The sequence below is a fragment of the Hevea brasiliensis genome, chromosome 9, assembly GCF_030052815.1.
Source record: "Hevea brasiliensis isolate MT/VB/25A 57/8 chromosome 9, ASM3005281v1, whole genome shotgun sequence".
NCBI lineage: Eukaryota > Viridiplantae > Streptophyta > Magnoliopsida > Malpighiales > Euphorbiaceae > Hevea > Hevea brasiliensis.
Genome location: NC_079501.1, coordinates 3,511,001 through 3,580,362, shown reverse-complemented (window position 1 = coordinate 3,580,362; position 69,362 = coordinate 3,511,001). Strand labels below are relative to the sequence as shown.

Here is a 69,362-nt window from a genome sequence, read left to right as displayed (position 1 = left end):
ACAGAGCTCTAAATTATCCTCATGGTGGTAATCACAAATAAATAAAAATAATTAAGTATGCAACAACCAAAATGTCCATAATATATTAATTATTTATATGCATAATAAATTATTTATAGAATGTATGAGTATACCAAATATATAATTAATATTGAAATTACGAAAATAATTAATATCCAACTCACAGACTTGTTGACCTGATTGTAGCTGGTCTGGCTGAGAGGAGAATAAAGGTTGGCCAGTGCTGATTACCCAGCCAGACACATTGACCTTTATCAAATTTACTGACAGAATTAATTAATTAATTTAATCAAAGAAGTAAGAATGATTTCTTAAGGTCTTGTCAAAATTTTTGCAAAGTCTCACCTATAATTGGACCTAATCCCCTACAAGAAAACTCAGCAACAACAATACACAGGGCCTCAAGCCCACTACAATATTTATAATACCCATTCGGGGCCTACAAGAAACCTAATATAGATCCAATTCTTCAAACTTCAATTCGAGTCCCTAATTCCTTTGCAGTCCAAATAATTTTTTGCAACACTTTAAAAATTATGAATATATTCCTGGGGTCTTCCAAATCGTCCTTGTATTTGTCACACCCTACTTCTCCGTAAGATGTAACATGATCCCGTAGTGCACTTAATGAATTACTGTACTTCACCTACCGGTAACCCATTAAATATACTATAAGGGATTTTAAATCAATTTTCATGAAATTTAAATCATCGATTAAAATCTGATGTTATAAAAATTTTTCAAAATTTCGGTAGAGTGCTGGTTGTATTTTGAGAAAACAGTTCTTTAAACCTAAAAAAAAAAACACTCCCAGTATGATTTCTCAAATACAACTTCAATAAACTTTATTTCATCTCACAATTCAAATCTCAATAATCAAATCAATTTATTTTCAAACCAAACCTCATCATAAAAGAAACATTTCATTGATTACAAGACTTAAAATTAATATTACAAAACTATATAGGTAAATGAAATCTCAAATTTACATTACAATAATTTATATTTAATTACATACCAAAATATTTGACAAGAGTTTTTATACAACTGCTCAAATAATTTAAATACATATTATTACATGCATACATCAAACCTATGTACATGGGTATACCTATGATATACCTGGAGCTAATCTGAATGTGTCTTCAAGGCGCAACTACAAGAATTCTCACTCATTTGCTCTATCCTTACTTTCACCTGTGACAGCATACAAAGCTATCGTTGAGTGGTGAATTCAGTGGTGCACAACTATAACTTAAAACATAGTATAATATACTTTAGCAAAATTACAGCAAATAATTTGGAAATCTGGATACTCATCAAATTCCAAAAATCAAAATATTCATTGCTAATAATATAAATCATTTATATAAAATGACTTTGATCACGAAATTCAATTTATCAAATAACAACTAAACATTTAAGGTAATTCTAGCAATTTATGGAAATAAAGATTAATTTTCAATAAAATCAATTATGTATAAATTCCATTTGAAATCGAAATTCTTTACTATTGAAAAACCATTCTTTATCTCACTAACTATGTAAGACTAATTCGCAAGGGTGATTCTAACTCCCTATGGTTGGGAAGGTCGAATCAGGATTCTAACTCCCTATGGTCGGGGAGGTCGAATCATCGTGCACAGTACACACCACAATAATAAAACTTCCGAAATGGCCATAACAAAAAAAACTTAGATCTAATATCTAATAAGTGGAGAATCTAAGCCTGTGCACATACCATAGTAATCAAAACAAAGCTAACTCCATGGTCTCCTCAACAAATGAGAGTGACGGGTAATAACCTAGTCAAACATCTATAGTGAGATATAAAACAATATCATAAATCTCTTTGTCCTTTTTGTGAGCATAAATCACAACACAATTCGATTCAAAGTCAATTCCAATATCCAATAATTTTTATGCTCATCACAATTCAAAATATAAATTTATATTTTTTCATGCAAATTTCCCATCACAATTCAAAACATATTCTATCACAATTTTCCAAAACATAATTTATTCAATCCACAACAATGCTTAATACTTGTTGAAATACAATTTCACAAAGCTAAATTCATACATACTATAACAATTTCAATAATCATTGAATTAAATCCAATACTTGATAAACATAATACATAAAGAAAATAACGTCATTTAATAATATGAAATATTCAGAATAAAATCAATTAAAAACTAGTTGTGTGCAAACCTCTGATGGGTCGCCTCTTGGCCTTCACTCAGTGGGTTTTTTTCCTTTCCAGTGTCTTTTCTAACTGAAACACACAATTTAAAGTGTTTTAGTACTTATTTAAATTGTTTCTAATAATAATGTTCAATAATTAAATTTTATTAATACTATTCCTTTCATTAGTCAACCTATAATATTGACCTTTAATGCACACTAGGTGAATTAGTTTTAATGTTACTAATATGTTCTATTTTTCATTCCTCACATGTTGACATATGTTGCCAATTTCATTTCAAAGCTTATTGCATTTTATTGCAATTATTCAGATTTCATGGCCAATGTTTATTGTCTATTGGACCAAGCTACAGTGTAAATTTAACAGATTTTCCTTCATTAAATTGTTTCTCATTGTGCCTTCTTTAATTTTCTTTTTGAATCACTCCATTTAGAGTTATATAACTTAAGTTATGGTCATTTAACCATAACTAGGTCAAAGTTAAATTTTGACTTCCTTATTAGGCATTTTCGGTTCTGATTTTACTAATTTATTTGAACAGTTTGTAATCACATTGAGATATAGCATTCTTCATAAGTATTGTTGTCCTATATCTTAGAGTCAATCGGAAATTTTACTTATAATTTATCAAGTCTTATAGAATTATTTATAGCCAAATTATTGACTTTGACTCAAAGGTCTTATATTAGCATGGTCGTTAATTAGGTCAATGGCTTTGATATTAAATTTTGACCTTATACATTTATAATTTGAGAAAGTTGTCTAAAACAAAGTTTTAGGTATCTTTCTTAGCTTTCCAGATTGGTATGGCTCATTACATTGGGAGATTTCTTGTGGGAGATATGCCTATTTGAATTTTCTGGACTTCATGGTCAATTGTATTAATTCCTGATTTTATACATCAACTTGATCAAACTAATTGACCTATTTCTCTTGGTTTCTGGGTTTTGGTCTAATTGCCAATTTTGTAGGTCTATGTCTTATTGAATTTTTAGCACTAATTTCAGGTTATTTGGAGTTTTCTGGACCAAGTTATGGTTATTTTACTAATGTTGGTCAAGTATTTATTTGACAATTATGAGTCACTTTTAGGTCAAAGTTAATTCGGCCAGTTTTTGTAACCCAACTTTAGCGATCATTTTGACTTGTTAATTGGCATTTCTGGGCTTGATGTTCTTCACCAAAGTTGTAGCCCTATGTCTAAGCTTTCCAACGGTATAAATTTTAGGTCATTTGGACCAATTTTGAGTGAGTTATGGCAAAAAGACAGGCTACTGTTCATATGGTCAAAAATCTGGGTTTACACGTTATGCTAATCCGGATTTGGTTATTCTTTTAGGTCATTTCTAGGTAGAATTTAGGCATGACTTATGCATGAAAATTGGTCTATTATAAGTCCTATTTTACCTCCAATTGGCCTCATACCAATTGAGGTCACACATTTCTGTTTATAACCTAAAATGCATACTGCCCTAATTAACCATATTTTGCATTGCAATTGTGCATTTCTAATGAACACCATACACATTAAATCTTGGTCAATTATCCAACAATAGTTCAATACAATTAATATCCAACCACAATATATTTGATCAAGTATCCAGCAATTCAATTAATGTAAAAATACAATTCAACCCAAGTAATTATCCATCAACTCAATGCAATTTAATCAAATGTCCAATAACAATTCAATTGCTCAAACCTAATCCAAATAATCAAGATCAATAATATACATCCGTTGCTCTTAAATTAACATTAAATATATATGAATTTAAGGCCTTCCTAAGCACATCAAGCCTGCCCAATTTACACATACACTTTAAGCTCCCATTTTCAATTCACAACCTCACTTCACATACACAATTCAAACTATACCTATGGTAATCAAACTCTTATACATTTAAACACTCTAATCAACATCATTCCCTAACAAATACATGTAAAAACAAACCAAACTCCTTTGATCACCATGGTTGCCGAAATTGAAGTCCACCAATTACCCATCAAATTCTTCAAATTTCTCCATAAATCAACTCATTACAACATTAATTCAAAGATTAATTAAGAAAGGAAAGGAAAATTAACACTAACCTTGACTTGAGCTTGACAAAACTTTACCAAATCCTCTCCTTCTTGCTGCCTATCTCTTTCCCATGTTGTGTAGACAAACTTTAGTGAAGAATTAAGTGGAAAAGGGGCTCACTTCATGGTTTCATGGAGGTCCATTCATTCGGCCATGGAGTTTCTTCAATAGAGGCTCTCGATTGGTTTTTTTCCTAAGGTAGAAGATGAATGTTTCTGCTGTCCCAAGTGGCTTTTATAGGTGTCCAAGGATTTAGTGGAGCACTAACTTATTTTTAATGTTTATTTATCTAAGCTTTCATAAATTACATTTTATGCATTAAACTTCCATCATTTATATTATGTAACACATTTTTAATTTTCATGACATTTTCAAAGTGTGCTATCACTCATCTTTAATGGACATTGAGGTCAAAAGGCAACTTTAGGTGTCAAATGACCAAAATGTCCCTTTTCGGGTTGCATTTCTGATTTTTTGATAATACCGATTTTTGTCGGTTTCTTGATTTTTTATTTTTTTTGTACTAATTCATTAATTTTTCTTTGACATTTCTAATGTCAATTACACCTCTATAGGCCTTTAATTATATCTCGAATTTTAATTCTGAGGGTTCTCCGCAGTCCTGGGATCGGCTATTGCCTGCGTAGTAACTTTCTGGTGCGATCACCCATCGATTTGGTGCCGGCTCATTTAACCTAGTTTCATTTCCTCTCTTTTATTTTTTTTTAATTTTTCTTGTATTTTCTTTTTATTTGTTTCATCATTTTATGCCTGTTTATTATCACTGAAGTGTAGTTCCAGATATCCTGACTTGTCCGGACCGATATTAGGTCATTAGAGTAGTCGAATGTACGGACTACATAAAGTGAGGGCGTTACAGTATTAATTAAAGTCATTTCACTTAATTTTTCTAAGCCAAGAATATTTACAGATTTAACCAGTTAGCTTAAACAAGAAACAAACCACACAATTTGAGTTAGGGATTACCTTTACAAATTCTGCTACGTGAAATGCATCCGGAACGTCTGAAAATATTGGAAATGACTGTAAACACGACTCCTTTCTAGGACAGCCCACTGGACGCTCAAATCAGGCCGAAAACTTGGTTCTGAGTGCCAGTGAGCTATCGCCGATCTGATCGCACTTAAACGAAGTCCATAACATGTTAATAATTATCATATGATTATATTTAATTTACAAGCATTGAAAATGGTAAAAAATCTCACCAAGTGATATGAAACATCCGATGATCACTTTAATGGTGTCCGATCAGAGCGAGACTAGTCCCATCTCGAAGGTTTCGTCGCTCTGAGTTCATCGGTGGTCTTAGATCGTCGATCAAATAGTACGATCGCTGGAAATCTAATCGTAAAGCTTGAAAAATACCATTTTCTCTCTCCTCCGACCACCTAATAAAGCTTCGTTGGTCGAAAATGAAAGTTAGGAAGATAAAGAGTTGATCACCACTAGTCTCGTCAGATTTGGTTGCCAGATGACACCAGAATATTACTTCAAAGTCCGACTATTTTCTTCTTTCTCTCTCTCTCGCGCTCTCTGAAAAATCTAGCCACTGCCGCCACCCCTTACCATCGTTCAAGCCCCTAGTGCATCGTCGGAAGGAGCTAGTGCCGACTGGTGTGCCGCCGGTCGGTGGACATCTCGTCGAAAAGGTGAAAGGAGGGAAAGATTTTGTTTAGGGACCAAAAGGAAAAAAAGTAAAGAGGGATGGGGTGGAGGACGATGACAATTTTTTTTTTTTTCTCTCTTATCAACATCTATCACATCAGTCAACATTTCTCTTCTTTTCATATATATATATATATATATATATATACAAGCTTGGGTTTTATTCTTTTAATAATAATAATAATAATAATAAAATCTCATTTAATAATACTATCATTTTAATACTTAAAATAGTATTAAATTTTAAAGTACTTTCATAAAATATTTGAAAGAAATAATAATTAAAATATTATTTTTTTAAAATATAAATAAATTTTAAAAATTTTCAGAGTATTACAATCTTCATCCCTTAAGAAAAATTCGTCCTTGAATTTTTTAAACAAATAGGGGATATTGAAAAAAATATGACTTGTTCCTCAAGCTATGCAAAGAAGGTTGAAAATGCTTTAATTGTGCTTGCCCCCTTCTGTAGCATCCAGCTATTGTCCTTTATCTGATCTAAGCCATTACGTCTAAGTGCTCATTGACCTTTTTCTAACATCTCTAGTACCCACTGTGTTTCCTCTACACTCTAAAGTAGTAACTTGTAGTACTAGTCTTTATTTTTTTTTATTACCACTCTGCAACGCAAAGATGTGACTCATACTGTTTATTTTGTAATCTATTGAGAAGTGCCCTTATGAAGTAATTACTTTTACATGCACCTTATTCAAAATCACTGCTGATTCTGTTTGGTCATTGGGACTTTAGCAAGACTTTCCTATTAGCTCAAGGAGTAATAAGGACGAGTCCGCCTCTCAGGAGAAATAAGGATGCCGTGTTTTTAGGCTTGAGTAAAGGAGTGATAAGGTGAATTCTGTAAATATTGTATATTTGAATGAGTCTTTGTGGTTGAGATTCTTTGGGTAATTCGTTCCCTTCCAAGTGATAGTCTTCATTATTTTTCTCCTCCTTTTCAGCAACCTCTGTTATTATTCTTTTTATTTAAGCTGAATGTATACTGTCAATTGGATTAATTGAGGTTTCACATTAATAAAATTACATCTTCTTCACTTTGTTATCTTGGTATCAGAGCCTCAACGATCTGCTCACCATGGCTTCTTCTCTGAATGTAGCCAATTTTGTTACCTTAAAGCTCAAACAATCAAACTATCCTCTGTGGAGAGAACAACTTTTGAGTTTAGCTGAAAGTCAGGAATTGTCGGATCATTTGGTTAATGGCTTTCCTGAAGATCAGAAATTCGTTACCCCTCCCAATCCAATTCCAGAAAACTATCAACCACAGCAATCAGACATCTTCAAGGCGTGGCAAAAGTCTGATAGATTACTTCGTGGGTGGATCTATGGCACCCTTAGTGAGGAATCACTCGGACTTGTCATCGGACTAGAAACAGTTCATACTGTTTGGAGTGCATTAAAAGATGCATATGCACAAGATTCTCAAGAGAGGGAATTTACACTAATAAAGAAATTTAACTATTTTAGCAAAGATGAAAATCGGTCCATCACTGAAAATCTTCGTTTGTTTAAAGAACTCTGCGACGGTTTAGCCGCTATCGGGAAAAAGTACCCGATGAAGAAAAAGTCTTTTGTCTCCTTACGATGCAAGATGTAAACGCGTTTACTACGACGATGCTTAAACCACCGCGACCCAATTTTAATGAACTGGTCTCTCAACTTAAGAATTTAGACCAGCGACGAGTGTGGTTTTCCACACAGAACGAATCTGGTCTTGATCAAATTTCGCATGTGGCTTTTTATGGAAATCAACAGAATTCATCCAGTAATTCCTCGAATCGGCGTCATAGATATAAATCCCAAGGGCGTGGTTTTCAAGCCCAAGAAGCAAAAACCCTTTTCCAAACAAAGAGTCGTATTCTTCCCAACGGCGACCTCCCGGTGTCGTAGAAGAATGACACCGGTGAACGAGTGTATAAGAATGAAGTGTGTCAATATCGCAGAGAGATGGTCACATCGCGAAGATTTGCTGGTGGATTCCACAAGAAAAACAAAGCAGCCCTGCTCAAGCTCTTTCGGCACTCACATTGGATACTGATGTTGTAGATACTGACTGGGTTGCAGACTCTGGTGCATCGAATCATATGACAGGTAACAAAAATCTATTCCATAAACTTACTGACTATTATGGACCTGATTCCATAACCATCGGCGATGGAACGTTTCTATCCATCGATGGTGTTGGAATGACGTCTATAGAACAGAAGCAAAAATTATCACTTTCAAATGTCTTTTCTGTTCCTGCTCTAAAAAAGAATTTACTTTCTGTAGGCCAATTAACAGATGATTATCCTGTGAATTGTGAATTTTCTAATGTTTCTATTTCTGTTAAGGATCGACAGACGGGACAGGTACTGCTACAAGGGCCACGGAAAAATAACCTTTATATCTTGTCAGGGAATCCGAAAGCATATTTTTCCAATCGATTTAGGTCTGGAACAACAGACATATGGCATCAACGATTAGGACACCCTCAACCTTCTGCGATTTCTATTTTGTTTAATAAGAACCTTATTGATGTTAAAGGTTCCTTGCATTCTAAATTTTTATGTGATAGCTGCCAATTAGGCAAATTGAGCAAATTTCCATTTAGTTTGTCTTCCAATAAAAGTACCACTGTATTTGAAAAAGTTCATTGTGATTTATGGGGACCAGCCCCTGTTTTATCTTTTGCCAAATTTAAATATTATGCTTGCTTGGTAGATGACTATTCTAAATACTCTTGGCTTATACCACTAAAGAAAAAATCGGATTTCTTTGTTGCTTATAAAGCTTTTGAACAGTTTGTGCTAAGACAATTTGGGAAGACCATCAAGGTTTTCAATTAAGATGGAGGAGGTGAGTTTTTGAATAATGCTTTATCTTCACATTTTCTTTCACAAGGTATTAAACATCAAGTGTCGTGTCCTCATACACCCGAGCAAACAGGTGCTGTCGAACGACGACACCGTTTTATTCGTGAATTAGGATTGACGATGATGTATCATAGTCATGTGCCATTGTCTATGTGGGTCGATGCTTTTCAAACTGCTGTTTTTTTAATAAATAGGTTGCCTACTTCTGTGCTAGGGAATGAAACACCATATTTTAAATTGCATGGAACTCATTTTGATTATAGCTCCCTACGTGTCTTTGGTTCTAAGTGTTTTCCATATATATGGGACACAAGAGGTCATAAGTTTGATCCTAAGTCTTGTTTATGTGTTTTTATAGGGTATAGTGAAAAACACAAAGGTTACAAATGTTTCAATCCCAAAACTAAGAAAATAATAATATCTCGACATGTGAGCTTTGATGAAAATGTTTTTCCGTATAAATCTGCATCTCCTAATAAAATGTTTGTTGACAAGCTTATGGATTCTTGGTTACCATCCACGAGATTCGATTTTCCACTAAGTTCGAAGAAAGTGCAGTCCGGATGTATTACCGGTTCCTATACCAAAGAACACATGACAATCGGACTATAGGAGATCATGAAGCAGAATCTGATCCTACAAGTGAGTCTCCACTAGCGACTCATCATTCACACTCGATCTTTGTTCAAGATGACGGATGCATCTAGAACAGTGAGCAGAGCAATTGTCTCCACCTCCATTGTTTTTGTCAAATAGAGTTGAAGACACGATTCAAAATTCCTTAGCGCAGAGGGCGTTGTTGGTAAACAAGTTCTTGCAATTGAATCGAACTTCGGTGTTTTGTCATCTCCAACTAATACTCATGTACGGTACTTCTATGATTGATGGTGCTGTAATCGATCTACCAATGATTCATACGGATCAAGAAGAGTTGCTTCCTGAAGTCTGTTCATCATCTTTGGCTGAAATATCAGCTGAACAACTTCAGGACGAAGCATTGCAGCCTCGACATTCGATGGTCACCAGGTCACAGTCCGGAATAGTTAAGCCAAACCCAAAGTATGCTTTACATGTGTCTATATCTCCTGATATACCTCCTGAGCCTAAAACTGTTAAGAGTGCTCTTGCACATCCAGGTTGGAAACAGGCTATGATAGAGGAGTATCAATCTTCTGATCAAACCACACTTGGGAACTTGTTCCTAGACCAGCGCATGTAAATATAATAGGGTGTAAGTGGGTTTTTAAAGCTAAAATAAATTCTGATGGGCATTTGGATAGATTGAAAGCTAGACTAGTTGCCAAGGGGTTTCATCAACTAGATGGTGTTGATTACACCGAAACCTACTCCCCTGTTATTAAACCAGGAACCATACGCTTAGTTCTTTCTGTGGCTTTAGTGAAAAATTGGCCAATTCGCCAATTAGGCGTGAAAAATGCATTTTTGCATGGATTTATAACGAAGATTTATATATGGATCAACCACCGGAATGAAAGATCCTAATTATCCTAATCATGTTTGCAAATTACAATGAGCATTGTATGGTTTAAAGCAGCTCAGAGCCCGGTTTAATAGGTTGAGTATGTTTTTAATTGATTATGGTTTTTTGCGCTTTAGTGATCCATCCTTGTTTGTCATGCATACATCGATGTGTATTGGTTTTATTAATTTACGTGGATGATATGTTGTTAACAGGATCGTCTATGGCTCTAGTTCGAATTTTTTGCGTGTCTTAAGCAAGGAGTTTTCCATGAAAGACCTTGGGCCATTGAATAATTTTCTAGGCATTCAAATTCAATCGACTGACTCTGGGTTACAATTGAATCAAACCCGTTATGCCTATTCAATTTTGGAAAGAGCTCTGATGGTGGATTGTCAACCGATGCCCACTCCACTTGTTCAATGACACGATCTTTATTCTGGACCCGACACGATGGCGATCCCACCTTCTTTCGAGGGCTTGTGGGTTCGTTCTGATGTTGACACTAACCCGACCGGATTTGTCCTATAGTGTCAACTATATTTCTCAATTCATGCACAGTCCAACTTTGTCTCACTTAAAATATGTTCGTCGTATATTACGATATCTCAAAGGAACAATACATTTTGGCTTATTTTTTAAAAAAGATACCTCACTTGTTCTTAGTGCATTTTCTGATGCAGACTGGGCCGGATGTCCAACCACACGACGGTCTACTACAGGCTACTGTACTTTTCTTGGTTGCAATATCATTTCCTGGTGTGCCAAGAAACAACACACTGTTGCGCGTTCTAGCACTGAGGTCGAGTATCGTTCCATGGCTCACATGCAGCCGAGCTTACTTGGCTTGGATATCTCTTACAGGACTTGCAAATATATCCCAAGCAGCCGCCTATTTTATATGGTGATAATCTTAGTGCACTACATTTAACAGTCAATCCAGTATTACATTCACGCAGTAAGCATGTTGCTCTTGACTATCACTATGTTAGAGAGCGTGTTGCTCAAGGGGTTTTGATCACAAGATACATTCCCTCAGCATATCAAATCGCTGATATATTTACGAAGCCCATGACAAAGGCTCGCCTAGCACAATTTCGACGCAAACTATGTCTCCACCCTGGACATAGTTTGAGGGGGGATATTAGCTCAAGGAGTAATAAGGACGAGTCCGCCTCTCAGGAGAAATAAGGATGCCGTGTTTTTAGGCTTGAGTAAAGGAGTGATAAGGTGAATTCTGTAAATATTGTATATTTGAATGAGTCTTTGTGGTTGAGATTCTTTGGGTAATTCGTTCCCTTCCAAGTGATAGTCTTCATTATTTTTCTCCTCCTTTTCAGCAACCTCTGTTATTATTCTTTTTATTTAAGCTGAATGTATACTGTCAATTGGATTAATTGAGGTTTCACATTAATAAAATTACATCTTCTTCACTTTGTTATCTTTTCCTTCATGCTAAAAACACCTATACTTCTTAATTTCATCATATTGTGAACTTTTCACTTACTTCGAGCTACTAACAAGGTCCTTGTATCAACTCCTACCTATCTCATAATTAGCTGTATAAAGTCCTATCAAAATGCCAAGCGTTCCTTACACCATCTATCAACATCGAAAAAATAAATTGGTCTCTCCTCTGACATGACATATGTTTATGTATTCTCGAGCCACCCAGTCAATACGATTCATCATGTCCTAGTCCTTTTTTAAAAGGGAATTCCTTGCTTCTGTTTAAAACTTCTTACTATCTGACATATTTTCTGACATATTGGTACTTAGATCGAGGCTCCATCGCTCCTTTAACCTGCTATTTTACCATAACTTGCCTTAAATATCCCTTAGTGTCCCTCTCATACTATTCCTTTTTATCTTTTCTCACTTTGTGCCTTTTTCGTTGAAGATATCCACCCCATCAGCGTTAAATTTAACCTTTTTATTATTTCTTAATCCTAACTTAATTACTAACTCCATTACTTCTAAAATTCTAATCCTGCAATTGGTTCCACCAGCACATACACCATTTAGTATCATACTATAGTATTAACATATTACTCATATTATGGAACACAGGCCATTCACCATAGATGATTCTTCATGTTCCTCCTTCCTAATATGACTATCAAATAGGGTTGAAAATCTCACCAAGCAATCTAGACCATTTGATGATCGCCTTTTTCAAAGGGTGTCCGATAGAAGCCAGGCTAGTCCTATCTCAAAAGTTTCATCACTCTGAGTTCATCGACGGTCTCAGATCACCAATTAGACGGTAGGATCGTCGAAAGTCTGATCAGAAAGCTTGAAAAAAGATTATTTTCTCTCTCCTTGGTTCTCTCTCCTCCGACCACCAAATCAAGCTCCGTTGGGCGGAAATGAAAGCTAGGAAGATAAGGAGTTGATCACCACGGGTCTCATTGGATTTGGTTGCCGGAGGACACTGGAATATTACTTGAAAGTCTGGCCTTTTTTTCTCTCTCTCTCTCTTTAAAAAATCTAGCTGCTGCTGTCTCTCTCTCTAAAAAATCTAGTTACTACCGCCACCCCTCACCATCGTTCAAGCCCCTGTTGTGCCACCGAAAGGAGCTGGTGCCGATGGTGTGTCGTCGATCAGTGGACATCTCTTCGAAAAGGTGAAAGGAGGGAAAGATTTTATTGAGGGATAAAAAGGAAAAAAGTAAAGTGGGTTGAGGTGGATGACGATGACCATGTTCTGAAATTTCTTTTTTTTTTAGCTTTTTTTCCTCTTATCAACATCTATCACATCAGTCAATATATATATATATATATATATATATATATAAAACCAAACTTGAGTTTTATTCTTTTAATAATAATAATAATAAAATCTCATTTAATAATGTTATTATTTTAATACTTTAAGTAGTATTTAATTTTAAAATATTTTTATAAAATATTTGAGAGTAATAATAATTAAAATATTATTTTTTAAGACATAAATAAATTTTAAAATTTTTCAGGATATTAAAGCCATCGTCTTTTGGAAGGAAGAAAAAAAATGCAACTGTTCCTTTCTTGCTGTAGTGTTTAAGGTACTTGACACTTCACATCGGTGTTTCAAATTTAGGTGGCTTTATCATCTAAACTAGTTGGTCTGCTTCCGTATTAGTGAAATGATTTTAATTAGCGTTAATCAGGAGCTTCTAGTTTCTAGTTGTCTTCTACGGAGAGAGTGCCAGCAATCACCTCTTCCAAAGATGACAATGGATTGATAGATCGTTCGGTTGTTTCCTATTCCTTCCATTATTTACTCGATCATCCACAACAATGTTTATTTTGCAACTTAGCTTCATGTTGATACATCCACCTACCAAATAATGGGCAATCTCAAGATTGTCACTTCTGGATTTTTGTTCAGGTTACTATTACTGCATTTTGTTTGGATCAATTGTTTGTTTTTCTTGCTTCTGTGTTGGGTCTAATGCATGAGTACACATTCTTCTTTTCCGTTTTAGGCTGCTCCTCAGGAAGAAGCTTTCTAATCTCTAATCTATAGTCATTGTGTGAGGTTTGTGGTGACAGCACAATGGAGTAAGGGTTTAGAGTTTTGAATAATTGTATTGTGAAACTTTTTCTCTCGTATTGCCCAATACATAAACGGTCGAATCATAGTCAATTTCTGCTCTCTTAAATATTGTAGATGCCTACGGTGTTTAGAATTCATGTAGTTCATTTTCTTTATCTTAAGCGTGCGGTTTTCCATGTTCAGACGAAAATATCATTTTCGATAAAACTCTTTCAATAATGATGACTCTAGTATTTAAATCCTTAACTTGTAAAAAATTCATCTAAAGATCAGCTCCATGCTATTCACTTGCTGGTAGTCCATTTTCTTTAGAAGTCTCTTAATTGCTCTTTGTTTCTTTAACTTACTTTAGGTCCATTCAACATCAATGGCAATGCTATTGACCACACCCACCCCCCAATCTATGTGTGTATCTATCCTATCCTAACCTATAGCATATATTATCACAACATCATCCAAATCTCTTTGGGCCTTTTCTGCTCCTTAATTTGTTCGGCAGTTGTTAAATATTGATCACATTTATCCCTCTTTTTTCATGTTGGTGCATCTCTCGTTGGGAATAACAGACTATGATGTATCATTCCAGTGAAAGCTAACAATTCTTTGGGTAGTTTTTAATTAAAATAAATATTGCAAAAGCTAGCATATCTTTCCTGGTGATTTACCAAAAGACCATTGATCGCTCTATAGTGAACCTATTTTGATTATTAATTGATCTGGCGCATACCATACCTGTGGTGTGGATGATGCTAAATTGATGTCTCCTGTTCCTGGAAGAAGGGGAGAATGAAGATATCTAATATAAACAATTGCACTGGTAAATTTTGGAAAAACAATATAAAAGAATATAGTAATGGAAACAACAATATCTGGCTGCTTGATCTTGGGCGGATCTTTGGCCTCAGTTGCCTGGAGTTGCAGCCACCTACCGACAGCAATAGTACAAAAAGTTAAGCCGCCATATATGGTCTATATTCCTTTTTAGTTGATCATTTTAGGAGTAGCTGTGTTAATAATGAAATGGCCACCAAGTGAATAGTGTGCTTTGCATAGTAAATGCTCTTCGATTATTGAGGCATTAATTTGATGCTGTCTCTGATATTCATAGAGGTAAAGTATGGACAAGAACTGGATATGACTAGTTATGGTTGCATCGACTTTATACTCGACAAGGCCTAGTGGAATTAATCAATCGGGTAAAGCTATTACCGAAAGACAAAGGGGATAAAAAAAAAAAACAATGACAAAAGTTTGACTATCCTTATCCTCGCTAACATACTGTAGCATTCATATCTATGCTATTTATCTCGATATATTTTGAAGGGGAGAAAAACAAAGTATAAGTCTATTGTTGGTTGCTTGGACAATAAGCTTTCATTAATAATTGGGGGATCTTTTGGACATCTCACTATTACATTCTGGAATCTTCTTTGCACTATCTTCTTATTACATGTCAATGCAAAGTCAGGTTTCTTATTATTATTCACCTACCCATGACCTCACACATTATTATTCACTCAGGCCCTCTTTAAAAAGGGCCATGACATAGAACGCAAGCTAGTGAGAGATAATAGGTCATTGGGCAAAATTATGGAGTCGGTAGCAAGGCCAACTGCGAACATTGGCGGTGGGCCGAGTGGTGAGCATGCAAAGGATCGTTGTGGCTACTTTCAGATGCCGTTGCACTACCCTAGATACACACAAGCCGAGTACGAGGCCATGCCAGATTGGAAGCTCGACTGCTTGCTCAAAGAGTATGGTTTACCCATCACCGGAAATGTTGAACACAAGAGGAAGTTTGCCATGGGAGCTTTTCTTTGGCCTCATTAGAGAGTTTTATTACTATTCTGGTCATTGATCATTGTGTTCTTCTCAGTGTTATGCAGCTTGACATGAAATGCTTGGATCCATTATGAGGTTTTAGGAAAGTGCTTGTGTAAAGGTCTGCTTTTGGTGAGGTACTGTCGATTAACAAGTGGGAAATGTCTACCTGTATTTTTTTAAAAGCAAGATGTGGGATTTGCTTCTTTTGTTGTGAGATCAATTAATTAATGGGATTTTTTTCTTGTTGCCTCCTAATGTGATGAATGATGATGGGTGCTTCCTTTTACTAATTATTTTCCTTAATTCCCGTATATAATCTAAGCTTGATGGACCACCTAATGAAATTGAAAAGGAAAATAAAAGCATGTAACCAATCAAAATAAATAAATAAACAAATAAAAGCATGTATTTATCTGGGACAGTTTTTAAAAAATTAGTATTGGGAAGTTGAGGTGAAAAGGGCGAGCCCAGTCATCGCCGTTCCACTAACACGCTCTCACTAGGGCCCGGCCCATAAAAGTAAAGCACACATAGTGCGCACGTTAGCATTAGTCGCAGAACAATTTATCGAGCCGGCACAGCACTCCACAGTCCTCACCCTCAGAGCAGACTACAGTGCTTTCTCGCCTGTAAAATTCCCACATTTTTTCTATCCTCTCTTCCCTCTACTTTTTAAAAACCCCTACCCCTACGCGGCAGATACATACACAATATTTTCTCTCTATCCGAAACCCTAATTTTTCCGAAAAGAAGGAAAAGAACAAACACACAGAATGCCTCGGGAAATCATCACCCTGCAAGTAGGACAATGCGGGAACCAGATCGGCATGGAATTCTGGAAGCAGCTCTGCCTTGAGCATGGTATTAGCAAAGAGGGCATTCTCGAGGATTTCGCCACTCAGGTGATCTTTCGCTTTGCACTTTCTATATATATTCTCATCCTCACATTTCTTTATTTTCTGTTTGGTCTCTGAGAAATTTGCTACATGGAAGGTATATTAGTCCCCGTTCAAGTCACTCTTTTGTATATGAGGCAGCTGGTATAGCTTTCGCGACGCGAATTTGCTGTCCCTTAGAAGATTGTGTAATTAACTTTAGTTCTAGGTCAGTTTTATTATATGCGTTTAATAAGTACTTACCCGATTGTGTATTTAGGTAATTGTTGGTCATTTTTAGTATGAAAATGATTACGTTATTATCTATTCCATTTGTTCATGAATCCAATTTTGTTTGAACTTTTCATTGGAGGATATTGCTCTGAGTAACAAATGGTTTAGTATATCCAGCGGCCACTCCATATAGCCGGAAATCTATTTATTGATTGAGTGGAGTTGTAGAGTTGGTCAGTGACTTGAAAAATGGCTCATTTTAAAGCTTTATTGATAACAACTTTCTTAGGGTACATTAGAGATTGACAAAATGAACACATTATTGACTTTAAATTTATAGAGAATTAGTGGATCACAGTTACATGCGCATCAAGATTTCTTGGTGTTATGGGTGGTTAGGAATTTTTGCAACCTTATTCAGATAAGTTTTACAACAAATATGTTGTCAATCATTACTCTCCATGATAGTTTTAATCCAGCGATTATGATAGCCTATTTCATTAAAATCCTTGATGCTGAAGGGAGGTGACAGGAAAGATGTGTTCTTCTATCAAGCTGATGATCAGCATTACATACCACGAGCTTTACTGATAGATTTGGAGCCTAGGGTAATCAATGGTATTCAGAACAGTGAGTACCGAAATCTCTACAATCATGAGAACATCTTTGTTTCAGATCATGGTGGTGGTGCTGGAAATAACTGGGCTAGCGGATATCATCAGGTTTGTTGCTTGGTTGTCCTATAATACAAATATGTGAATGTTATTTGTGCATATCCTAAGTCGTGTTTTAGTTTCTCAAAATTTTCATGCTTAGATGCTATTATGATCAACTAAATTTTGTGTATCATCTGGGATTTTCTTTGTTCATTGGTGATCAGGGAAAAGGTGTCGAAGAGGATATAATGGACATGATTGATAGAGAAGCTGATGGAAGTGATAGTCTTGAGGGTTTTGTTTTGTGCCATTCAATTGCTGGAGGAACAGGCTCAGGTCCACTTGATATTGTCTTTTACTCTCTTTATTAGGGTTCTGAACTCCTGTGTCAGCTGTAATGGCTGCAATTAGTAGCATATGATGTAAGCAATGGAATTCAAACATATGCTTTTACCATCTTGTTTGTGTTGTTGACTGCTTGCTCATTTTGTTATGAAGGTATGGGTTCGTATCTGTTGGAGACTCTGAATGATCGATATAGCAAAAAACTGGTTCAGACATACAGTGTATTTCCAAATCAAATGGAGACAAGTGATGTGGTGGTCCAGCCCTACAACTCTCTTTTAACTCTCAAGAGACTGACACTAAATGCTGATTGTGTTGTTGTTCTTGACAACACTGCACTTAATAGAATTGCTGTGGAACGCCTACATTTGTCAAATCCTACTTTTGCTCAAACTAACTCTTTGGTATCTACTGTAATGTCTGCAAGCACAACCACGTTACGATATCCTGGTTATATGAACAATGACTTGGTTGGTCTTCTTGCCTCTTTAATTCCAACACCAAGATGCCATTTTCTTATGACGGGATATACACCACTAACAGTGGAACGCCAGGTAAGATTCTAACTTGACATTATTTTCCTAATTTTTTTTTTTTTTTTGTGATTATCATGGTTTTGGGACCTTTGGCTCTGTCACAGTTCCATAGGTGCTTCTGTAACTAATAAAAAGTCTCAGCTTACAATATTTAGAATCTGAAAAGTTATATGTATTTTGAGAACACCGCAGCAGGATGTTTCTGATGCAACGATTAGTGAGATTTCATGATGTTGATTATTTTGGCTTCTGAAAGTGTTTTAATATCTGCCTTTGTTTTGTTTTACTCAAAATGTGAAAGTCTAATGCAAATATATCTTTTGGCAGGCTAATGTGATTCGCAAAACTACTGTGCTGGATGTGATGAGAAGACTTCTGCAGGTGAGAAATTTCACTTGTAAATGTTTCAATAGAGAAGCAGTTAAATAGTTCCTTGGTTCTGTTATTTGCTCTAGACAAAGAATATTATGGTGTCCTCTTATGCACGGACAAAAGAAGCTAGTCAAGCAAAGTACATCTCAATATTGAACATCATTCAAGGAGAAGTGGACCCTACTCAGGTAATAATCTTATACTGTTCATGAACTTTTAGTGTGAAGTTTTCTGCATAGTTTTTGCAGACAAGCAAGTTATCCATTAAATGATGATTTTCATAATAGTCTTCATTTTCTAGTAATTAGAAATGCATTTTCTGTGGAGGTTTTATCTGTTTCTCTGGTTCAGTACCTATTATTGCTTGCTTGTCCATCCATTTTAAAGATGGAACAAGGCTTCAATCTTAAAGAGTTCTTTCAGACAATGGAAAAAGTTTTATGCCTTGGTTTGACTTGCTAACTCATTACATATTGAACATGTAGTGCAATTACTGTTTTTTTTTTTTTTTTTCATTAAGTCATTCTCCCTCTAAGGGTATGTTAATCTTGCTTTAGTTTATCTAGGTTTCATTTTTCTTCACTACCCCGCTTTGCTTCTTGTCACTTTGAAGATTAATGAAGGGTGGACAGCATTATAACATTATTGGAATAGAAACATGCAATTTATTCAACAAACTTTTAGCATAAATGATTTCAAGTGTTGCTTGGCTGCTCTTTTATCAGGTTCATGAAAGTTTGCAGAGGATTCGTGAAAGAAAGCTTGTGAACTTTATTGAGTGGGGTCCTGCTAGCATACAGGTCTTCCTCTACAATTGAACATAATAGAAATCTTTCTCAACCTTCTGTCTATTCTTTTCCACTCAATATTGAATTACTTTTACTTTTCATGGTATGCTGTTATTTATTTTCTTGGCAGGTCGCTCTATCAAGAAAGTCTCCATATGTCCAAACTGCCCATAGGGTATGACACAATTTATTGTCTTTTATTTTGTAAATTTTGTTTTGGATGTATTGTTCTTTAGAATTTTTGAGGCAGTATAAGGATTTTGATTAACTTGTATAATTTGATTTTGGCTGGATTCCATGTCACCTTTTGTTATTTGTTTGTTGAAACAATAGTTATTGAGGAAGAATAAACTTATGCATACTGCATTTTTAGGTGAGTGGTCTCATGCTAGCAAGCCATACTAGCATCCGGCACCTCTTCAGCAAATGTTTGAGCCAATATGAGAAGCTGAGAAAGAAACAAGCTTTTCTCGATAATTATCGGAAATTCCCAATGTTTGCTGTAAGTTTCTTTAAAAATGTCATGCATGTCAGTTCCTTGTATCAATTTATGGATTCTGCCATAAATATCTCATCTTTTCCATCATAAATATCATAATTTTGTTTTTTAGAAGTTATCTATTGAGAGTACTTGCACTAGTGCCTTCATACTCTGATGCAATTTAAAATTTGATCAGGACAATGATCTTTCTGAATTTGATGAATCAAGGGACATAATCGAGAGTTTGGTTGATGAATATAAAGCCTGTGAATCCCCAGATTACATCAAATGGGGAATGGAGGTATTTGCGCCTCTTCTCTCACTTTGGCTTATCTTTTATGTATCTAAGTACTGAGAACTGAATGTTTTAATGCAGGATCCTGACCACATTTTAACAGGAGAAGGCAATGCTACTGGAACTGTGGATCCAAAATTAGCAGTTTGAACATAATAAGTTAAAGAGAAGACGATTGTTTCTAGGTACTTGTTCTTAATTTCTATTGGCATTCTCATATGAGCAAGACTAGTTACACAATTCAATCATTGACATTTAGTTCACTTGGATTTTTATTTATTTATTATTGTTATTATTATTATTATTATTAGAATCCTTCTAAATATATATATTTGCAAACTTAGAGCTTGTAGGGCGTTGCAACCATAAAGTATGATTTTTATGAATCTCAGATTATGCAAACAGATTGCAAGGTTTTGTTACCGCCTTCGTTGGTTGGTTCATTCCAGGAATTCTTCTTTGTTTTGTTCATTTCCTCTTAAATTCCTTCCTGCCGAAGGTAACTAGCTTTAAAATTTCTCATTTGCAGGACAGTAATGGTGCTAAATGCCCACTGGAGGAGTGGCTGTAAATAAATGTAGGCAGACTACATCAGAGTTCTTCCTGTTTTATGGGAAGCTTGATGATTTGTGGTGTGTTAATTGTTTGGCTGTTTTATTTTGTTGAGCTTCTTCCTCTACATTTTTCACATTTTGGAGATTCAGAATCTCACTGTATCAGGTTTATCAGAGTTCATTTTTTTCCTTGCTTAGCTTGGATCTCTTAGATGCTTTTCAGGTATTTTGTATTCTTGGGGCTGGGAGGTAAATGAGTAAAATTTTTCGCCATTTCACCTGATATCCTGCAAGTGGCAACATAACATGTGCTCCATGTTATGTGGTCCCTTGGTGACTGTGATATACAATTCTTACTTTTATATGATGTGCCGGCTATTTATGCTACCGATTGGATTTGTGGCAGTCCCTAGAAATTACAGGTTTCAATCTGTAAAAGTGATTGGTGCTTCGCACTTTGTTGTTGATGCATTGTTTGAGGTGTTGCAGATGATCTGGGTTATAAATTTCTACTACACGAATAATGCATTGAAAATTATGAATTTCAATTTTTTTTTTTTTTTTGACTCCTATGATATTTGAGAAAAGTATTAGAAAATGAATTCGACTTGCCATTGGCCATGGAGTAGTGTTCAGAGACTCGAGTTTGGTTGCTCATTTACATCAGTGTTTTGGTTACTCTGTCCAGCAACCGGGCATGTCTGAACTGCATTGATTAGCTATGGATCTCTCTCTATTAGTGGACAAACTGACAAAACAATCTATGAAATGCATTTTGAATTCTCGATCACCTGTTTCTGTAGGCCTTGGAATGCCAGGGCTGGAGGCGTCGAAGATTGAGAATCAATCAAAGACGCCAAAGCAGAAGAGTCAAGGACAGGAGATAAGGTGTAGTCATGGTTGACGAAATCAGCTAGTTTCTTATGCACCATGGCGTCTTTCTGTTACACCTCTAATCGTTTTCTGTGAGTTCCACCGTGTCATTCATATTTGGAACGTTTGTCAAGGTGATTAGTCATCAACTATTACAACCCACGTGTAATGCATTAATATTTTCAATTATTTGCAGAACATGTTAGGTTGTTTACTCTTTTGGGCTATGTCTTGCTGGAAGCAATCCAAATTGTTTCCCCTATATATATTCATATTTCCATTGTTGACTTAAGACATTGTTTAACAATTTCTTTTAATTAAGGGGGAAACTAAAAAATACATTTAAAAAAAAAAAGCGTTAACAAACACAATGATTATGTCTTTTTATCAAGCTCATATTTCACTTTGGGTTCTTTTTTTTTTTTGAATTCTAAATCAAAATTGTTAGGAATTATCTCAATCTCACTATTTAAAAAAAGGTCTTTATAATTGAATTTCAAGTTGAATAAAAAATCCAAATTAGATTTAAAAAAATCTCAAATCACAACTACATGGCATTTAGTTTGAAAACTTACACGGGAATAGATCCCTCTCAATCTGTGACTATAACTTTTGAAAAAAAGAAGAAATTAGCCGTTGAGTCCGGTAAAATACGAGGAAAAAGAAATTAGGTGAGAAAGAGCAACTAATGAGTCAGCGACAACTATTTTGACAGGCTGTAACAAAAAGAATTTAGAAAGACCGCCACATGGCCTTGCATTTAAATTTAAGTCTTATTTATTTATTTCATTTTAAAAAAAAAAATCTAAGTGGACCTCCACACCGCACAGTACAACAGTAGAATTCGTAAATTGCAAACAACGACTAAAAAGTGGAAACCTCTCGTTGGGCATAGTGGCCGGCCGGTTTTCTCTCTCTCTCAGCTTCACTGCTTACCTCACCCATCCGTCTTTTTTTATATAAGTTCTCCATTCTTCGCTATTCTCCTCAACATCTCTCTTTCCCTCTCTCTCTCTCTCCAACTAGCATTGTTTCTTCTTCGTTATTTATCCTCAACTTCATTAACATATACAAAAATGACAGGTTACGGCTCTTCAAGGTCGTTCCTCGGATTTTTTGCCCTCTTCACTCTTATTTTCCTTATTTTCTCCCCCTCTGTTCGTGCACAGGCTCCTGCTCCTGCTCCCACCAGCGATGGTAAGTTCGCTGGTTTTTTCTTTTTCCTAGTGTTTTTGCTTCCTTAGTGGTAGATCTGTTCCTGTTTTCTTTTACTTTCTCTACGGTTGTTTTCCTATATCTGAAATCATGAAATCCGTTTCTCCTTCTCGTTTCTGTTCAACGGCATTTTCTTTTCTTTTCTGGATCTTGTAATGTATACATTTATGTGCTTATAAATAAAAAACAAAAATTGTTTAAAATAAAAAATTATTGAAGGTTGGTTTAAATCTGCTTTGTTACAGGGACTTCTGTAGATCAAGGAATCGCCTACGCGTTGATGCTTGTTGCGTTGGTTCTCACATACCTTATCCACCCACTGGACGCCTCCTCCTACAATTTCTTTTGAATTTGTTATCTTGGAGCTTAGAGAAATGATTTTTTATTTATCTACCAGCATTGTATTTAATCAAGGGGATAAGTTTGCATTTGTTTTACAAGAATTTAATTTAATTTCGTGAATGATTACTTAGTATATTTGTTCTCCTTCCTCTGTCTCCTCACCTTGGATTCTTTTTTGGCTGTGCATTTCTTCTTCCGTAGATTTTATCTCTCTTTGCTTGTTATAATTGATAATATGTGATTTGCGATCCTGTTTTCATGCTTCTTTGATAGTCTACAAAGTCCAAACTACAACCTCTCAAGTACATTATCATCCAGTTCAGCAAATTAAGGTAGCATCTGCATTTTTGGAAAATATCATAATTTGATATGATGATTGATACACCGTGTGCCAGCTTGTGGTGAAGAGGATGTGAAACAAGGAAAATTAATATTTAATTAACGTATGTTAGGGTGAATGTGGCCGTTCGCAGCCTCCAGAATTGTCATTTTTCCGTGGAACATGACATTCCTAATTCCACGTAAAGGCAATCGAGGCTCAAGGGGAAAATTAAAAAAGGGAAGCAATCACCTGAAACCCATGATTCTACAAAATTTTTACGAAATTATTTCTCCTCACCATTATTTAAAACATAGTACTTACACAATTTTTACATGTCCTCATATCATATATGATTTTAGTCGATTGTAGTTTTAATTTAATTCTTTTTTTTTTCATTATTATTTTAGACCATTGAAGATAAGCACATAAATCAATTCAACTTAAGAGCTGCGTTTACATAGAACAACTTAAAAGAGTTCGCATTATTAAGAAACACCTATCCTGTAAATTCCAGGCCCCAAAAAGGGGATTTATTGTTGTCCAAATGGTAATGTGCTCTGCTGCTTCAACAGAATAAACTTGCACCTAAACTTTCTGCTGCGAATCAGCATCGCTAGTCGCAAGCATATTTATCCACACGTTTGGTCAATGGTAACTTCGCCCCCAATTGACGAACTGAGGGAATCAACCTCAATTAGTTTACTTGGTGTCTATGATGTAGGATATATTTGACAACTTCATAAAAGGAAACAACAATCCCAACAGAAGGACCAGCACGAGCAAGACGGGGCCCGATTCCTGTGAACAGTCCCTTCACCCCACCATCCCTGTTTGACAAGGAAATCGGGAGTCAAAAACGCACCAGGTGGCACAGAAAAGACTTAAGAGCCCACCTAATTTGGCTTTTGATATCAGGCAAGCCAGCCACAGGTGTGGCCCATAAATTTTGATACTAACATTTGTAATATCTATTTGAAATCTAAAAGAATGATAACTAGCAAAGATGTAGGTCACAAAGAAATGGCTAATTCAAAGCTCACTCAAAAGCAATAATCATGGATAGCAGATGGTGAAAAAAATAAAAATAAAAAAGCAACAACCACACAACAATTTTACCACATGATGATGGGCCTTCTTAACCAAAGATTGCCCCCTAACGCTAATTTCCATTTCATATGGAAGGATTATGAGTTTAACCCCTAGCAAATGTTACAATATCACCCTTAATAGTGCTGTCCATATAGGTAACCCTTCCATGTACTAATAGCCTCATAGAACGGTTATCAGACCAGGGGTGTTCCTATGAGAGATTCTCGCATCAATTTACTGGTCTTATACAAGTGCAATAACCACTGATGAACAAAAACAAAAACACATATAATTTCTTAGTTTTCATAAAGGAAGAACAAAAATTACCTATTTCATAGAAAGTAAAAAATAAAACTGAAGTACATACCTCCAGATTTCTCGTAATGTTTGTCTTGTAGTCATATTTAATGCCCTGGATGGATCCTTCTATTAATTGCAAACAGTACAAACAGTAAATCATGTTAGTAACAATCTAAAAATTGTGCCAAAGTCACTTAAATATTATTTGCAAGTCAATCCATTACTTGAATTTATTTGGAAGTCAACCTGTTCTGTCTAGATAACCATAATTCTTTTCCCTTTTCCCCCCTTAATTTTTTAAATTTCTTCCAAGGTTCTCAATTTCATTCCCAGTTATGATTTCTACATCCAATTTTATGGCAAAGTATCAATGCAAGGGTGAGAACACAACAATCACCCATATGGCAGCATCTCTGGTTGAAAGACATTGAAATTTTGTTAAAAGACATCATATTTATATCAAAATTTTCTCTATCCAAAAGTATTAAATTGAAGCCAATTTTTCCATACTATCATAATCTCATTCAAAACAAATGCTAAGTCATATATTAGACCAGCCAAATAAAGGATATGCATCAAACATAAAAGTTTTTGCAAGAGAGAATTTATAATGTTTTGCTCATTGATAATCAGGTCCAAATATCAAAGGAACAAGTAAGATTGCAAGAACCAGCACCAGCATTGTGGTTCTGATCAATGATCTATCTCATCTAGAACACTTCATCAACCATACGCCCTTCCTCTCTTATCTTTTATCTTATGTACCACTGTAATATGTTATCTTTTAATTTTTTGCCTTTCGTTTTTGTAAAATTTTTAGCAGAAAGAATAGGGGGTGATAAAAAAATTATCTCTACAAAAATTGTAGACGCATTTTTAACAAAGGCTGGTTTTAGAGTATTACCTCTATCTGCCTTCTGGTCCTTGCAACATCTAATGGGCACGTAGCAGCAGCTGCCAGAGTTCCTGCAACAAAACCAGCAGAAAAGTTTGCCCCAAGGACACTGGCTACCGTGGCTTCATCAGCCACAAGATCATGAATTCCTTTCCTGATCTGAAGAGAATGTACAAAAGAAAGCATCATTAAGTTCAATGTTTGTGTTGATCCAAAAACCATTGAAAATCAAGGTCTATTTTTTGAGACAAATAATGCAAACTCACAGGCTCAAGGGTTGACCAGCATATTGCAGAGAAGGGAACATCACGAGAAAGTTGTGCTCCAAGGCCAGTCCACAATATGCGATAACTTTGCCCTGTTAATAATAATTTCAATAACAATTCAAGCAGGGATGAAAACGCAAACACAGAAAGTACACAAATAAAGTATACTAATGTCAAGTGAGGCACCAACTGTACTAGTAACCAAAACAAAATAAAAGATACATTGATCAAACCAATAAGGAGTCGACTTACTCTTTTGAAGGTTGTTTGAGCTCGTAACTGGGTTGATCACCTCAATTAGTGTCTTCCACACTCCCGGAGGCTTTGCACCATTTTGGGCTTCTTTAAATGCCTATTATATAAAGAGAAGACCAAAATGAAAAGAAGTTCCAATCAAAACTAATTCTCCAAAATAAGGACATAAACCAATACCTGCATACGAGTCCTTGCCAACTCCACAGGGTAACAAGTAACGCAAGCTAATGAGCGTGCTACCGACCCTGCAACTAATGGTACATATGGTGTCAAGTCTGGAGCATTCTGATTTGTAAAATCTTCCATTAGATTCCGGAAAATGTCATAACAAGGCAAGTAGATTCCCACCTGGTTAACAATAAGTAACCAATGCGGATCAGCCAAAAATAACTTGAAAGACGTTAACTAGCTTGCAACATTATAAAGCATCCACTCCATGATTCAACAAACCATATTGATGAAAAAGAACATCCTTTTTAATAGACTTACAGTTGGCACAGCCAAAGCTAAGCTTGCATTTGTGCCTCTCCACAGTCTTCCAAATCCTTCCTGCACAAATTCACCACTGTGAAGCCTTTGAATAAGTATGTGCATGACAAACATAAATTCAACAATATGGAAATCAGATGCACCCTATAGGACAAAAGCAGAATATCTTGGCCGCATATGATGATATGAATACAAAGCTTGTAGTGCTATTGGTATTAGTTCCTATTTCGGACATATAAATCTATCAGTGGAGTATGTTTCTCATATGACATCTATGTATATTTCACAATATATTAATGTGCTATGGCCGGCTTGGTTTACAGGGTTTCTTTTGGTATTGGTTCCTATTTTGGACATATAAATCTATCAGTGGAGTATGCTTCTCATATTACATCTATGTATAGTTCACAATATATTAATGTGCTATGGCCGGCTTGGTTTACAGGGGTTCTTTTGTCCCTCGCATTCTGAATAATCATACACTAAAAACAACGGAACTCTATTCCGAGGAAATTAATGAGAAAAAACCACCAAACTCTCTGCTCCTTGATATGACAATACATATCCAAAATGATGATATATTTTCCAAGATGATTAAATAAAGATAAAGAAGTATGTAGTTCTCCACCTAATTGCAAAAAGCCACTTCATAACAGCGTTCAAGCAATTAGAAGGTTTATCCTTAGAAAAAAGATATATATAAAAACAATAAGCATTAGAAATATTTTGTAACTTTAATTTGTCTATTAATTAGCAAAAATTGCTGTATATTTAACTTCAGCAATTCCACAAACCTGGCGAATGACTTTACTGAAGACATCCAGCGTTCCCTTATACCTGTTACATTCTGAAGTGCACATTGTTTCAGAACCAGGTAGTGTATGTTTTAGACCCGGAAGCTCCTAAAATTCAAAAGCAACAGTATTCAGAACAAATTAAAGCAGACTTGCATTGAACAAAATCCTACATAATAGTCTTCAAGTTCCTTTCTTTCCTCATAAAAATACAGATAATAGTCAATCAGAGTGTTATGAGTGTTAATAGCAACAACTATACCGCATTTGCGTCCAAACATTCAGTTCCACATAATCCCTGATTAGGAACTCCAGCAGCCTGTGCTTGCAGCCTTGTCTGTAAGCAACACAATGAAGACGCATAAACGTCATAAACTTATAGCTATCACAACAAAAAGCCTCAACAAACTTTAATAGAATCAAATAAAAGCTTGCATCTACGAACCAAAACCAAGTTTTGAAAATTTTAATTGAAATAAAAGGGAGAAAATAATTGAAAACGTGGAAACGCAAGCAATTCTCAAAAGGCAAAATAAGAAGTTAAAGAAATGAAAAAAAAAAAAAGAATGAAAATTGAAAAAGAAATTGGAGCAAGCGAACACCTTGGCGACATCAAGAGGGTTAACGATGATGGCGGAGACAACGGCGGCACAAGCTGCAGAGATGGCCCTCTCCATAAAACCTAAATTGGCATCTAACGACACCGCTTTGGAATCATCCTTTTTAACAGCTTTAGAAGAAAACATTGTCTCTGAATCAGAGGAAACATTCCCATTAATATCGACTCTGGACGCCGCTGCTGCGCTAATCCACGAAGGTAGACTCTGCCTCGACCCTCCCACCATTTAGGATTTTCCTTATTTAGAATTGTCTTATTTTATTAAAAAACCCTCCGATCAATCATAAGGGACTTTGGGTTCACAAAATCATCCCATATTTGAATTTTGCGATGGAGGAGGCCAAGTTTGACACTGCTATCTACCCTTTTTTCCCCTCAATTATGGAAATTGAGTTTGGGTGAAGGGGTTGCGATCAGTTTGAATTGAATGAAAATGGAGAATATCAAAATCGGTGTTGGGGTGGTTTTAGGTTTAGTTGATATCTAGAGTTTTCTCAATTTGCATGGGAAGTAGGAGCATAACATACAGGTAGAGAAACATATGATTCGAGGCGTGGAAATAAGGGCGCCAAACAATTGGAACTGCTCCGCCTTTCAGCCTGAAGTGTACGCCTCTCCTATACACACACGTGATAGTGACACAGACAAAGAGGGCCACAATGTGGGACTGCGGAGTCTGGAGCAAAAACTCTCATTCTTACGGTTCATATCTAGATTGGGCCTCTCAGCACGGTGATTCCCTAGCCCAACACGTGGGTTGCCAGCAAACTTTTGCTGGTTTAGAGCAGCTAAAAAGATGTCTGTTTTGGATACTACACTGCAATAGTATCATTTGAATCGCTGATAAATGTAGATTTCTTTACATAAAGTACGTAAAATTCATATCAATTAATCAACGGTATAGATTAAACAGTCTGGTTTTGCTAAAAAATTCGAGTCGGGAGTGGAACACGGGATGGAGAATAAAGTGCCAAAGAGCTATCTTGGAGTAGGAGTAAAGTTACATGGAAAAATCATCCCAACCCTCGTTCTTTCTATACAATTAAAAAAACAATAATCAACCCACGAGAATTAAAACTGTGTACAACAATAAAACGATGAGAATTGATGGAGTTGGAGTAAGAATTCATCATTCATCTTCATCCCCTTCCATAGAAAACATCCAGATGTCTATCCGTGAGGGAAGGTACGGTTTGTTTAATTGGTGCGGCAGCTGATTCCACAAATGAACTGCAATACTGTTGTTTTCTCGCATGACAAAGCCTCACTGTCGATGAAATGCTTGCTGAAACCACAACCAATTTGGCTGCCACCCCAATTGCCTTCTGCCAGTTACAGGGACCAAATAGAATTCCGATGCAAAAACTGACGAACCTACTTCTTGTCCCCTTTTCCTTGTTATTGTGGATATTAGAATCCGCTTTGTTCTTGATTTCCCCATTCCAGTTCAAATCAAAATCAGTGATCTTTCCATTGTTAAACCAAGCATTCAGCTCTTTCACTACATCAAGAGATCTTCCTGGAAATTGTTTCACTTTTTCGATTAGGATTATTCTGCTCTCTTCTAAGCGATTAAGGGCTGCATGCGTATCTATTATCTGCCAAGATCTTAATCTCTGCATAAGGATTAAACCAATCAATATGAAGATAATCAACAGTCCGGGGATAATCAACAGTTCATTTGTCCTTTTCTCTTCATGGATTGAACGACTTTGAAATTGAATTTATTATTTATTTTGTAATGGCATTAATGCGATGGAAGCCAGAAAATAAATCAATAATTTACAACTGCAAGTGGCTTGCAGAATATGTATGCAATAACACAATAAATAATACTACCAAATAACTCCAGCTATTGAAACTTATTCAAGGAATAACAATTCTAACATGGAAAATTATTGAAATTTCATAATCAAATAATTGAAATGGGAAAGTTTATGCAAGTCAGAGACATTTTGCTTTCACTGGCTAGTATCTTATACGTATTAATTCAGAGTTATCTGAATCTGAGAATGAATCAATTCTCTTGGAGTTGAAAGTAAACAATAGCGAAAATTGGTTGTTTGTGGGGTGGTGGTGGATTGTGGTGGGGGTGTGAAAGTCTGAATTTTGTCCAGCAGATGCAAAACCAAACAGCTATTTGTCAGAAAATAGGAAAGAGAAAGAGAGAATATTGATGTACCTGTAAAAGCATAAGCACGTCCCCAACTTCCCTTAATGAATCTCTAATGGCAATCAATCTCTCCCTCTCCTGAACTGATGTCTCTGCAATGTGACAGAGACGACCATTCTCTGAACACAGCCTGCAGAAGCTGTAGCAGTCTCTGATTTCATCAGACAGGCCATCTTGCAGAGCCCCTGCTCTCTCTATGAGAGCCTGAAGGCTCCCCTTCAACTCCATCAAAAATTATAAGCACCCCACCAATCGAAACTCTATCTCTATGATCTTTTCAGGCTTTGTCAGGTCTTCCCATTTGTTGCTGAGACCATTTGTAGGCCTATTTTTTTTTTTTGGTTTGCATTTGGTAGTTCATCAGAACAAATCATTTTGTCTTTCCTTATTATTTCTTTTTATTTTGTGGGTTTGCTTTAAACGAAGCTCCATATGCAAGCGAAAGGTTTGGCTGTTTATGTAACTTTATGCCCCACAATCTCCTTTCATTTCATCACATTCACATGCTGTCTTGTATGCCATGCATGTCTTCATCATAACATAACATAATTTCCTTTTTCTTTTCTAATTTAATGAGTTTAATGAGTTTTCAAGCAAATTTTAAGATTTTTATGAATGAAACATTTGTGTTAAGGTGTGTGAAAGCATTTGAATTGATGATGGAAGCATGCTGAATTATGGCATCCCACAACCTGTGATCATCCAATAAGCATGGTTTCCTTGGGAGGATCCCCTCAGACCCCACTGAGAAGAGAAGGTTAGAGTGAGGAAAGCCTATGAGCCCGGTTCGTTGGGTGATGAGTGTTGGCTCAACTAACCTCTGACTGAACTCTGATGGACCCAACTCTAATCATGCTCATAACCACAATGAGCTGGGCTCCCTGTCCCTCACCCACCACCTGTGTTATTAAATTAGGCTCAGATGTTGACGACTAAGAGATTAAATAAATGGATAATGATTCAATTAATGAATAATTAAAAATTAATTAAATATAATACTTATTAATACAAGTAATATAATTAATTAAATTTTAATTATTTAAAATAAAAATTTAACATTTATTAAGTTATATTTAATAAATTTTAATAATATTTTTAAATTTTATATAAAAGTACTTAAGCAATATAATGCATAGAAATTTTTATAAATGTATAATTCTCTTTTTAATATTTATAAAATATTAAGAATATATTAAAATATAAAACACATAGCTATCAAGTTAACTTAATTAATTTTGATTTTAAAAACTTTTATGATATTTTAAATTCAATTTTTTACACCAAAAATTGAAAAAAAATAGATTTTATTGAATAATTAAATAGGTCGAGTCACACCGAATTACAGTAGGTTACAGATTTAACTATCGGATCCACTGAATTACTTTCTTATTTGGTTCAATTACAAACCCATACCAATTTAAAAGGTGATTCACCAATTCACTGATTCAACCGATCGATTCAATCCAAATTTAATAACTATGCCCACCACAATGCCCTTAACCATATCCCATTGATCAGTGATTCGAGTATTGATTAGCTTTGTCTGATTGATTGGTCGGTCAAATTTTAAAAGCTACAATTTATATGTACATATATTTTTAATAAGATATATATTGTGTGCACATATTTAATTTTTTTTTAATTAATATTTTGGTATTTAAGATTTAATTTTACAATATAAGAAAATGAAATGTCGATATTTTTCTTTCTACGTCCCATCTTTAAAAAAAAAAGTAAAAGAAAATTTATAAAAATTTCAAATACACTAAAAAATAATGCACATTTTCCTCACATATTTATAGTTATTTCATGTTCTAATAGAAAGTGAAAGTTTTATTAATTGCTTCTAAAGCACTTACTCTTTCTTGTTTACTATTAAATAGTATAATATAATTGAGAATATGTGAGTATATAATACACTAAAAATTAATGCATCGAAAATATATTAAAAAAAAATTGAATCTTATTTTCATATAAAGGAGAAATTTTATATTTATTTGAACAAATTTTATTTATTTATTTATTTATTTATAAATTACTCATTAATTTATCATTTAATATAATTATCCTGAAATTACTGTGGTAGTAAATAATTTCTCCTGAGAGGGAAGTATGGGACCGTAGAGAGCGCATAAGTTGCACCCTGACTGGCCAAGGACCCACGGTTCACGGATCATCTCTGAAGAAGCCAATTTGAAAAGCACATGAGCACTATTGCCCCACTATGCGCTTTGCCCCACTAGATTTCTTCACCTGAAACGACGTCGGTTGGCGGTAGCCTTCAATCACTGTTATATCTGATTCACCAAATACGCCATGCATATGAATGGGATAGGACGTTTAAAATTTATTTTTTTATAATTAAAAATAATTAAAATAGACATAATTAGCATATTTATGTTTATTTTTTTATTAATTTGACTTAAATTAAAATCTCTTAATTTGTACTTTTTTATTAAAACTCTACACTATACTTTTTCACAATCTAAATCCTCAATTATGCATATTCTTACAATTTAATAAATTTATTCGTTTCATATAATGAAATAGATAAATTAACTCATGACTTTTGTTAAAAAGTTTAATAATGTTATCAAATTTTAAAAATATCTTATCTCATTCTTAAATTTTTATAATTTACTAAATTTAAAAAGATGAAATACATAAACAAAAATTTCTATTTTTTTTTACGTCAATTTTAGTACTTATTTTCACTTTAGTTGAATTACCACTTAATTTTTCAAATAAAAGTCAAAATTAAAATATACCTTTATTAGTTGAAAATAGATTTAAAAAAAAAAATGAGACACGACAAACAGTTGCGCAAAAGGACTGTCAAATCAATATTTGATTTTGTCGTCCCATCGCAGATTTTTTACTGAAACTTTTTTGGCCTGTAGTTGGTGCTCAGCTCTTAACTTTTATTATTATTTTTAAATTCTGTTATGGCCTGCCCTGCAGTGGCCGCGGTTAAACGACGGCATTTAACATGTGGTCAAATACCGGAAAGGGGAAACAAGAAGAGGTAAATTTCAATGACAACATTTACCAAATGAATTTCTTGATTGGCCATCAAGAAAAGCAGATGTGGGGACCAATCGGACGGGCAAACACGACTGCAATTACAAAAATGAGGCCATGGAGTGGTCGGTTATGTCAATGTAACTTGTTACTGTACCGATATATCAGATTGAGGGGGGAAAAAAAATGCAAGTGGGTCTCTGTTTTTTCTGAACTTCTATGACAAAATTATCACCACTAACCTTTTTGTAATATCTTTGACCATAGCTACTACAAAAAGACGCACCTGTCTCTCATGTCCTGGGTACTGATTCTTGGCCGGGGGGATTCAAGCACGCCGGGATTTCACCTCTAAGGCAAGCTGGCTCTGGCCTGCCATGTATTAATTGGCAATCCTAGAAAAGCCATGCTCTGCTACTCGTAGTCTAGGCAACTATTTTATTCACCCTTGCCGAGATGTCGTTGTAAGACTTTCTTTTCTTTTCTTTTCTTCTTCCCTTGTTTTATCGTGCCCGAGGCACACAGAGAAATGGTTTTCAACTTCAACCGAATATTATCCCCTCTGGCCAGTGTCGGCGGACTAAGCATAACCCTTTGTTACAGTGTAGGCTCTGTTTGCCCCATTACCTTTCTAAGTAGAAACCTCATAAGCATTAAGACTCTTCACTTTTTATATGTAAAAACAAAGGGAAAAAAAACCACATTTTACCATGTTAAATTAGTAAACAGAATCTCCAATTGGACTATAGTATCATAAAAATTAGAAATATTTGTTTGGAAAAGGAATATCTTACACGAGCGCATGATATTTTTGAGACAAGAAACGCCAAACACACATTCACAATTGGAATGGGTTTTGGAATGGCTAGCAAAACGCAGAAAGAGAGTGTGGTCATCGAGTGTCCAAGGTGGCCAACCCTTGAACATGGAAAACCACTTTAGCCACTTGGCCGGCAGCCTTTTGAGTCTCCGCACCGCGCCAATACAAAATGGGGGAAAAAAATATCTAACCAATCAATCCAAATCCTTGAACAATATTTTTAACTCAAAATCCGAATTTATAAACTACGGAGGAGCTATAAAAATAAAAATTTTACAGGTATTTGCATTGCCACTCTTTGCATTCTCATGGAGAATCTAAAAAAAATAAAAATAAAAATGCAGCAAAGTATCCAAAACTCCACTCGGAATTTACCCAACTCCCCATTTACCCAATTTTGCAAGCTTTGCTTTAGCACTCAAAAGTACTCATCCACGTTCCATAAACATGACCCAAAATCTCCATCTATATGGACTCCAACATCCGTAAAATCTTCTCTTAATATTGTATCTGGTATAACACATTCATCGAAAAATATTGGAGGATGATTCTCAAATTCTATCAACTCTTTGAGACAATAATCAACTGGATCTTCTTCCTTTGCACCCTCGTCGGGTCTCCAATCATTTCCCTCTATTTGCTGATCAAATCTCCAATCTTTAATCTCTTCAACCGCTCTGCTACCATTACCCTCCAAAACTTGTGGCTCATTCACAGCTTCTTCAGTGTACTGAAATCTAAGAACAGAAGTCGGAGAACTCAGACCATGAGACTCCTTACTAAAATCATACCCAGCAATATCAAAATCCGGGGGCGGGGTTCTCACCGACGGTTTTATGAAATTGGTGAGAGCATTAGGCCCTTTAATCTTGATGGCAGCTTTGTCGTACATCATTGCAGCTTCCTCTGCGGTGTCAAACGTCCCTAACCATACCCTTGTTCGACGGTAGGGATCCCTAATCTCAGCGGCAAATCTTCCCCATGGCCTTTGTCGAACACCCCGATACTTCTTACCCTCTGGATAATACCGCTGTTTTTTATTGTTTTTCCTCGGTGGTTGTTGACCCGAATTTGAGCATTCACCAGTTACATATCCCACACGATCTTCAATTCTTATCTCGTTGATGTGTTTCTTGATGACTCGTTGATGAGCGAATACTGGGTCTTCATCCTCGTCGCTGGAGGAGTCTGTTGCGTCACCATCTGTAACATGAATCCGAACTATTCTGATGGAGTTTGAGTCATTGCATTTAACGAGCTTACTAGTGACCGTTTTGTGCTCGGAGTACTTGACCGAAGACGATTTCATCATCGCCAATAGCATTAAAGTTAGGAAGGAGAGAGAGAGAGAGAGAGAGAGAGAGAGAGAGAGAGTGAGCACAGAGATTGGTATAAAGAAGGAGATAGAGGGAGTTTGGGAAGTTTTATAGGAGGATCCTAGATGGGCCTACCTTAGTAAAAAAAAAAAAAAAAATTATTCCCTATGTTTTTTCAATCCGAGATTGAAATAGTGGAAATTGAAATCTTAATTAGTAGTTTAGTAATTGGTTAAATTAATTGGTTTTGAATTCCCGCAAAGCCTACAGCCGGAGATTCCGGTACCACCGAAGATCCCAAGCGAGTCGCCGCATTTCCATTGGACACGCTTGATTCTCGACACGTGGTATCTTGGCCCGGTAAAACTGCTCGATCCTCCTATTCAACTTGGTCCTCAAGCATCAATTGTCAACTACCACGCGCTAACGCTTTTCGTGTCAAACAAACAATAAAATCACGTCAGTTAATACTTAACTTTGATAATGACGCGGGGTTGGCTGGTCAGTTTCTTATTACAGTCTGTCAGAAAAAGCAACCTGACGGTCTTGTGAAGTTAACAATTGACACTACTCTCGATGTATCTAATACGTACGTCACATGTGAGGGTGAGACAGACATTACTATTTCTGTTGTAAACGTTGGTGATAAATATCATTCGGTCACAGTCACAGCAGAGAGTTTGTTGACCAATTAGCAGATTAACTTAAAAAACAGGTTTTAATTTATTACTACAGATCTATAATGGAGTATTTTATGGATGTTAGTCCAATACTTATTTTTTTTCTTGTCCATCAAGCATCTCTATCTGATTTGCCTTTTTGGGTTCTTACCAGTGCAATTTTTTATTTAAATACAAATTCCATTAAAAAAAAAAGTTCAATAAGCATGCCTGTAAATTAATGGCCCTTAATTATTTTTAATCTTTAAATTAATGACCCTTAATCATTTTTAAACAAATGGGTTCAGAAGTACAAAATTTATTAAATTTAACATTTATTAGCAAACTTGATCTTATCATCTTCATGAGCCTACTACAAAAAATTGATGCCCTCCGGTCTTCATAACTCCTAATTTTTAATAAAATTACAAGGAAGAAGAGCAGCGATTGATTCAAGAATTAACCATCAATGGAAAATTAAGGAGAGCTTGATTGGTTTCCAAGGACAAGAATCAAATGGTTGTCCACAGGGATAGTAATACTCTTTTTTCCATACGACCACAGGCCAGCGAAGACAGAGAAATCGGATCTTGAGAATTAAAGATCAGAGAAGCAGTTGGGTGGAAGGGGAGGATCAGAGGAATTGGTTTGTCCTTCAAGTGACCTTTGCTTAATTCTTTCTATTTTATTTTAGTTTTTTATATAATTCATTGGGCTTAGAGGAGGCAATGACCAACTGTTCAATTGTTCTACTATACATCTCCTTAGCTGACAAAAGTTCATCGAGAGTCAATTGCAGAGTTGAGTTCATCTGTTCTATATGAAAGACAACTTGAAATAAACTTGCACGATAATTGCTTGCGTTTAAAAGCATAATAATTAGTAAACTACGAAAAGCCCAAATAACGAATAAGCCTACCACTTCACGAGTAATTTTCCCACAGGACATCAAGGTTACTTCATATAATCCAATAGAAATTCTATACTTTTTACAAGCAAATATTTTGTTTAACAATTTTTTTTTTTTTTCAAATTTCATATACACCATCAGTTGCTGTGCTACAATCAGCAACTTCATTACTTGTCTAAACTATCCACCCTAGCAAGCATAGCAATGGGTGCCTAAACCCAAAACACATTGTGTTGTAAAAGAGCAATTTTCTTTTTTGACATCTCTAAAACTGTAAATTGAATCGTCAGCAAATGAAAAAGCCTACAACACCATGCATGGAATTGAAATGAGCAAAAGATCCACATGACCACCACTAAGTATCGAGGAGGTCAAATATTTCCCACAACCACCAGTGAGCGTAGGAAAATTTGCCTACGAAGTACTATGACAGCATGAGACCCTACATGCACTCATTTAAATCTTCATGGACACAAAACAAATGGTATATTGAACAACTACAATCTTTCACATTCAAGATCATTTTCCATACCAATAACCTAACATCTTGTTTTCATGGGGTGAACTGTATAAATCTATTCTTCACTTTTTCAATGTAAGAGTAAAGAAACGGATCACACACATCATTTATACATAACAATGATTTGACTGATATCCTAAATCTCCCAACCACAAAGCACTAGCCCATTGCATGCTTCTGGGTCCAGCTCCTAGCAGTTGCCTCGTACTTGGCCCTATCTGTCTTGTACATATGAGCAATTTCTGGCACCAAGGGATCATCTGGGTTTGGATCCGTCAACAGTGAACATATAGAGAGCAACACCTGAAAAACAAGACAATAACCCTTCCCACCTACTTAAAAAACAGCAATAACAAAACACACAGGTGAAAATTTACCAGATATTTGTGTGTGTGCGTGTGTGATTGCTGTGTCTTGTGTGTATTCAACAAATGGTGGAGAGCTAACCCAACAGAAACTCAATGGAAATCCTAATGATTGGCGTCAGGAAAATTATTGTAAACACATTTTGATATAGGACCTTTCACCTTGTATAATTAATTTATGTTTTATTGGCAAACAAAACACTGGATTTAAGATGCTACATTGGATTAATTGATCAGATGCACACCCATCATCCGGATTTCTGCACCAAAACTAAGTGGGTGGCAATATGCAGGATAAAAGGCCATCGCAATGTGCAACATTTTCCTATTAGGACAACCTCAGACACATGATAGAATCATGCGTTGAGGACAATTAATTCTTCTACACCACTACATCAACCATGATTTATGTGCACAATGAATAAGTGAGACCCCTTATTCAGAAGTCCATCAAATTTAGGAGACATGTCAATAATACTAATTTCCAATGTCCATGCCTATCTTGTTTGACAGAAATTCAAACCTAATGGGAATTAGGTGATAAGAAGTCAGAACCTTGGATATTGTCAGGGCAGGGCTCCACTGCTCCTTTAGAATGTCGAGGCAAATGCTGCCATTACTGTTGATATTTGGATGAAAAACCTTTGTCCTAAATGCAACCTGCGTGAAACAAAAAGATAAGAAACTACAATTAAGGTACAAAAAATTTACACATGTATAAGTTTCATGCTATTAAGACTCTGATTGAAAATATTATTAAGCCTGATTGCCATTTCTGTTTAGGTACGCCAAATTTATACATGTATAAAATACATAGGAATTTCATATACAGTGAGTTTTGGCAATCACAAGCTTAAGAACTCTGCAGCATATTAGATATTGCTCTGATGAAACTTCCATATACCTCACTGCCTTGACTTTTCATCACATCAGGAAACGGAATGTCAAAAGTTTTAAGAGGGAGACATGAAATGACATGAAAATTGCAACAATTTTTCATGTATACGCATTTAGTTAACTTCACTACATTAAAATTTCTCATACAATTGTTTACACTTTAGTGTTTTATTAAGCGCAGGTGTTGGTTTCTTCTCTGTTAAAATTAAATAGTTATTATGTCACTAATCTTTACACAAGTTTTTTCAGAGAAATTTTCTGGTAGAGGGGGATTGGAATATTCAGAGACATTTCAAAGAACAAAGTCATCTATGAAGCAAGCACATGCCTACAGCAAGAAGGAAAAAGAAAGAAAATAAAGACTTGATATCATACCTTTGGTGGCTTAAATGGATAGTCAGGAGGAAAATGAATAGTAACTAAAAATACACCCCCAGAATAAGGGCTGTCAGGGGGACCCATTATTGTTGCTTGCCAGTGAAACATGTCTTCAGCTACAGGGCCTGACAAAAAAATTGACCAGGTATTTCTTAAGGAACTCCATAATAAAAACAAAAAGACAACTCCCTGTATGCTGCATTAAAGCCATTCTTTTGGTTCTAGCAGAAATAATATTAGAAATATGAAGATGACTCACTGAAGCAAATTACTAGCTACCATTGAGATGACTGTAAAAAAGTATGCTAAATTCTATCCAGCTATAAGCCTATAACCAGTGGGAAAACTATGATGCGACTATTTACCATAGTTATCAAAGACGCACCAGGTGAGGCAAGCAGCCTCTGGAACACAAAGGCGGGTGATTTAACAGAGGTACACCCAGACACTGATGAAGGTCAGCTCATATAAAAGATCCAGAACCAAAAAAATAAAAACAAAAAAGGTTTTCTGCCTCCCAAGTCTCACTATCAGCAGAGAAGATGAAGAACCTGATAGGTGCTGGGCCTGCTGGCTGCTGTGGCATAATATCTGCGATTGAGCCAGCTATTCACATTTTTTTTCGGTGCTTTCTTCTTCCTTCCCCCCTCTCTCCTCCATCCACTTGGGCTTTCCTCCTCCTCTTTGATTCCTTCTTTTCCTTCAGCTTTCCTCAATTGTGCCATCAATTTCTCCTGAGCTGGTGCCTGGTTTGGCCCTATTTTAAACAACCATGCTCTGATTGATGTATTTTTGTTTGGACTTTGATTTCTCTGGTAGTCTGGTGTGTGCAGGTGGGTGGGTGTGTGAGTCCTCCTAAATGATTTGTGACGCTTGAGCAATTGTGTTTTAGTTTTAAGACATTAATATCTATAATTTGGAAAATAGTATAATTTTTAAGACATTTATATCGCATTTATTTACTAGTTAGAATTTGAAAAATAGTATGATTTTTAAGACATTATATCTATAATAATTTAGTTTTATTTATTTGAATTGCAAAAACATCATCACTTGTCTATTTGACTGTTAAATATTATATGGTATTGATATAGATAATTATTTTATATTTTATTTTATTTTTTGCATCTTGCCTTACTCAGGCACACACCTGCGCCTTGTGCCTACGCTCCAAGACCCTTAGGCGCCTTTTTGCTCATGGCACCTTTACTAACTATGCTATTTACTCACCACATACAGCATTAAATTAGTATGAAATGATAACAGCCTCTCTGTTGGCAAGAAAACAGCCTGGTAACTAGATATATATCTTAGACGTCAATAAAAGTTCTAACACTAATAACCTGAATGTTTCTATATTCCAAGGGATGCTCAATAATATAGGAAAAGAAAAGCATCCTTAATGTTACAAAATTAAAGTATTTATTAATTTCCTAGAAATATAAACTGTAAGGAGAAGAGTATAACTGATAAGAGAAGCATAGCAAACAAACAAAAATAATACTGAAAATGATGGACAAAATAAAATGAAGAAATGAAAGGACTACAGAACTCCAATAAACAAATTGTAAGATAAAATCCCCATACCTAAATCAATCAGTAATTAACATGGCCAATATGTAATGACAACGGTATTCCAACAAGTATATTATCAAGCATTATGGACAACAGACTGCTATCATTGAGGTTAATTTCATAGAAATGCACTGAAGCATCACTGGACCAACAGCACAATTTTATTAAACCACACTTATGACTTACCAAAGAGAAAATCATTCAAATCATTGGAGAAAAATAATATCAAACAGAATATGAATGCCCATTAATCCGGTAAGGCCAGTCATACAAGACAAGATTTACCTTGCCATTGGAGTAAATTCCACTATGCAGTTACACAATGGATGATATTACAAATGCATACACCTGGAAGGCAAAGCTTTTGTAACCCAAACATGTTATATGTACACATGTACGACAAATTTTGGTAGAACATGAATTTTTTATAAAAAAAAAAAAAAAAAAAAAGTTTGTAAACCTTTTTGAACCATCACACAAGTTCAAACACAAAAAAACAGCAAGCAAAATTATCAAGATGTAGAGATAACACTTAAGATAACATCCAAGGAGGACCGCGCCCCACACACACCCCACCCCATCCCCACCTCTTCCTCTTCTCTGAAGAGTGCCAAGGTCAAAAGATGCCTCATAATGAGGAAACAAAAAAAAAAACTCTACTCATGTACCACAAAATCAATTGCTTTACCTTATCTTTTCATATATTACTACTGTGTTTTCATTTTTTTCAACCCCCACCACTATAATAATTGCCCAACCAACATATGTTTTGTTTATCATTGCATCATTATTGACATGTTAATCGCTTCTCCGTGTATCTAGATTCTTGAATCATAGTTGATATCAGCAAGCAGTATTAAACTAACGAATTAGGCAAAGATCAATCCACCAAATCACAGAAAGGATATTGATTTTATAAGCTTTAATCGTTGCCATCCATAACAAGTTAATGACATTTACAGTGCCAATCAAGGCTTGCGTGTCTATGGTCTATAAGTATAATTGCCCGATTAGATCAAACTGTTCGAAATCTTGATTTCGTTCAACAAATTCTTCCATTTCAAAGGCATGAACGAAATCATCCCCAACAATTTTTTTTTAAAAGAAAAAATACATATCAGTTTTAGCAAACAACCTTGCAAACAAAAATACTAGCATATCTCAAATAATCCGAAGAAAAAAAAATCAAAGATGAAGAATGATGAGATTTATGACCACAGATAGATGTACGAATACAAGTGAATTTACATAAAAGTGAGAGAGAGAGAGAGAGAGTCTATCATACCAGCACTGCAAGAGGTAGGAGGATCCTTCTGGAGATCCTTGAGCTCCTTCAAGATCCGCTTCGAAGCCATGAGCAAACCTCGAGAATAGCCTCTGAACGAGAGAGAGAGAATATAGAACAAACTTGACGAAACGCCCGACAGGGCAAGCTTAGAGATACAAAAAGGAAGATGTGTGCCGTGGGAAGATTAATATGTACTCATATATATTAGTTTTATAAATTATAAAATAAATATTATTTTTATAATAACTTTCATCCTTAAATGCTTTAATTAAAATTTTAAAATTATATCAAGAAAATGGTAATTTTTATATAAAAAAATATATGTAAAATTGTAAATATATTATAAAATAATATATAATTAATAATAAATTTATCTATATTTTAAAAACATATTTCTTAAATTTAATTATTTATTTATTACTTTAAAATTAATTTACTATTTTACATATTAACCTTACATGAAATTACCATTACATATTATTAGAGAAATTGCAAAATGCAAGTGAATGGTTGCGGGTTACTTTGGATGTTTTCTTGGACCATTTACACTTTATAGCCGCTTGACTTTTAAACGACCGAGTCACAATCGTTGGTTCACTTGTAAATCGTAATGGGTACGTGGAAGTTACTATTAAGCCGGTTTTGCATAGCTGTAATTGGGAAAATATTTTTTAAAATATATTAATTAAAAATAATTTAAATTAAATTTAATAAATTTTAATTATAAGAATAATGAAATAATAAAATATAAATTTTCAAACAGTTTTTTTTTTTTAATATCATATAGAATGATTTTTTTTTTCTAAAAAGTTAATTTTGACCTTTAAATCTCATTATCAATATTAAATAGATATATATTTTTTCTGTTTCTAGAATTTCTTTTTTCAATGTGTTGAATGAAAAGTGAAGAAATAATTTAGAGATTATTAAAATTATTTTGATGTAAACAACATATACCATAATAGCTTGAAAATGTATGAGTTATGTTTATTTTAATATATCATAATAGTCGAATGCAGTCTAATTTCATATACAATGTGTATTTACGTGAATATTTAGAATTTTTCTGGACATTAGAAAATACAAGCAGATTGTTTGTACCACTAATTTAATTAAAATGTAAGCTTGTAAAAACACTAATTTTCATTTCCAATATGAGGAGCTGTGATGGTTTTATCCCAATATTCCTTGATAAAAAGCCAATTCCTTAACTACATAATTTTACGAGCTCTTTTATTTCAGTACCGGTTATTTATCTGTTTATAAGAAAGGTCTATTGAACTTGAATTTTCTTCACAAAGAAAGAAATTAAGGAGTTGGGTCTAGATTAATAATGGCAGCCATGACAATTATGCTTCTCCTAACTTGATATAGCAGTCCCCTAATGCCCCCGAAAAATAAAACTAAGATGTTATACCTTGCTTCTCCTTCTTCTTCCCTCTCTCTTTTTTTTTTTCAATTTAATTTTTTTTTTAATTCTGTTTCTTTCAGTGGAAAAGAAAATGCAAGAATGGCAACCTAACAAGGGACGGGAATCCGAGAGCCCCACCCTCATTTGCAATTGCAGCCCCACCGCTCCGATAAGATTCTTCATTCTTCACCAGAAAAAAAAAATATATCAAATAGATAAGAAATGTGGTATAGAATAAACCCCATCAACCACTAAAATTAAACAAATAATTAAGTTTACGTCTGTATCCTCATTACAATTACATCGTAATCGGAACCAAAGTGTAGACATGGACCCACGTTTCACTGTTGTCGATGCTATGACACCCCCAAATCTCCCGTCTCCTTACCCTCCCCAACATTAAAGTAAAGAATATTGTATGTAAATATTACAGTCATTTTTTTTTTTTAATAAAAATGGGTACAATTGTATCACCATTCTTCTTTTTTACCACCAACCTCCATGCACATAAAGGAAACAAAAAACCAGTCAGCTTAAATTGACCATGCAGCCAAAGCAACAATCTAAAATCAGAAGGGTCAATTCACCTATTCTTTTAAGATGGCATATTTCAAAGTTGCTAATGGTCTTAACTAGAGCACACATACAGTAACAGTAACAGAGCAATGAAGTCGTAAAACATGAGAGAATCGCAATTCTTACCATTTGAGAGTGCGAATAGTACATCTGGGCATATGACCACCGTCATCCTCCTTCAACGTTATACCATCACACAACACAGCCACTGCTAACATCCCTATCTTGAATCCTTTCACGACGCCCAAACCCACACTGGTCTTCACCCTCACGTTCACCACCAAATTCCTGCTTTTATACCGAGTCTTGAGCCTTGACCCTGTCGCATCGTCGATCAGCTGGTTCTTCAGTTGAGTCTCAATCTTAAGACTCGTAGTGTTCCTTTTAGCATGAGTGAACCCTGGCAGAGTCGTGGATCCCAACTCAGTCCCCTGATCATTCCCCAGTGTCACGTCCACCTGGTACACACTGTATCGATGCGCTAGTCTAGAGTTTGGGTTCTTAACCTCCACTCTCGCCACCGTCGCCGCATTTAGATAGATGCCGTTGGGTTTAGCACTGACGTTAAAAATAGGGATCTTAAATGACTGGACGTGGAAAACGGGAAGTTTTGGATCGAACCAGAGGTAGACAAACGCAAGCAGCAATCCTAGGAAGAATAAGATTGTTGCGAAGGTAATGCAGAGGATACAACAGCATAGACGACTACTACAGATTTTGCGATTGCCCCTCGGCTGGAATGAAGGTGGCAGGACTCCTTTTCGAAGTGGCGGTCTCGGGACCGGATTGCTCGGGTCTCTGTAACCTGGAGGTCTTTGGAGAACAGGTTTCGTTGATTGCTCTAGTTCAGCCATTTTATGATTATCGACTTGTGATATCAATCGACTTAAAACCAGAAATTCACTAACTTTTAAGAATTTGATGGGTATTTGAGAGCTCTAGGAACAATAATGTAGGGAATAATTGCATTTGAAGGAAGATAAGGAAGAAGTGCAGATTTTGATGGATTGATCTTAATTTTCTGAAATTCCAATTCTGAAACAGAAAAAAGATAATTCTGGAAGACTAAATATAATCGGAATGGGATTAAAAATGCTAAGGAATGGATAAGAAATTACAGGCAGAGAAGTTAAAACCTGGAACCAGCTTACAGGGGACAGACTGTTTGTGGTTTCAAACTCAGCACGCAAAGATCCGCCCTCGGATCCATGAAAAATGAGATTTCTGTGAGATGAATAATAAAAGAAAAATGGAATTCAGGGAATCCCTTTTGTCATTGTAGATATGAATAGAGAGACAGAGAGAGGCAGAGCGAGAGAGATATGATTAGAGAGACAGAGAGAGGCAGAGCGAGAAAGAATGGGAGAGCAAGAGATTGGGGTATTGTCTCTTATGAAGCTTGCCAGTGGCAGAAATTCAGTTAGCGAGCCCACGCGCGGCATCCTGTTGCCGACGGGGCGGGAAGGGTTTTTGGCAGTTTGTATTTAACAGTCTTTAGCTCTGGGGTTTCTTTCTATTGAGCTTTGTTTCTCTATCTTATCATGTCTTTGTTGTTGTGTGATTTGCTTGCAAGTTATATATTGTTGGTGGAGCTGATTTGAGGAGGAACAACGGTGGTAAATTGCGAGGTACAGATTAGGAAGTTGGCCCAGAAGACACAAATGGCATGAAAAGAACACCATCACCATTTTGCCCCTTTATGCTTATCGATTTTTGTAGCCACCGAAGATATTGAGACTCTGGCCCTGATTGATTTGCTAGGTGGTCCTTGGGTGTGTTTGAGAAGAGGAGTTCCTTTTAGTTGCTTCAATGCTTAATTAACCTTGTCTGGTTAATAGTCTTAACTTGATGAGACTCATTGGTGTTGATTGAGTGAGTCAATCTGAGGACATAAGGCAACCTAGTGATAGAAGCGGCGCTGTGGAGATTGGCGTTGTGCAGTGCCAAATCAGGGTCATCTGGGTCGAATAGCCATTGTTCCCTATTGTTTCTTTGTGTTTGGGTTTTTGGGTTATCCTGCCCATTTCAGCTTGGGCTCATATGGTTTTTGTTAAAGCTACAATTTGTTTAGAATAGTGGACTTAGGTTTATAATATGTAATATAGGGTTTTAAGGTGGACCTTTTTTATGGAATGGGCTATAGAAGTAGACTTCACGCCAGAGGCACAGCTGCGCGATATCCCTAAAAAATTACCATCTGCCTTTTACCGTTGTATGTTAGACTTGGCCAAAAAATTGAATTGGTTTCGAAGAATCGTTGATTTTAATCTTTAAAATAGAGTTTGAGATTAGATTATAAGTTTTTAATTCAATTTAATTTGAGATAATTTATTAATTATTATTTATTATTTTTGTTAAATAAAAATTAAATTGTATAAAATATTATTAAAATCAACTTAATTTCGGCATAATTTTAATACAATTAAAAAAGTTTCTAATTTTATTTCAAGCTCATGTAATTTTAATTTAATTCTAATTTTAAATTAGATTACTTAAATTTTAATTTAATCCTAAATTTAAATTATATTGTGATCACTAATTTATCATGTTCCATTGTCACCAAATATTGTTAGAGTGACACAAAAATTACCATTCGCTAAGACTTAATTCGTTATCACATAAAGAATAACAAAGATATATTGAGAAGTTTCAATGCTAACTATGCTTTTTACAAAGTAAATCTTACTATATAGTCAAATAAAATTAAAATTACCATAGAAAACACTGAAAAATTCTTCCATTTTTATATAATTTTAATCATTGAATTTACAATAAATTATTGAGATTTTATTTTTCTCATATAATTAATTATTTTAAAAACTAAATCTTAATTTTTAATCAAATCCATTTTTTTTTTTAAATTCAATCATTGAAATTTTACGAGCATGGTAAATAATGTTTGCTTAAACATGAGAGAGGATCCCTTACTCATCACCTCCCACTGTAGGGGCTTATTTTTACCATCGGGGCCTGGGCCTATTTGGGCTTCGCGCATTGGGAGATTGGGCTCAGCTTATTTCCATCTTCAACCCACTCCGCCAACGATGGTAAATTGGTAATTGAAATTCGGCACGATAGGTGGTTCAGCTTCACTCGGATAGCAGAAGAAGAAAAAACTCGCCTGTCAATCAGTTTGACGCCGGGACACCGTTGCCCTTGTTGGTCCATAATCGGCAAGGATGGAATACGTGAGCCCTGAAGGACTCCGACTAGATGGTCGACGCTCCATGGAAGTATGACTCTTTCTGCTTCGCTTCATACTGTTGTTACTTTTTTGCAAGTGTCTGATTTTTCTGATTTATTGTCCTAATCTCAGATGAGGCAACTTCGAGCACAGATCGGTGCCGTTGCCAAAGCAGATGGGTATGTTTTTATCAACCTATATTTCAATTTTTTTTTTGGTTTTGATTTAAAACATTTGAAGCAAGGTTTTGTTTTGCAGTTCTGCAGTTTTTGAGATGGGTAACACTAAAGTAATTGCTGCAGTTTATGGGCCAAGAGAGGTATTCTTTATTTATCTTTCTTCATCACATTACTCTGATAGTGAGGCCATTTTAAATTGGTTTAAGTTGGCTTTTATTCTGCTCATTGTCCAGGTCCAAAATAGGAATCAACAGATTAGTGACCAGGCATTGGTAAAATTTCTTATATTATATTCAATTATGTATACAGATGCCTACTTTTTTTTATTGCAGGAGTAACTCTCTTATCAACTTATTTTTTATTATGCTTATGTCAGGTGCGCTGTGAGTACAGCATGGCTAATTTTAGTACTGGAGATCGCATGAGGAAACCTAAGGGTGATAGGTAATACAGCTTTGGATTTGTGAGGACTGAAGGCAATGCACTATCTTTTTCTTCTTTTTATGTTCACTGATAGATTTTATTCTCTTAAATTTTAATAAGATCATTCCTCTGATATTCAAGAGAAAAAAAATATCTACAACATTAAATGAGACTTCCATACTGCCTTTGGATTTTTCTAGTTTCCATGTTTGTATTGTGAATTACCAGTGTTGTTAATAATGAGGTTGTTTCAGTTTTTTCAAATGGTTTTTAAATAGACATTTTTTTGTTTCTCATATCATTGCATTTCTTTTTATATGCAGGCGATCAACAGAAATTTCTCTAGTTATTCGCCAGACAATGGAAGCATGCATATTGACACACTTGATGCCTCGTTCTCAGGTTTTATTGCAATTTCTTGGGATCTTTTTCGCATGACTGGATATTACTTCCCTCCCCTCCCATCTCTATCTCTTTTCTAATGCATTGTTTTCTATGTTTGCAGATAGATATTTATGTACAAGTTCTTCAAGCAGATGGAGGTAACATCCAAGTCATTTATGAATCCTTTTGCTAACTCCTAGATGATAATTGTTTGGAAAATGAGTTGAACAGAAGTTAGTTAGTAAATCAAGCCTATTTAATGGTGGTACATGGTGGCAAAGAAACACCCAATTTTCTTTACAAATTAGTAAGGGGGGTGAACCAGCCTATGTCTCTTAGATCTAAGAACTTGTTACAGCGCCTGCAGTAGTAGTGGAAGTTATTCAGATGCTTCGCTATATTCCTATAAAAGATTCTCATCTCTAAGAATGAAAAGTTTTTGCCTTTGATCTGACTTTTAGTTGTCTGCAGGAACTAGATCTGCATGTATCAATGCTGCTACTTTGGCTCTAGCAGATGCCGGAATCCCCATGCGTGATCTTGTTACTTCTTGTAGTGCTGGATACCTCAATAGCACTCCTCTGCTTGGTAACTTCACTTTTGTATCATTTGGACAAGTGCAGTTTTCATTTTCATATAATAATTTTAATATAATAGTAGAGTTGACATTTGTCAAATGAATGCAGATTTGAACTATGTTGAAGACAGTGCAGGAGGTCCAGATATTACAGTTGGAATTTTACCTAAGTTGGACAAAGTGACACTTCTTCAGGTTTTTTTTAATCCAAGATATGGTCTTCATATCTTGTTTAATTGATACAAGATTGTTAAACTTGTGTTTCTTGCTCGGTGCTTATTTTGTCTTGGAAGCTTTTGTTCTTGCATGATATGGGTGAAAATTTAGATTAAGAAAATAATTTCTGATAACAAGAATTTTGGTGCCACATCTGTTTCAAAGTTGCTATATGTCTGTTGTTTTTTTCATTTAAGCTATATTTTCCCCTATTCATTAGGAGGCCTGAGCTATACAATGGAATTTAGCTGTCCCCTTCCCTAACACCTTCTAGCTGTTGTTTCTCTCACTCCATCATGGCCAAATCTTCTTCAAGTGAATTAAATATAAGATAAAAAAAAATGAAAGAAAACACCAGATAATCGTAGTTGTCTTACTGTTACCCATCTTGCTTTGTTGGTATAAGGGTTGACTAACATGTTCTACTTGTTTAATATATTTTTATCACTTTAAAATTGTGACACTTTGATTAGAAACCTTTATCCTTAGTGTTCAACATCTCGTCTTTTGAGGCATATGCTTAGTGAATTGAGGTCGACGATTTTTCCTCCACCTGATTTGGCAGTTCTGCCCAAGTTCAAGTTTTTGTTTCTGGACAAGTTATTTATTTTATTTTATTTTATAATGCAGATGGATGCAAAGTTGCCAGTTGATATCTTTGAAAATGTTATGCAACTTGCTATTGAAGGCTGCAAGGCAATAGCAAATTACATTGGTGAAGTATGGAAAAATTTTTTTCCTTCTGGTTTATTTTAGATATCAGCCTAAAGAATTCTAAAAACTGATGCATTTTATATTTTCTTGTTCAGTTTAAGGAAAACATATATGGTTCGGATCATAAATATAATGACAGCTACATCAGATTTTTTTCTTTCCTTGGCAGGTGTTGCTGGAGAATACCAAGCAACTGGAATACCGAAGAGGCTTATAGTTTATTATTGGGTTAAGAATTCAAAACCTCATGCTTAAACTTGACAACATCCACAACTGAGGGTTGACAATTTCTACATTTCTTAAGTGTTGATTGTCAGAAATGTTCATAACCAAGGCGAGGCTTCATTTTGCTGTGTTTTCTTGGGTTCCTTTAATATTTCATATTTTTCTTAATTAGTATATATGCAGCACAAAATGTTAATTTATGGTGAAGTGGTTATTCAGAAATTTTAATTTATGGTGAAGTGGTTATTCAGAAATTTCTAATTTTCTAGTAAATGTACTTCAAATTGTTTTGAATTGAATGATCATTCCCAATGTTATTGTTAAGATGAGACTGCTCACTAGATATGGAGGAAACCCTCTTATATTTTTGCAATGGTGGCCCAATAACCCATAGGTCCCAGAATTGAAACACCAAAAGGAAGAAAAAGAAAGAGGTTCACAAACATCATTAGATCCAAGTGTTCTATGAGGTTTACAGACATCATTAGATCCTAGTAGCCAGAGGCTAATTTTTTTGGGACTATTTACTCTTCAAAATGGTATTATTATTCAAAAGCCTCTCCCATGAAGATCCAAGTGCGAAACAGAAACTTGGAAGTACTACTGAGAGCTCCAAACGCCCTGTCCATTCCTCTCGTGGGTTCAAGTTGATAGGTTTCTCAATTACTGCTCCATCAATGCATAGCATATGTTTATAATCAACGTCACCAAAATCCACCATAGCTTTTGATTTCTTCTGCCATGGATTCCATACCACTGCAGGGATAGACAAGGGTAAAAGAAAGGGCAAAAATGAGTATTTATACTTTTCTATTCTTTACTAAGTTACGTGCATGTGCGTTGGCTTTTCTAGCAAGCTTTGTGCGCAGTTATATAGATCAAGAGACAAAAGTCCACAATTGTTACAACCACAATCAACTTTGTTGTATATATGCTAAAACATGCACATGAATAAACACAAGCAAATGGTAGCTTAAGCTTGCCAGCATGTGGCAATCATTCCTTTCGTGTGACAAATGTCCGTTTTCTTTCATGATCGAGTACTGCAACTACATTAGGAGAACAAAGATAAACTCGATCCACCTGACAGACATATTAGATAGTATTTAGATTTCAAAATCATGCAAATCTCCAAAGTGGAACGAGCACATGTTATTCGGAAACATGTAATAGATAGGTGATAAATTTAACACGAAGTCTCCAAAAAAGGAAATTTCAAACAGGGTAGGTTAACAGGGCAGATTGTAAGGGAAATAAAAGGTGTGAACAGCCAGCTTAGGACGGCATTGTTGAGTCAAGGTTGCTGCTCTTCCTTAGCTAGCTTAGGGTTTATTTTCTATGGGCTTGAGCCTCTGAATAGTTAGAGCTAGTTTTGGACCTCAAGTTCTTTTATTCTTTCCCTGTGTTTTTGCCTAATAGTTTATGCTTGTACTGGCATAATACTCATATTATGTAGTAATTTATAATTTTAATTTTTTAATTTAATTTTTAATTATATTTTAAATAAAATAAATTATTATAATTAAATTAAATTTAAATTTAAATTTTTTATTTAATTTAATTTGATAATTTTAACTTGTTATAATAATAAATTTTTAATTAATTTATGATATGATTAATTAAAATATTTATTTAATTTTTATATATATATTAATAATAATTTTCATGATTATTTCGTTTAAAATGTAATAAAAATATTTTATTAAAAAATAATTTAAATTTATAAAATTTTTATATTTTACCTCCTAATTTATATAAATTAATATTTATTTTTTATAAATTATAAAAAATATACTAAATTAATGAGAAAATAATATTATTTTAAAAATATATAAATATAATATTTTTATTATTAATATAATAAAAAAATTAAATTACTAATAATGAATTGAATTATTTAATTTTAATAATAATGAAAATATATAATATTATTATTAATTAAAAATAACATTCTATTATATTATTTTTTAAAAATACTATATCTAAATATAAATTTTTTTATTAATCTAATATATTTTTTATAAAATAATTCTTTCACAAAAATAATTATCACTTTATATAAATTTATAATATAAAATAAATACATTTTATAAAAATTAAAATTTTAAAATATCATTATTTTCTATTAACATAATAAATATTAAAATATATATTATTTTTTAAAAAATAGATTTCATAATTTTAATACTATAACTTGAATTATTTTTAATCATTTTTATTTATAACTAAATTTTTGATGTGATCAAATTTACAATTTAACTTCGAAATTTTATTTTTATATAAAAATATAGTTGAGAGATAATTTATACATAAAAATATAAATATTTAATTAAAATTTAAAAATATTTTTATTAAAAATTAATGATAATAAAATATAAATAACCAAAATATTAGTTATCATTCCATTTGATATATAATTATAATGAAATAAAATATTTAAAAGTTTAAGAAATATTAAATAAGAAATTTATAAAAAAAATTAATAATTAATTAAATATTAATTAAATATATTTAAAAAAATAAATTTTAAAAATGATAAATAATAACTTTAAAAGAAATAATAAAAAAATAATTTAAATAACAAAAATGTAAGAGTATTTAAGTAAAATGAAAATACTTGATGAAAAGAGAGTGTTTGATGTGTATTAAATGTTTTATATGACATACTATATATAGAAAAACAAATGAAAATTATTTAAATAAAAAATTAATTTATAATTAAATATTATTTAATTGAAAAATTGTAATAAATATTCAAATTCAAATTTTCTAACAATAAAATATTTCCTATTTACTTTGTTATTTTAATTAGATCGTTATAAATTGGCAATAATAATAATAATAATAATAATAATAATAATAATATTAAGAAAGTGAAATAAAAAGAATATTATATTATTAATATAAAAAATAATACATACTAATTATAAATAAATCAAAATTTTATATTTTATTTTTATAGCTTTTTATGTAAACTATACTTTTTCTCTAATTTTTTTAATAAAAATTTCACAATAAAAATAATTGAAAATATACCAATATAACAAAAATATTTATTAAAGATATGAAATAATTTAAGGTTAATTAAATTATATAATAGTTGATTATGAGATTACAAATTAATAGTCAATTTTCTTTTAATTAATGGCATCAATAATAATAATAATAATAATAATATTATTATTATTATTATTATTATTATTATGTGGTAAATAATATTTTTACATAAATAAATTTATAAAAAAATAATATAGATAATTTTTAAATATTATATTTAATTACAAAAGGTCTAAATTTTTAAAAATTATATTTTAATGAAAATAATAGTTTAAATTATAAATATTAAATTAGTATTGTAAATAATAATGATAATTAAAATAAAAATAAAAAAATAATAATTAATATAAATGAGAGTATTTCTGAAGGTGACACGTCGTAAATTTTTCAAAGAAAGAGCATATATATATATATATATATATATATATATATAAATTTTGATTTCGAGTTATTTGAAAAAGTAAAAATTTAATTATCATAAATAATAAAATTAAAAAAATAAGATAAAAAAAACTTTTAAGGGTTCGAAATCCAGTGAAAAGGCTAATTATGTAAAGAAAAAACTTAAAAATTTATTTATTTTAATGATATTAAGTTAAAAATTTTATACCATTAAAAATTTGATCTCAAAAATCAAATTATAAAAAAAGCATCCCAATAAAAGTGATATGACACTTTGATTACAATATTATAAGAAATTAAAGTTACGTTTCTACTAACACAAATTTTTTGACACGATTGTAGGCGCTCAGTTTTACCATTAGTATAAAACTGAGAGCATGAGTTTAAATTCTAACAAATGATGAAAATTATTAATACTGAGTAGAGATATCTTGACAGGTCAGTATTTCACCCAAATCCTTTAGCGTATGTACTGAAACTACCATGCTATATGCTCATTCCCTAACAGCTTAAGCTTTTAGCTTAAGGCATCCTGCAGAATGTATTGTGTTCCACCTGTAGAACAGTCATTCAAGAGCTGAAAATGTTGACGGTAAAATTAGATCTACGAACGTTTAAAAAATAAAAAACTAAAAAAATCCAATCATCACTGTCTATTAATTAGGCAGTTTCCCACTGCACACTTTTATCTTTGGACCTCCGTTGAACTCCAGTAGTAATCAATAAGCATACATATTCTCAAGTACTCTTCCCATACATGTATCATAAACACGTCTACATCAGAGACAAATGCATGTTGAAATTTTCAACATCCCTGAACCAAATCTCTAATTCTCTTCAATTTACATTACCTTTCAGTGACCATTACAGCACGCAGAGTTCTGATAAAATTACATCACTCCTGCCATGACAAAAGTAACTTACAAGTGGATCAAACGTCCAAGAGAAGGATTACAACCCTAAATTCCATCCCTCTGCTAGCTGTTAGTAGTAGTTTTGGGCTTGTAATATGCCAAAACTACATGGTTGCCTCTAGACAAACTATTTTCTAAAATTAACTTGCAGCCACGGCATCGGCTCTTGCTCTTGGACTTGCACCCAAGAGTTGATGCAGCTTGGCGCCTGAGTTTGAGTTTCTCTCATAAAGCTCCCCCTCTTCCCTCGTGCTTCTATCAACAGAGGCAGAATTATTAACTCTTGACAGCAGGTTCTCTGTACCAACTGCTGAGGCACGTTGCTCCTCACTGCTGTTTAAAATAATCTCTTGTGTACGTCCTAACTGTGAATTTTTGAGCTTCTCCTGTACATTGAACCACTTCAATTACTAACAAATATCCTGAACTCTGGGGGGAAAAAGTATAATTTCATGGGGATAACAGTTGGCAGAAAGAGTATAAGGGCACACCAGTAATGCTGTATTTTCCAGCCTTAGCTTATCGGATTTCTCGGTCAATTGTTTCATTTCTGATTTAAGTGCCAAATTCTCAGAGGTCAAGGATTCGACTTTATGAGCAAGTTCTTCAGTCTCAGCCTAGATAAGAGGATAACAAAGAATAGTTTAGGACCAATTAGATTCAAACTAACAGCAGTTTCATATTTCTCTACCTGTTTCCTCAATCTTGACCTTCTAGCAGATTCTCGATTTGATTGTTTCCTCCTCTCCCGTTTCAGCTCCCGCTCATTCTAAACAAACCACCAGAGATCACAAATAAGAAAATGCTCAACAATGCACGCACTATTTCTAATTAAAAATGGGTACTTCTTAGAGCAGAAGTGAAATTATTATCTAACAAGAGATAGATATACAGGAGAGAACAAAAGAAATAGTTTGTTTAAAAAGAATAGATAATGCCTTTCACTTACAATACCTGTAACCAGGCTTCAGAAGGCAGAACTTGACAAGGTTGTGGAATGCTAGTTGCACTTGTCTTAGCAGCATTCAGAGGAGGGTTCCTGAGTTCCAATGCTGTGCTCGTGCCAGGAGAAACTACAGATCCTGGAGATTTTCCTGAAACACCAGCAGAAGCGACAGCAGCACCCAATACCTTATCAGAAGATCCATTGACCTCCCCAGTAGGAACAATACTGGCCTGCATCTCCGTTTTCATCTCTCCACCTATCGATAACAGATCAAGTATATATTGGGAAAGTATTCATAACCAAGAAATTTGGACAACAAGAAGGCTCATGCATAGAGCATCTATTATCCACTACAATCAAGCAGTCATGAATATGTTTGTCAAGGAACGGACCATACAAGATAAACAGCAAAGAAAATGAAACAGTTTCTGCTGATGGATAGGTGACTGACAGGATAAAATCTTCTCAAATTAATCTGATACAACTTACAAGTGCCAAACTTGGGCCCAAATTTATAACAATGAAGTGAAAAAATATCTAATGATAACACCACACTAGTAACATGATAAGCCAGTTTATCTAAAACTATCCAGCCTTTTTTCATAGCCCTCAGCCACCAATGTGAATATGAATTCCATGAGCATCTCAGCATTCCCTATCTTTCTCAATATTTTTGCATGCGTATTTGATCAAATGCATTGTGCACATACACTGCAACTTTGTTGCCATGGACAAAGGTTTCATGATCACACATAATGTAAGACTCCCCATTATTTCTAAATTCAATAGCTTAACTTCAAATTTCTTTTTTTCTTATGTGTGTGTGTGCACAGCAATAGAGGTAGTTCTTAATTTTACTTCATAGCTCTAAGTACGAGAATTGACAAACCAAATTACATAATTACCCAACTGATTTCCAAGTTACCAAACCAAAAGCCTTGTGGTGTTATCACATATCTGATGATCATTGCTTTTAGCAAAAGTAGGGGCCAATTTTGACATTTCACTAACCTACATGGAGGTCATGTGTAATGCATACAGCATTTAAATCCCTATGCTATGGAAAGCTGCAATTCCAGGTCAATCTTATTGTCAATCAAGATAAATACTTCGTGAAGAATGGACTCATACCAATAGTTGGTTTCCCCTCCCGACTCCTTTTCCTTCCCTGGCATAAGGACAGAGATTATAATTAGGACACAACAATTTCCTTCAATTCCAAATTGCATAAAAACAAAGATAATCACAAATGCACATTTAGAGATAAAAGGTCTCACCCCAGCCGTATTTCCATCGCTTCCATCACTAGAACCTTCAGTCTCCACACTGTTCACATGGTCAAGTAGTTTCAAAGTTAGACTGCCATAAAAAATAGTTAAAAGAATCCCCTTAAAGTGGACGCCACTATAAGGTAACAGTGAAAGTCTCCTAAAACCAAAGTGCTAGTTCCAAACCTCTGAGACAGCTCGTGGTCCCCACCCTCAGCACTCTCCGCATTACTACTCACATTGCCTATTGACATTGCAAGCCCATCAAATCTTTTCAACTTCTTCATTAAACCTTGATCCGTATTTCCAATAGACTTTGTAGGTGTTTCTACACTCACAGGTGTTGCAGCCTGCATTGTTGTCCAGCAATGATTTATGAATTCACAGCAAAGACTGACATATTTGTCTTTTCACAGATGCAGTTCCTACTTATTTTATTTCATTGATATGCATTTTACCAAGAGATAGAAATTGAATTGGACGAGAACAAAAGGAAACATCATAAACTAGGCTCCACTTACAGCAGGAGGCGATGGGACACCAGGAACATGAGGATGTGATCCCTAGATTCAAAGAAAAAAATTTATAAGCATGTTAGTGACTCTCAGTTTACATATAAAATGAACTACTCCCCAAGATGCAAACTGCAAAGCAAAATGAAGCTTCAATAGCAATCAATAGGAATTAGGAACACAGATTCTAACAAAATGATCAGAAAAGAGTTAAGGCTTACAATTGGAACTGCTGGATGTGCATAAACTCCTCCATGTGAATACACTGCTGCGTAAGGTGCTCCATAAGGTGGCATCATAGGCTGGAAGAGTTAGAAAGTTAAGTTTATCTTGGTCCTCAATTCACTTTATTTGTTCTTCAATAAACACAAACAGCATAAAGATGGCCACAAATCTTAAACAGAAAATATAGCTCTCCAAGAACAAACAGCAATACCTGTGGTGGGCCCCACATATATGGATGAGGTGCATGACCAGATGCCATGGCTGAGTTATAATATGGTGGCAGAGCGACACGAGGGCCATAATATGCCTAAAGACATTAAAAACAACTTGAAATAACTATCAACACTTCTACGAATATGATACAATATAGCTAAATATTTTTATGATGTTATAGCCACTGTCAAAGAAAAAACTGGAAAAAAAAATGCATGCATGAAGTTGATAACCTGCATGGCCGCCCAATCAGGATAGACATGAATATTGGTCTGATCCTGTCAATGCAAAAGGATTGACCAATACTCAGACGTGAATTCAGAAGTCATTCACAGAAAAACAATTGAATTGAAGGTTTAAGATAGAATTATTTTCACACACTGCAAAAGAAAGGGGAACAAAAAAAGAGAAAATTACATCCAACTACTCTATTTTCTTCCTGATATGCTCTCTTTTTTTTTTTTTTTTTTTAAAGGGAGGGGAGAGTACGGTAATTCCAGTTTCCACAAGCATATTTGTTTTTTCATCTTACCACTGGTGCAGGTGAAGTTGATTTATCAGGCTTAGAGGACTTTCCCTCTTCATTGTTTCCCATGGTCAAGCACTGGAGGAAATCCTTAATTAATTTGGAGAAGCAGAACAATTTTTGCTTCTCTTTGTTTAGAAAACTTAGTCACCTGCACCAAAGGCAGACATGTCAATGTGACATTGAGAAACATCGTGACAGAAACAGAGAGAAAAACGCCTGAAGAAAACCAGAAATCAGAAACTGATATCAAATCAAGGCATGTGCAATCATTCAAACTAAACCATTGCTCCACGTCCTGTCTTGATTCTGACACAGCAGTCATTCTAGTTGCAGAACAAATGTTAGATTTGCTAAATCACAGAACTAAGGACAAGAACCGGATAATATTTGTAACGGCCAACCCAACCAAAACAGTATGAGCAAAGATTTCGCTTTCGCCCAATACAGACTTGCTTAGTCAGCTTATTGCAAAGAGGGGAATATGAAACAGTTCTCCATATATTACATAATTGATCAATAAAGCCTCCTTATTGAATGATAATTTCAGTAATAAGATTGCATGGAATTTCAAAAACAGCTTCATCTCATCAACGATAATGAAGTGAACAACTAGGTCAGCAACTGCAAGATCCACTCGCCAAAACATCTATGGACACCTTTTGAATTAGTAGAACCATCTTGATCTTATCATAGCTTAGACTAAATTATGGCCATAAATACCAATATGATCAAGAGCGTCTGATATTATTAGAATTTCAAAGGTCCCTTAATTTTTTCCTTTAATTAATTAATATTCTTAAAAACAAAAAACCAAGAAAGAAAGGAAGGAAGGAGGGAATTCGATAATATTTTAAATAATGAGGGTATTAAAGTCTTTTTGGAACTCCATTGGATGGCAAGAAAGTGACAGACACGACTGAGTAGGCAACACCAAACCTTCCTCAGCAGGATAATCCAGAGGCTAAAGGTCAAAAATACCCCTGAATTGAAGAGGTAGAACTCTTAACCGGCTAGGATACCCTCTCATCATCTTTTTCAATAAGCTTTTCAATTGATTTCATCGTCTCAATGACTAGGCCACCTTTCCTCTTTTATGTTATCTAGTTTGCAGATAATCTCTCTCTCTCTCTCTCTCTCTCTCTCTCTCTCTCTCTCTCAGATTTGAAGAAAAAAGGTCAGAACTCAAAATCTAAAACTAAACAAAAAAATCACAAGCTGATTCAAAGTTCCTAAAGAAACGAATACAAACTCAAGAGATCCAGGTAAGTATCTAATCTGATCCTATGATTTACTGAGAGAAAACAGAGAGAATTACCACAGATATGAAATTTAATAAAAGAATGAAAAAAGAAAAAAATCGGAGACCCATCTTCCTCTTACATTCGTCTATATGAACTCTGAACAACTCAAAAGGAGATAGTTAAGTGGAGTTTTAAGCATTTCACATCAACATATATCAAAACATTCACTTTCCTTATCTTTCCCACATTTTCTCACCAACCAAACAGTGCTTACATGACCAAAAACCGAACAAGTTCGTTCGCTAGATGGAGATCAAAAATTCAGAAACAAAATACCTGAAAATTCAACATACCTTTAACTATCAAATCCCAAATCTGCTTCTTTTCGCCTTCCGGAAAAAAAATAAGAAATTAAGAAGCTATTAGAAACTTCAATGCTTGAATAATCTTTAACTATTCACCAAAGCTCAAATTACTTGGTAAAAACCATAAAGTAACTTCACAGCTTCTGCATTTTTCTCTCTCTGCAAAGAGAGACAAAAAAGTGAGTTCGGTTTATGGAACCCAGGGGAGAGAGGGAGAGAGGAGGGGTTGAAGAAGGAGAACGGAAGGGAGCGCCAAGACAACATCCACATCACCAGACACGTGTCGTATTTAGAACAAGTGTATGCGTATACCGTATAGATATGGAGCTGTTTTGGTTGTTGAGCTGGCACATCGATATTTGCGCTGGCTATTTATTTTTTCCAACATGACCTCAACCGCACACGTGTTATCCAGTGACTCCATCTACACGTCTGGAGTGAGGGTCCAGCGTATTCCACCCGTCACGTGGCGTACCTGGTCTTTTTTCCTTAAAATAAAAAAATAAAAAATAAAAATCTAGTACTTTATTAAAAAAATAAATAAAAGAACAATAAAATTAAACCACAATGAATATGTCCATTGGAATCCATGACTAACCACACGCCCACGCCGTTTGACAACCACATTGATCGCTTACGTTACTCTAACCCGACCCATAAGTGGCTTCACGACCATTTAATGTTTTAATTTACCATTTTCTAATTAAAATAAAAAAAATCCAACTATTTTGACATTTTCTTTATTTATTGTAAAAGAATTAAATTGGAGTATTAATTATATTTATATATAAAAGCCAAGGAAAATAGTAAGAGTAAAATTAAAAAAAATATATTAATGATGTCAGAAAAATACATTTTCCTTTTTATGTTTAAATGAAATTTTTATGTTTAAATGAAAGGAGGGAAATATTATAAGAAAAATTATTCTATAAATAGTAAAATTATAATTTTTTTTAATTTAAAAATAAAAATTTATAAAATATAAAAATATATTTATAATTTTCTATTTTTTTTTTCTCAATTTTCTTATTTTAAAAAAATTGATAAAAATATTTATTTTTCCCACAAAATTTTCACCCTCTTTATTTTCTATCCATTTAAACATAAAATAATAAAAAAATAAACTTATTTTCCTCTCAAATCTTTTTTCCTCTTTTATTTTTTTTTCTATAAACATAATGTATAATCTTTTTCATAAATCATAAAGATATTTATTTCACTCTCAATAATTTTTTAATTTGCTCTTTTTAATAAATAAACTAATCAAACTATTTTGACATTTTTTTATTTATCATTAAAAATTAAACTTTAACATGTTATTAAAAAAATTACTAATTATATTTAATATGTAAAAACATAATGCTTTTCATATTTATACATATAATCTTTTCCGTAAATAATAAAAAATATATTTCACTCTCAATAATTTTTCTTATTTTATTTTGTGAGTTTTCTTTTATAAGGTTGTTTGAAAAATTTAAATCAATTTTTAAATTTTTTGGTGTCCGCAATTATTTAAGTTTAATTTTTTAAAAAATAATTCACTTTTAAATAAATATACGTTAAATAATTTGAAAACATTTATGCAGTTAATTCATTTAATAAAAATTTTATTAAAATTTAAAATATTTCTAGTTAATTTATTCTATTTTTTAAATTAAGACAGATTAATAAAATAAGTATTTTGTTTTAATTTTATATTTCGAATAATATAATTCAAATAAATTTATTATTTAAAATTTAATTTCATTATACACACATGAAATTTATGAACAAAACATAAGAAATGAATTTTATAATTATCACGTAAGAATTATTTAAGATGAGATGTATAATATATTAATTATTAATATGGGATCTAAGATTATTTTAATATTGAATATTTTTTTATTGAAATATGATATTTACTTTTTTTACAAAGACTTTTAATTTTAATATAATTAGAATTGCATAAATATCATTAATACGAAATCAATTTCCTACCTTAATAGAAATTACAATTCCTTTATTATAAATACATTTAACAGTAAGCATATTAATAATATAATTTATATTTATTTTTTAATATTTTATATTTCAGAATCATGCTATGAAAATTTTTTAATAATAACATTTTTTAACTAATTATGTTAAATACAATTTAAATTTATTTTAAAATTATAAATAATTATGTTTATTAAAAGTAAATTAATTTTTTATTTCTTAAATAATTATTAATTATTTTCCTCTAAATATCATATTCCTTCACAAGAGTGTAAAAATATAACAAAAAAGGACTAAACTTTTTGAATATTTTGTATTTTTTTAAAACAATATTTATTTAATTATATAATCATAAAAATTATATAGTTATTTGTATGCTTAGTTGATTTTTAAATTCTATAATATATTTTTTTAAGCATAGTGTATAATTATGCATGTAAACATAAAAGAATTTGAGAAACTAAGTATAATAAATAATTAAAAATATAATTATGCATGTTTAAAAAAAATAGCGAATGATTAAATTATTAATATAAATAAGTGAAAAAAATGGAGATTTTAATAAGTTTTATGTTTGATATTTAAGAGAATTGATAAATAAATTTATTTTTAAGCATTAATAAATAAATTATTTGTAGAGACAATTTAATTTTAAATTTTAAAGTTTAATTATTAATAAATTACTTATATTATTTTTTTAAAATTATTTCATATATAGCAATCGAAGAATAAAAAAAAGAGTATGAAAAAAGTAAAAATAAAAATTTCACTATATTTAAAAAGAAGTAAAATAAATTAACAAAATATAAAGAAAGATATAAATTTTAAATATTAAAAAAGAAAAATTAAATTTTAAATTAATTAATATTTAATAATCAAGTAAAAAATATTTGATAAATTACTAAATCAAGTGTCTCACGTAATATGACATATGATAACTTTTTAATTATATTACAAAGCTAAATAAGTTAATTCTGTAAGTTTATTTTTAAGTTTCATATGTATATAAAAAATAAAATAGTATTATAATTAAGAAATAAATTTAAATTTAAATAATATTTATTTATTAATTATTAATCTAATTGAATTTAAATAAAATAAAATTAAAATAATTAATTCAATTTTTAAGCAAAATAATTAATTTAAATTAAAATACGATTCACTTACAGGATAAGTTTAGATTCTTATCCAATACTAATAATACTTTTTATAGAGTTGAAACGGATTAGCTTAGGAAAAGCTTAAAATATATTCTTAACCAATATTATTAATAATACTTTTTTATCCCTTTTTTTTACCTAGATAATTTCTTTAATTGTAAAACTAATATTTTATTTTATTTTGACTGTTATTTAAAATATATTAATTTTCAATAATAAATTAAATTTAATAATTCATCATATAAAATTTGACACGTCATTATATTTGTGATTTTATGATAAGCTGAATAAAGGATATGATTTTCTTAGAATAGAAAGTGAAAAAATGTAACTAGATAATTTTAATTTAATAACATTGAAATTATTTTAAAATTATAAAATTTAAGTAAATTAAATATAAAAAATACACTACATCACATTTATTAGTCTAAGTATTTGATATGTAAATTGACAATATAGGAAAGGCTTCACTTTGCAAGTCTTAACACCCCCATGAATATTAGGATTTGTTTGGTATTATTGGGGAAATTGTTATTTAAAAAATTATTTTTTTAAATATATTAATTAAAAAATATTAAAATAATTTATAATTAAATTTAATAAATTTTAATCATAAAAATATTAAAATAATAAAATAATTTTTTTTAAATTATTTTTAATAATATTTAAAATAATATTTTTATTTTAAAAAATAATTTTAAATTTTTAAATATAATATCAAATAGACGCCTAGTGTTTTATTAACTTTAAAATAGAGATAAAGAAAATCCTAAAAAATACACATATAAAAATGTTTCAAAAAATTATAAATAAATTACATATAACTTATTTTTATAAGAGAATTAAAATAGTAGAGATCTAAATCTAATACCTATTAAATAAAGTGGTATCTCTTTAATCGTCCAATCAAATTATATTAGGTGGTTACGTGTAACTTATTATTACCCAGAGAAAATAAAATTAAAAAAAAAAAAGAAGATAACAGTTTGTTAAACAATAATCATATCTGCATGTAGTAAATTACTGGAGAAACAATTCTGAAATTGTAGAGAAATATTTTAAAATTTATTTTTAATTAAATAATTTAAAATAACATTTTTAAAAAAGTGGCTAGAGTTGTAGGGTAAAAAAAGGAGGGGCAGGGGCAATTCAAGTAAATCCACGTGAGGCACTCGCCCACTTTTTCCTACGCGGATAGCACTCCATGTCTGACGCACCATGTTTTGACTAACGTATCACGCTGTCACCTATCCTGACCGTCCATTCGTTTTCCGGAATCATAATCACTTTTCCAAGTCACCTCATTAGAGGCTAGGTGCAGATACTTTATATCATTATTTTAATACTTTATTTTTATTTTATAACTTTATTTTTATTTTATAATAAAATATATTATCATAATTTTATTAAGATTTATTAAATTATTTATTTTTAACATGTAAAATTATTATACTTTTATTATGAATTTTTGTAAAAAAAATATATATATTTATTTTATTTGATCAAAGTAATCGTAAAATCCCAGGTGTACGCACAGGCTCATTCAGCCTCAGAATTCGAAAAATATCAAAAACCACAACAAATTATTAAATCAGACCTCAGGACCCACTTGTGACGTTAGCTTGATCCAACGGCTAGGATGGATTTTATCGGACGGATAGGAAATGGGCCACGCCACCTGGGAATATCTCTGCCAGCAAGGGCTGCATTGCCTGGAAAAGAATCTTTCCATCTTTACACGTACGTGGAAATACTAATAGTCCCTACCAGCTTTCGCATTTGTCGGTGTACTGTGGTCCGGACACTGACGTGTCCCACGCAGTTTGACTCAGAACCAGTTGGGTCCGCCATCCACCTGAGGTTGCGTAGCCAGCTCACTCATCTCGTCACCTATACGAGAAATTCTGGAGATTTTAAATGGCCCACGTGTCACTTGCCAAATCTCCACGTGGGAGGTTCCACGTGTTTATCTTTCATTGATTCTTGCATTCCTCATCTCACCATATTATTATTTTTGCATAATTTGAATTTTGGTGTTGGGGGGAGGGTGGAGATTGTTGCGTGGTGTGGTCCACACCGCGTTGATCTGGCGATCCAGTGGATTATTCGCCTGTGATGGGTTAATAATAATAATAATAATTTAAATAGACTCACTCAACTTATTTATATAAATTATAATCCCACATAATTAAAAAGTAATTTTTATATCTAAATTTTATTTTCTGAAAGTTTATTTTTATTTATTTAATTATTCTATTTATATATAATTTTCAACTCAGAAATAAGCGATATAAAAAATTAAAAATTACTATGTACATTTTTTAATGAAAAAATAAAAAGAAATAGGCGTGGTGGAGTCCTTCTGGGTTGTTAAAAGAGCGCATGTGACTAAGCCTAGTGCGGTGTGACGTCATGGTCAGAAAGCCACGTCAGAGACGAAACCAAAGCCGTTGATTATTTGGCTAGATAGAGTGATGCGCAAATTGCGATGGAGGGATAAAAGGACATGCGATTGGAGGGACACGACGTGGTCGCCGTACGTGACAATTGTAAACTTAATTTCATATTAAAATGAAGTTAACAATTTTTAATTAAGTATTTATATTGCTTAAAACTTAAATATATGTGTTATAATTTTTATAATGTATTTAATTTTATAAAATAAAAATAGATAATTTATTTATATAAAACTAAACTTACATTAAATTAACTTTTTTAATTTTATTTTAAGAATTATCAAGAGAAATTTTAAAGTATAACTATAATTTATGTCAATATTTAATATAAAATGATAAAATTAAAAATATATATATATATAAATATATGATTATAAAATTTTTTTAAAATGATTAAAAAATTTTTAATTTGCTTATATTTATACTTAATAAAATTAGCATATATATATAATTTATTATTATATTATCATTTAATATAAAATATTTTATATTAAATAATTATTTTATGGAAGTCATTTTTAAGATTGAAAATTTTAAGTTTAAGTAATAGTGAGAGCTATTTAAAAAAAAAAAAAAAAAAACTCATTTACTATATAATTTCTCGTTAATCAGACAAGCACTACTACCGACAAGATGACGTGTCTTGCAGGCACATGGCTTTGTTACGCAACAGAAGTGGGTCCCAGTTGACGTGGACCTGAAGAAAAAATGTTAAGATCCGATCCAATTTAATAATTTTTTTCCCGCTTTTGTTTTGGAATTGAAGTCAAGGTGAACACTTACCTTGATTCCGTATTTATCCCTGAGTGGTATCGTATTTACGAACTTACCCCTATCGCCGCAATTTTTGAACACAGTAGGGGCTGGCCGATAATTTTTTACTCACGCTCACGCCTAAGCAAAAATCCCCTTGATGGGACACAATCACGCGAGACATGGGAAGTGAGGGTAAATTTGGATTTTTAGTAGTGGACTAATAATTGATTGGGCCTATGGAAGCACAGGCTCACTCAATCCTTTAGGGGCCGAGAAGATCAGAAGACTGGGCCCCTCATCAAGCTTATGCGATCCACAGCAAAGTCCATTTCTCAACCAGATTACACCAAACCTCGGTGCTGACCCAATTCACCAATTGTGTATTGCTTCGGGCAAATATGATAAAGTTGTACGTATATTATATTATATTATATATGTACACACTAAAATGACACTAACCTTTTTTTTTTTATTATTTTTCTAAAAATAGTATTCTTGCCTCACATTTTTCTTTTTTCCGATTTCAGCCATCCTCCCACCTTTTCCAAACAACCCCCCAACCCACCCCTCAACTCATATATATATATATATATATATATATATATATATATATATATATATATATATATATATATATATATATATATAATTTCAATTTTAATTATTTTTAAATTATTTAATTATTATTTTCATTAAAATAATTTTATTTTAATAAAATGAAATTCATTGTTCTAAGGATATTGATCATCTTATCATGTTGTGGTTCTCTGTTTTTGGTGTTTTTATTTTTAATTTTTATTTTATTGTTAAAAATAACAACTTTCTTTTTAATTTTTATATTATATATCTTAAAATTTGTTAATATGTCACTCTTTTTTTTTAATTATCTTTCAATTTTAATTTAAGTATTTTATTTTACTATTTGAATTATTAAATTTCTATTTATTTAAACTTCACATAAGTGTTTATATAAGAATTTAAACTTTTTTTTTTAACTATTTTTATGTTATTTTCTTTTTATTTTTTTTAATTATTTAATTATTAAATTTACTTTGATCATTATTATTTTTATATAACTACTATTAAGATGATTTATTTTATGATAAAATTAATTTTACTTCATAAATCAACATTATAATAATGAAATATAAGACTTTCACATCAATATAGGAAAATATAAAGACAATAAATTATTGATTTATTTTAATTATATTTATTAAGCCTTTTAATTATTTTTCTACAAACACTATTTTAAAATAGTAAGATTTTGATTGACATTATTATTCTTTTGTTGTATTATTATTATTATTATTATTATTATTATTATTATTATTATTATTATTATTATTATTATCTATAAAATATTAAAAGAATATATATCTATAGACTTTTTTTATAGCTTCTATTAAGAGTTGTTAGTCTATTAAATTGTATAAATTTTATTTATAAGTAACAATTACTTAAATTTACTTTGTTCTTAAATTCTAACTTAATTGCAATATATTTAATTTCTTTTTTAATAATTAAAAACTTTTAAAAATAATGCGGATATACTTTACTTTTAAATACTAGATCAATTGCATAAGAATATTGTTATGCTTTTTACAGATGGATTAATCAATTCACTTTTTTAATCAGTGTTATTGTTATATGTTTTTATTACTAGACTCTATAGTTAAATATTTTTAATATCAAATTATATTTTATTCAATTTATTATAATTAGTAAACAATCAAAAGTATATCATTAATATTAATTGGTCTTAAATTAAAATATGCAGATAAGCAATACATAATACAGGTAATGATTAAATTTTGATTTTATTTAAATTTATATTAAATATTATTAACTATTAATAGATAATAATTTTGTTTTTAACATGTCAATATAATATTTTATATTATTATTGTAAGCAGTTTAATATATTTTTAATATAAATATTTTATTTATTAATTATATTAATATAATAAAAAAAAATCCGAAGCATCACCGAGGGTTTTAATGCTTATATATATATATATACTAAAATGAAATCCCAAGTCACTGTTTACGGGAACAGTAATTGTAGTGACTTTGGGGTAAGATGTTATTTATATTTTTTTTTCTTTAATTTTTTGGCACTGTTTTTTGTTTCTTTTTTCACTGGACCGGCCTAAAGTTGAACAACAATGAAGGTCACACATTTTATCTAAGGCTGCTAATGTTATCTGGTGAATTTCTCCTAAGGTAATTTGTGTGACTTCTTGATGGATGGCCAAAGTTGATCTCTGCAATTCAAGTTAGAGTTGTTCTAGTAAAAATGCTATGTATGTGATATTTTCTTGTTCCTTATTAATAAGAGTGATCATTAGTGACTGAAAGATAGGAGGAGTGCTCGTAGAACTCCAAGGAGGTTAAAATGTAATTCAAACAGTGTCATCTGACTGTCAATGAAAGGATAACTCTGTAAATTAGATAAGTTTAGAGTTTACATAAAGTCTTTCATAATTTATCAACCATACTCGGATAATAAGTTGCTTGAGTTTTTCCCATAATATCTATCTAGGAATCTGAACAATTGTTGGGATTGTTTCACTATCAGCCAAGATAAGAAAAACTTTATTAGAAACACTCAATTGGGACAGATCAATCACATGATCTTGAAGCTTATAAATAATTTGATGATGCAATGTGGCTATCATGGAAGAAGTAACTTGTGTTTGCTCCAGTGATTTGGATTTGGGCCTTCAAGGTGGTGCAAATATTCAGATCTCTTAGTGATATGTTGTAATTTGGAAAGAAAGTTAAGACCACACTTTTAACATAGAGTATAGTTAGACATGTTTCAATAACAGTATGTTCAGAGTGAAGGAATCGAGTATCTAGTAGAGATACCCGTGCGGTTACTGAAAGACTACGTCTACCATGGAGGCTAAGCATTAATCTGATTGTGCCAAAGTAGAGATGTGAATATCCTTGTACTCTCCAGGGATGGACTAGAGTAGCAGAGATCTCAAGAGTTTCATACTGGTTCGCTGTTGTAGACGAGGCTAAATTGATCCACCTTAAAAGCTTGGACATACTCCTTTGAAAGGGATCTGCGCGATGCAATGATAGATCTAATACTTCTGGTAAGAGAACTGGGTCTTCAATAGACATTATAAGGGTTAAGAAAAGAGAGAAAAGATTCTTCAACTTGAGCTTCTTCTGGAAGATCACATCTGCCAGAATT

General features: G+C 33.1%; 10 protein-coding genes across 13 annotated transcripts; 4 read left to right on the top strand and 6 right to left on the bottom strand.

The window, feature by feature from the left end:
* Window positions 1-15,370: 15,370 nt before the first annotated feature.
* Window positions 15,371-15,973, top strand: LOC110644716 (uncharacterized). Its single transcript, XM_021797635.2, has one exon. It carries the CDS (start codon window positions 15,485-15,487, stop codon window positions 15,722-15,724), a length of 240 nt encoding a protein of 79 aa, XP_021653327.1. The 5' UTR covers window positions 15,371-15,484; the 3' UTR covers window positions 15,725-15,973.
* A 188-nt stretch (window positions 15,974-16,161) lies between these two features.
* On the top strand, window positions 16,162-21,241 carry LOC110644715 (tubulin gamma-1 chain). Of its 2 annotated transcripts, XR_009151106.1 has the most exons (13): window positions 16,241-16,620; window positions 17,349-17,549; window positions 17,708-17,819; window positions 17,982-18,382; window positions 18,692-18,745; window positions 18,820-18,924; window positions 19,462-19,536; window positions 19,655-19,699; window positions 19,898-20,026; window positions 20,202-20,306; window positions 20,382-20,485; window positions 20,645-20,713; window positions 20,830-21,241. XR_009151106.1 is itself a non-coding variant. In XM_021797632.2 (12 exons), exons 1-11 carry the CDS (start codon window positions 16,492-16,494, stop codon window positions 20,448-20,450), a joined length of 1,425 nt encoding a protein of 474 aa, XP_021653324.2. In that variant the 5' UTR covers window positions 16,162-16,491; the 3' UTR covers window positions 20,451-20,485; window positions 20,830-21,241. The 2 variants fall into 2 exon arrangements, 1 of the variants encoding a protein (XP_021653324.2); XM_021797632.2 differs by lacking the exon at window positions 20,645-20,713 and having other exon boundaries at window positions 16,162-16,620.
* Window positions 21,242-22,617: 1,376 nt separating this feature from the next.
* On the top strand, window positions 22,618-23,428 carry LOC110644723 (arabinogalactan protein 20). Its single transcript, XM_021797642.2, has 2 exons — window positions 22,618-22,924; window positions 23,188-23,428. Exons 1-2 carry the CDS (start codon window positions 22,804-22,806, stop codon window positions 23,289-23,291), a joined length of 225 nt encoding a protein of 74 aa, XP_021653334.1. The 5' UTR covers window positions 22,618-22,803; the 3' UTR covers window positions 23,292-23,428.
* Window positions 23,429-24,017: 589 nt separating this feature from the next.
* Window positions 24,018-28,974, bottom strand: LOC110644719 (mitochondrial carrier protein MTM1). Its single transcript, XM_021797640.2, has 10 exons — window positions 28,297-28,974; window positions 27,957-28,031; window positions 27,695-27,802; window positions 26,901-26,960; window positions 26,589-26,759; window positions 26,409-26,508; window positions 26,157-26,248; window positions 25,900-26,049; window positions 25,063-25,121; window positions 24,018-24,433 (listed from the first exon to the last, which is right to left on the bottom strand). The coding sequence occupies exons 1-10, from the start codon at window positions 28,537-28,539 to the stop codon at window positions 24,301-24,303; spliced, it is 1,191 nt and encodes a 396-aa protein (XP_021653332.2). The 5' UTR covers window positions 28,540-28,974; the 3' UTR covers window positions 24,018-24,300.
* Window positions 28,975-29,271: 297 nt separating this feature from the next.
* Window positions 29,272-30,901, bottom strand: LOC110644720 (uncharacterized). The gene is made up of 2 exons (XM_021797641.2): window positions 30,496-30,901; window positions 29,272-29,929 (listed from the first exon to the last, which is right to left on the bottom strand). Exons 1-2 carry the CDS (start codon window positions 30,712-30,714, stop codon window positions 29,453-29,455), a joined length of 696 nt encoding a protein of 231 aa, XP_021653333.2. The 5' UTR covers window positions 30,715-30,901; the 3' UTR covers window positions 29,272-29,452.
* Window positions 30,902-34,544: 3,643 nt separating this feature from the next.
* On the bottom strand, window positions 34,545-35,749 carry LOC110644706 (ethylene-responsive transcription factor CRF6). The gene has a single exon (XM_021797613.2). It carries the CDS (start codon window positions 35,649-35,651, stop codon window positions 34,746-34,748), a length of 906 nt encoding a protein of 301 aa, XP_021653305.2. The 5' UTR covers window positions 35,652-35,749; the 3' UTR covers window positions 34,545-34,745.
* Window positions 35,750-37,681: 1,932 nt separating this feature from the next.
* LOC110644718 (ubiquitin-conjugating enzyme E2 28) lies at window positions 37,682-42,419 on the bottom strand. 2 transcript variants are annotated; one of them, XM_058152467.1, is made up of 5 exons: window positions 42,233-42,383; window positions 39,924-40,129; window positions 39,370-39,497; window positions 38,653-38,757; window positions 37,682-38,035 (listed from the first exon to the last, which is right to left on the bottom strand). In XM_058152467.1, exons 3-5 carry the CDS (start codon window positions 39,478-39,480, stop codon window positions 37,892-37,894), a joined length of 360 nt encoding a protein of 119 aa, XP_058008450.1. In that variant the 5' UTR covers window positions 39,481-39,497; window positions 39,924-40,129; window positions 42,233-42,383; the 3' UTR covers window positions 37,682-37,891. The 2 variants fall into 2 exon arrangements, with proteins under 2 accessions (XP_058008450.1, XP_021653330.1); XM_021797638.2 differs by lacking the exon at window positions 39,924-40,129 and having other exon boundaries at window positions 42,233-42,419.
* A 1,450-nt stretch (window positions 42,420-43,869) lies between these two features.
* On the bottom strand, window positions 43,870-45,537 carry LOC110644705 (uncharacterized). The gene is made up of 2 exons (XM_021797612.2): window positions 44,349-45,537; window positions 43,870-44,143 (listed from the first exon to the last, which is right to left on the bottom strand). The coding sequence occupies exons 1-2, from the start codon at window positions 45,074-45,076 to the stop codon at window positions 44,080-44,082; spliced, it is 792 nt and encodes a 263-aa protein (XP_021653304.2). The 5' UTR covers window positions 45,077-45,537; the 3' UTR covers window positions 43,870-44,079.
* A 1,733-nt stretch (window positions 45,538-47,270) lies between these two features.
* Window positions 47,271-50,448, top strand: LOC110644732 (exosome complex component RRP41 homolog). The gene is made up of 11 exons (XM_021797652.2): window positions 47,271-47,455; window positions 47,539-47,585; window positions 47,665-47,725; window positions 47,819-47,857; window positions 47,962-48,029; window positions 48,332-48,410; window positions 48,514-48,550; window positions 48,864-48,980; window positions 49,079-49,164; window positions 49,816-49,905; window positions 50,069-50,448. The coding sequence occupies exons 1-11, from the start codon at window positions 47,402-47,404 to the stop codon at window positions 50,114-50,116; spliced, it is 726 nt and encodes a 241-aa protein (XP_021653344.2). The 5' UTR covers window positions 47,271-47,401; the 3' UTR covers window positions 50,117-50,448.
* A 3,870-nt stretch (window positions 50,449-54,318) lies between these two features.
* Window positions 54,319-60,144, bottom strand: LOC110644717 (common plant regulatory factor 1). Of its 2 annotated transcripts, XM_021797636.2 has the most exons (13): window positions 59,785-60,144; window positions 58,194-58,338; window positions 57,895-57,939; window positions 57,660-57,755; window positions 57,445-57,525; window positions 57,233-57,274; window positions 56,898-57,061; window positions 56,721-56,769; window positions 56,575-56,611; window positions 55,452-55,699; window positions 55,189-55,266; window positions 54,989-55,114; window positions 54,319-54,883 (listed from the first exon to the last, which is right to left on the bottom strand). In XM_021797636.2, the coding sequence occupies exons 2-13, from the start codon at window positions 58,254-58,256 to the stop codon at window positions 54,638-54,640; spliced, it is 1,275 nt and encodes a 424-aa protein (XP_021653328.2). In that variant the 5' UTR covers window positions 58,257-58,338; window positions 59,785-60,144; the 3' UTR covers window positions 54,319-54,637. The 2 variants fall into 2 exon arrangements, with proteins under 2 accessions (XP_021653328.2, XP_021653329.1); XM_021797637.2 differs by lacking the exon at window positions 57,895-57,939 and having other exon boundaries at window positions 59,785-60,021.
* Between the last annotated feature and the right edge of the window lie 9,218 nt (window positions 60,145-69,362).

Bases quoted from the DNA above. Each gene is read 5' to 3' on its own strand.
- LOC110644716 (XM_021797635.2), top strand. From the start codon at position 15,485: ATGGAGTCGGTAGCAAGGCCAACTGCGAACATTGGCGGTGGGCCGAGT.
- LOC110644715 (XM_021797632.2), top strand. From the start codon at position 16,492: ATGCCTCGGGAAATCATCACCCTGCAAGTAGGACAATGCGGGAACCAG. The intron at 18,746-18,819 runs GTGAGAAATTTC...TATTTGCTCTAG, and splicing joins TGATGAGAAGACTTCTGCAG to ACAAAGAATATTATGGTGTC. The intron at 19,537-19,654 runs GTCTTCCTCTAC...TTTTCTTGGCAG, and splicing joins GGGGTCCTGCTAGCATACAG to GTCGCTCTATCAAGAAAGTC.
- LOC110644723 (XM_021797642.2), top strand. From the start codon at position 22,804: ATGACAGGTTACGGCTCTTCAAGGTCGTTCCTCGGATTTTTTGCCCTC. The intron at 22,925-23,187 runs GTAAGTTCGCTG...GCTTTGTTACAG, and splicing joins TCCTGCTCCCACCAGCGATG to GGACTTCTGTAGATCAAGGA.
- LOC110644719 (XM_021797640.2), bottom strand. From the start codon at position 28,539: ATGGTGGGAGGGTCGAGGCAGAGTCTACCTTCGTGGATTAGCGCAGCA. The intron at 26,961-27,694 runs GTTTGTGGAATT...GAATTTGTGCAG, and splicing joins TCAGTAAAGTCATTCGCCAG to GAAGGATTTGGAAGACTGTG. The intron at 26,760-26,900 runs GTAAGTCTATTA...ATTGTTAACCAG, and splicing joins TAGCTTTGGCTGTGCCAACT to GTGGGAATCTACTTGCCTTG.
- LOC110644720 (XM_021797641.2), bottom strand. From the start codon at position 30,714: ATGGAGTTGAAGGGGAGCCTTCAGGCTCTCATAGAGAGAGCAGGGGCT. The intron at 29,930-30,495 runs GTACATCAATAT...ATCCTTATGCAG, and splicing joins ACGTGCTTATGCTTTTACAG to AGATTAAGATCTTGGCAGAT.
- LOC110644706 (XM_021797613.2), bottom strand. From the start codon at position 35,651: ATGCTATTGGCGATGATGAAATCGTCTTCGGTCAAGTACTCCGAGCAC.
- LOC110644718 (XM_021797638.2), bottom strand. From the start codon at position 42,302: ATGGCTTCGAAGCGGATCTTGAAGGAGCTCAAGGATCTCCAGAAGGAT. The intron at 39,498-42,232 runs GTATGATAGACT...TTTTTTTGTCAG, and splicing joins TCCTACCTCTTGCAGTGCTG to GCCCTGTAGCTGAAGACATG. The intron at 38,036-38,652 runs GTTCTGACTTCT...CTTGTTTTTCAG, and splicing joins CTGCCCTGACAATATCCAAG to GTGTTGCTCTCTATATGTTC.
- LOC110644705 (XM_021797612.2), bottom strand. From the start codon at position 45,076: ATGGCTGAACTAGAGCAATCAACGAAACCTGTTCTCCAAAGACCTCCA. The intron at 44,144-44,348 runs GTAAGAATTGCG...ATGTGCATGGAG, and splicing joins ACTATTCGCACTCTCAAATG to GTTGGTGGTAAAAAAGAAGA.
- LOC110644732 (XM_021797652.2), top strand. From the start codon at position 47,402: ATGGAATACGTGAGCCCTGAAGGACTCCGACTAGATGGTCGACGCTCC. The intron at 48,411-48,513 runs GTTTTATTGCAA...CTATGTTTGCAG, and splicing joins ACTTGATGCCTCGTTCTCAG to ATAGATATTTATGTACAAGT. The intron at 49,165-49,815 runs GTTTTTTTTAAT...TTTATAATGCAG, and splicing joins ACAAAGTGACACTTCTTCAG to ATGGATGCAAAGTTGCCAGT.
- LOC110644717 (XM_021797636.2), bottom strand. From the start codon at position 58,256: ATGGGAAACAATGAAGAGGGAAAGTCCTCTAAGCCTGATAAATCAACT. The intron at 55,115-55,188 runs GTAGAGAAATAT...CCTCTTATCTAG, and splicing joins GGTCAAGATTGAGGAAACAG to GCTGAGACTGAAGAACTTGC. The intron at 54,884-54,988 runs GTGTGCCCTTAT...TTCAATGTACAG, and splicing joins TGGAAAATACAGCATTACTG to GAGAAGCTCAAAAATTCACA.